At 39.5% G+C, this 57,512-nt stretch overlaps 4 protein-coding genes and 2 long non-coding RNA genes across 9 annotated transcripts; 4 read left to right on the top strand and 2 right to left on the bottom strand.

Annotated features, from left to right (window-relative positions):
* Positions 1 to 14,084: 14,084 nt before the first annotated feature.
* LOC103722469 (gibberellin 2-beta-dioxygenase 3-like) lies at positions 14,085 to 16,178 on the top strand. The gene is made up of 3 exons (XM_008813037.4): positions 14,085 to 14,844; positions 14,949 to 15,294; positions 15,616 to 16,178. Exons 1-3 carry the CDS (start codon positions 14,351 to 14,353, stop codon positions 15,853 to 15,855), a joined length of 1,080 nt encoding a protein of 359 aa, XP_008811259.2. The 5' UTR covers positions 14,085 to 14,350; the 3' UTR covers positions 15,856 to 16,178.
* Positions 16,179 to 23,696: 7,518 nt separating this feature from the next.
* LOC103722470 lies at positions 23,697 to 28,477 on the top strand. 2 transcript variants are annotated; one of them, XR_005511462.1, is made up of 4 exons: positions 23,697 to 23,936; positions 24,137 to 24,302; positions 24,396 to 24,513; positions 27,761 to 28,477. It is a non-coding gene; the product is annotated as an uncharacterized LOC103722470 (long non-coding RNA). The 2 variants fall into 2 exon arrangements; XR_606476.4 differs by lacking the exon at positions 27,761 to 28,477 and having other exon boundaries at positions 23,699 to 23,936; positions 24,396 to 24,672.
* A 5,586-nt stretch (positions 28,478 to 34,063) lies between these two features.
* On the top strand, positions 34,064 to 37,851 carry LOC120110466. The gene is made up of 5 exons (XM_039125517.1): positions 34,064 to 34,148; positions 34,447 to 34,516; positions 35,705 to 35,793; positions 36,511 to 36,628; positions 36,913 to 37,851. Exons 3-5 carry the CDS (start codon positions 35,708 to 35,710, stop codon positions 37,252 to 37,254), a joined length of 546 nt encoding a protein of 181 aa, XP_038981445.1. The 5' UTR covers positions 34,064 to 34,148; positions 34,447 to 34,516; positions 35,705 to 35,707; the 3' UTR covers positions 37,255 to 37,851.
* A 2,427-nt stretch (positions 37,852 to 40,278) lies between these two features.
* LOC103722468 (calcyclin-binding protein-like) lies at positions 40,279 to 45,936 on the bottom strand. The gene is made up of 5 exons (XM_008813036.4): positions 45,630 to 45,936; positions 45,172 to 45,318; positions 41,590 to 41,829; positions 40,654 to 40,713; positions 40,279 to 40,557 (listed from the first exon to the last, which is right to left on the bottom strand). Exons 1-5 carry the CDS (start codon positions 45,747 to 45,749, stop codon positions 40,453 to 40,455), a joined length of 672 nt encoding a protein of 223 aa, XP_008811258.1. The 5' UTR covers positions 45,750 to 45,936; the 3' UTR covers positions 40,279 to 40,452.
* Positions 45,937 to 47,796: 1,860 nt separating this feature from the next.
* Positions 47,797 to 48,559, top strand: LOC113463771. Its single transcript, XR_003388605.2, has 2 exons — positions 47,797 to 48,118; positions 48,292 to 48,559. It is a non-coding gene; the product is annotated as an uncharacterized LOC113463771 (long non-coding RNA).
* A 1,536-nt stretch (positions 48,560 to 50,095) lies between these two features.
* Positions 50,096 to 53,796, bottom strand: LOC103722471 (interactor of constitutive active ROPs 1). Of its 3 annotated transcripts, none has more exons than XM_008813038.4 (4): positions 53,668 to 53,796; positions 51,763 to 51,827; positions 51,526 to 51,676; positions 50,096 to 51,443 (listed from the first exon to the last, which is right to left on the bottom strand). In XM_008813038.4, the coding sequence occupies exons 2-4, from the start codon at positions 51,774 to 51,776 to the stop codon at positions 50,346 to 50,348; spliced, it is 1,263 nt and encodes a 420-aa protein (XP_008811260.2). In that variant the 5' UTR covers positions 51,777 to 51,827; positions 53,668 to 53,796; the 3' UTR covers positions 50,096 to 50,345. The 3 variants fall into 3 exon arrangements, with proteins under 3 accessions (XP_008811260.2, XP_038981444.1, XP_038981443.1); XM_039125516.1 differs by lacking the exon at positions 53,668 to 53,796 and adding an exon at positions 51,924 to 52,235; XM_039125515.1 differs by lacking the exon at positions 53,668 to 53,796 and having other exon boundaries at positions 51,763 to 52,229.
* Positions 53,797 to 57,512: the final 3,716 nt, after the last annotated feature.

Here is a 57,512-nt window from a genome sequence, read left to right as displayed (position 1 = left end):
TGCCTACTCGACTGGAGTGGAGCTTCGGGCTAGGCGGCACTGTTCTTGCATGTGGCAGGAGATCTGCTCCTCTGCCCAGATGGTGCTATCGGCGATTCAGTGGGTGGTTGGCGATGGGCAGTCCATCGATGTTCTGGAGGATAGGCGGTTGGCAGAGCTACCGCTGGGTGGGATGCCGACGATGATTGACTCTATGAGATTGGCTGGGCTCAGAGTCCGTGATATGATGGTTCCCGGGGAGGTCGGTGGGATGAGGTCTTGATTCGCGAGGTTTTTGGGGCACAGCTTGCGGAGAGAGTACTTGCCATGCCGATACCATAGGGTGGACAGGACAGGCTGATTTGGGCGGCGACTGGGTCTGCCAGGGTGAGGTCGGCGGATATCTAGGTTTTGGTGAGGGGTGAGATGGTCAGGCATCGTGATAGGAGCTGGATTTGGAGGTTGCGGGCTCACCCACGAGTGGCATTATTCATCTAGAAGGTGGTCTGGGATTGCCTACCGACGAGGAGCATGTTGGCTAGGAGAGGGGTTAGGATCTCTCCGCTCTATGTGTACTGCCCTGATTCGGTGGAGACTATCAGTCATGTTTTGTTTGAGTGCCCTCAGGCAGCCCAGGTCTAGAGGAGGGCAACGTTTCTCCTTCCGGGATCCGATTTTGGGGTAGAGGACTTTATTCAGCAGGTGAGAGCCACTGTGCGGTCACCGAGCACTATTGGGTGGGGCATAGCTATGGTTTACTTGGCTTATCATATTTGGCTGGACAGGAATACCAGAGTCTTTGAGAGTAGGAGGGCCCTCTTGAGCTTTGTTGTTGAGCAGGCTCTCCATCAGGCAGTGGAGGTCATTGAGTCGTTTGAGTTGGATTCACTGATGATAGCTAGGGACATCTGGGACCCTCCATCCGCTGCCATAGCGCCCAGGTTTGTTCTTGTCTCTTGGGAGCCCCCACCCCCTAGCCATCTTAAGGTAAATTTCGATGGAAGTATGCCTGCTAGTGGAGATTGGGCAGGAGTGGCTTTTGTGATCAGAGACCATAGCGCCAGGCTGATTACTGTGGGGGGATGTCGTTCCTTTGAGGCCTCGGCATTTGGGACGGAGCTCAGGGCTGCATGGACGGGGCTATCCCACACGAGATATGTACTGGAGGCGGATGGGATCATTCTGGAGGGGGGCTCTGCTATCTTAATTGATCGCCTTCAGGTGGAGAGGCGGGAGGTGGTGGAGCACCCGCTTTTGTGCGACATGCGATGGATGCTACGGGATTGCCCGGCTATTCAGATCAAGCACATCCTTCGAGAGGTGAACTAAGTTGCTGATTGGGTCGCCTCCTTCGCTGCTCAGTATTCAGTAGAGTTTCTATGGACCCAGCAGGCTTTAGTTCCTGTTGATTTTACTAGTATTCTTGTTAGTGATGTAACTGGCTGTACTCTTGCGAGAGCAGTTTGAGCAGCCGAACTACAAAAAAAAAAAAAAAAAAAAGGAGGGCTCGACAAAGTATTTTTTTCTCGAACAAGGGGAGCTTGCGGGCCACAATAATACATGAATTAGTTGCTGAGTTGGTAGCCTCTCGTTGGCTTAGTCTACAGCACATCTGGTAGGCTAAATCTACACGAGAATTTTCACCGGCTTTGTCTTCTCCGATCCGCCAAGCAATCATACCCTCCATCGAACGGCCCATTTATTGCACGCCACGCGTACGCACCTAACGGATACTTCACTCAATGGGCGCGCAATTGCCGGAATTCGAACGTCTTAGAACTTCGAAGCTTTGCACGCTCCAACGGGTATTTTTCTCCTTCCTGTCTGTTTGCCTTTGGTTCTCACCTATAAATACCTCCAAGCCTCCCCCCAACGCACACCAACATAATTCCCAATTCAGGAGCTTAAAAGAAAGAAACCCCTAGTTTCCTTTTCAGTTCCAAGCTCACCTCTTCTTACCCAAAAAATTTGCAGAGATGGATATGAAGCTTTCCCTCAAAGTTTCTCTGCTTATTCTGCCCCTTGTATTGGCTGTGGTTAGCGCTCAAGATCTCGACATGGCTCCGTCTCCGGCCCCAGCAATGGAGAATGGATCGGTTGCGGCAATCCCGGGTTTATGTGCTCTTGTGCTTGCTTCTCTGGTTTCTTTCGTTGCTCTCTTTTCTCATTGAGGGCAGCTAATGATTGCGAGATAAAAATATGAGCGTATGAGAGGACTGTTTCTTATTGCTGAGCATGGTCCTTTTGGGGCTATATGTAAATTATGTGCTGAATTATGCTGCACTCTTCTTTTTATGGATTGATTTTTTGGTAGGTAATTAGATGCTATTTCTTTCATGCTTTGGTTTACGTACATGGTATTTGGCATGTTAGTCAACATGTAAGTCAACTTTTTTTTAAAAAAAAAAGGTCATTCTTTTCTTTTCTAGCATTTATCATGTAATACCGCTCCAGTAAGAAAAAAAAAATTATTGGCCATGCCAGCTGGCTTTGTAGCATTTCTAAGTACACATAAAGAGTTCTCTAGATTTAGCTATTCAAAAATTTTTAGTTGGACCAGATCTAACTTGAACTTAAGATGAAATCATTCTTGATAAATTCATTTTATCCTAATAATTTCTCCAAATTCACCCCATTTTCTGCCGGTCATACCTACTCTGCTTTTGCCACGTGGCAACTGAACTTGTTCTGTCACCAAAACAGGCGCGCCCTAGATTTACTCGACGCCTGATGGTGGATTCTCCACTGTGTAAGTATTAAACTAGTCCCGGCAAGCCAAGTGCCGACAATAGTTCAAATGTAATTTAATTTACGGGTTCTGACAATTCGTGTGCTGGGGTGAGGAGAAGTAATTCGTAATACTTGATACTAAACTTTGCTTGTAATTCAGGGGGAGGTTTTTGCCCCACTTCTTTTGCTTGTAATTTTCAATCTGAAAAGGAGTAAAATAAGTTGAACAGAAGACTCTCTCTAGTTCTCATTTTGTGTATTTGTCGATCTAGTTTGGTATGGGTTCGAATTCGACATATTGCTTAGAAACATTAGCAGATAAAATCTAAAAGATTCTTCAAACGGTACATCTTTTTGAGATTTTCCAATTGAATTTTGTGAAACATAGGGACTTGTAGTTAGTTTCTCCAATGCCATAGTTGAAGCAGTTTCAGCACAACTGCCTGGACTAGTGCAACAGTGAGTTGATACAAATAAATTTGAAGTCTTTACTTTCGTCAAATTTGTAATTAGGTTCCTATGTTAATTTTTTCCTAGCATGTTCAGTCCTTTCTCCTCTTCTTCAGCTCTCACCCAGACTCTCTTCCCACCTTGTTATAGCTGCCTTCCCTCATAGGAGGACATCAGGCCCTCCCAGCCCGGTTAAAGATGCAGGGAAGTATGACAACATGTCTACTGTTAGGTTACTGGATATATTTATGTTGCTGTTAGGTCACAGGGAAAACTTTGTAGAAGTTAAAATCCTACCATAATCTTGTAGCTTGTGTTGTTTTATTTTTTTATTTTTAAAAAAAAAAGTGATCGAGTATGTCGAATGCTCAAGTTGTGGTCTCTGTGATTTTTCTTTGGAACTTACCTTTAGTGATTCAGGCTATTTCTCTAACTCATTAGTTGGTTGAGAACTTCAAGATATTTCTCAATTACTTGCATTAGTGTCTTAGATATTTTTCCCTTTTATAATAATTACTATAAGAATTGGCTATGCAGCTCGCCGCAACGTTTCTTTTAACTTGAGGCACAACATGAAGTACAAGATGGAAATGTCTTTGTTGTTTGAGAGTTCACCGAAGTAGGGCTATCAGATCGGAGATTGGTGCACTTCCATATGTAATCCACACTTGAATTAGGTCAAAAAAAAATCTAATCTGACTTTCATTTGGGTTGTATTGAGCTAGATTTAAGGTTCCCTCGATTGATTTATTGGGTTTTAGGGAAACAAATTGGATAAGAAGTGGTCCAAAATCCGAACAGAAACCATCAGAAATTTTAGAAATTAATTATTTAATTTATCATAAACATTATTTATGATCGTAACAATTAAATAACATGTGAACATTATCAACCACCATTCCATCAATGCTCCGGAAACTATCATCGGCAATCACATGTAAAATATCATCAATATTATGATTTGATGATTAACTACACAAAATTTATTGCTAAAGAAAATATTATCAATTAAATTCGAGAAGGTTTTTGAGATATACAGTATATATGCTCTAATAGACCTGATCAGACTCTGGTGACGAGCTGGTAAAATAGTCCTGAAATTATTATGTATTTTTGTCTCTGGATGGACAAAAGCCCAACTGCATGGAGTGGGCTCAAGCTGTGGTGAAGTTATTGGCCGTCCAATAGAAGAAATGTATGCATGGAGTCGAGCCCATGGATTTGCAGTCATCATATCAAGTCTATGTAGACCGTCAATTTTATTTCTTATAACTCATGTCATTCTTTTTTTTCAGAGAAGACGTCATTGCATGTTCGTGATGTTATCAATTTTAGCATCTGAGATTCTCTTGCGGTGTAATCTATCTGTTTTGATGATAGAATGCCCGGAACAAAAATTCTATGATTCACAGTACCTGCTTCAAACGGCACTCTGCCACTTCCCAGACATGGCATGAAGGAGACACGTTAAGGTTATAACAGGGGTTTGTTCCAAACAGTCACTTGTCTAGCAATGGAGGATTACATAAATTCAATCTTAGATGGTTCATCCCTAAGTATATGGGTTTAGATTAAGAATGCCTTTCGTTCGCGACTAGAGTTGAAATGGGAATCAGATTCGGAATAGATTGGACTGAAAATTGAAATGGCCAGGTCGCTCGACACGTTTGGTTTGCACTCGGAATAGGAATCAGATTTGAATACTAGAAGAGAGTAGGAATTAGATTTTGGACGATTGGGATATTTTTATTTTTTTCTAGAATTAGAATAGGAATGAGACTCCCCTCAAGTCTCCAACCAAACGGTTTGAGTAGGAGCTACATTCTCATTTCCATTTTCGAGTCCAACTCCCAACCAAATATGTCCTAATCGTAATGCCAGCAATCCTTCCTCTTGTAGACTGGTACTCTGTATAGGCCACTAGCGTGCATGGCACAGGAGGGGCCATAGGGAATAGGGAAATAATAAACCCCCTTTTTGTCCGACCAAATGAGCATACTTGTTCGTTATTGGGGGTTTTTTAAGTTGAACATAAAAAAAAATGGGGAGTGGCATTTGTGATCAGAGACCACTGCTCCAGGTTGCTTGCTGCGGGAGGATGTCATTCCTTCAAAGATTCAGTTTTTGGGCGGAGCTCAGGGCTGCATGGGAGGGACTCTTATATGCGAGATATGTACTTGATATCGGCTATATCATACTGGAGGGAGACTCAGCCTTGTTGATTGAGTGCTTATGGAAGAAGGGGCGAGAGGAGGTGAGCACCCGCTCCTAGGGGACATACGACGCATGCTGCAGGAGTGTCGTGTTACCTAGGTCAGACGCGTCTTTCGGGAGGCGAACCAAGCTGTGGTTTAGGTCGCCTCATTTGTTGTTTATCATTCTGAAGATTTTCTGTAAATCCAGCAGTCATCTATTCCTTCTGGTTTATGTAGTCTTCTTGATAGTGATGTACTGGTTGTGCTCATGTGAGAGCAATGTGAGCAGCCAATGCACCAAAAAAAAAAAAAAAAGAAAGCGGGGGGACCGGGGGGGGGGGTGAGAAAAAAATATAAACAACTAAGGATGGCAAAATATGGCCCGACCCGCTAACCTGACTCGTATTCGACCCGCCATAAACAAGTTTGGGTTTGGTAACATGTTCGGATCGTAAACAGGTTGACCCATTTAACCTGTTTATTAATTAGGTCAGATGCATATTTTAGATGTCTGATCCGTTTAACCCATTTAACCTGTTTAATAATAACCTGTATAGGTGTGGACATCAGTAGGGCAGCCCAGGTCTTGGAGGGCTCGGAGTAGGGAAGCACTGGAAACTAAACTTAACAAAGGAAACAATAGATTTGAAACCACAACTACGGGATCTTGCCAGAAAAAACCCTAAATCCGACGGCACGGATGAGAATGAAATAGATCTAGAGGCAGCAGATCTGACCTTGTCGTGAGATTTGACGTCGGTCCCATCAGATTTGGCGAACAAACGAGCGGAACAGAGAAAGAGAAGATATGGGATCTCCCTGGGTTTTGAGAGGAGGATGGGACGAAGAAGGAGAAGCAAAAGATCGATAAAAAGGCGTCGGAGTGGCGGGCCCAGTTGAAGACTTCGCCTGCGATTTCCCACTTCTTATGGAACGTCAGGTCTTCGATGATGCTAAGGAGGTTGGGAGGAAGGACTCGACGACGACGATGGCACCGCCGGCGTCAGGTCGGAGGAGAGGGCCAAGGGTCGGAGGATTTCATCGAGATCCGAAGAGTCGTCAGAGGAGTGGAGGAAGGAGTGGTGGCCGCAGAGAGAGACGCAGGGGTTGACGGCCCATGGCTTGTCACGATTGGGGTCATGGGACCTTCTGAGGCGGTGCTTTTGGAACATGGGCGGCGACCGCCGCCGGCGGATGAAGTGGGAAAGGCAGCATCTTTAGGGCTGGAAGGGTGAGGAAGGAGGTCTTGGAGGAGAGAGGTGCGGAGAGAACGAGGAGGGGAGGGAGTCGGGTCGGGTAAGGGCTACCTGTTTATTAAACAGGTTAAATGGGTCGGGTCGGGTTATCTGTTTAATAAACAGGTCGGGTTCATGTCGTAATTTCTGACATATTTAATAAACAAGTCAGTTTCAGATTTATGATTTTTCTGACCCGACCTGCATCTGACCCAACCTGTTTATATCCGATCCGACTCGATTGCCACCCCTACCATCAGCCCATCAGTAGATGATGTCCAAATTAAATAAAACAAGTAAAAGCCAGTCTAGGACACTTTTGGGGCTCACAAACTCGGTCCAAATGCAACAAGCACGCGTGAACATAGTATAATCATTGCAAGCACCATATAAAATCTACAGACCAGTCGAACTTTATCCATGCCCCTGGGATCTCCTTGCATCATATGGTTTCTGGTGATAAGATGGAGCTTTTAGACCACAAGAGTCCCCTCTTCTTTTTTTTTGCTGAGATGGAAGAGCCACTGTTTGTCATAGCTATCTCCTCCAAAGTTCCTTCGGCATTCATCATTATCCTCAAGTCGGCAGTTCTTATCCATGAGCGGAAAAGCTTGAGCTTTGAAGCATGAATCTTTTTGGGAGTTCTGACGAGACATTGTTGCTCCATAAGCGGTACAAATGGCATACATTTCCAATTTTCCATCATTGCCAACGTCGGAAGCCACATGCTCATCAACCGTAGGTTCTGCGGCTCCCAGTCCACAGCAGCCCAGATTTTATTTGAGGTCCTTCTTTATCTTTAGCAGATACACAAGGCTAAAAGAGACGTCAACTCTCACCATATAGCATCAATTTGGCAGCACTAAAGAATATGCTGTAAATAAATTATGTGAAAGCATAATGGATTTGAACAAGATGGCAGTGCAAAAATGTTACATAAGACTAACCGGCGCACTTATTTTTTGTCTATCATTTCTAGAATTATCAGAAGAATTGCTCGTGGCTGCGCCACTGGACTACAACACTAACTAGTTGCATCAATTGAGATCAACTTCTTGAAATTTAGCTTTATACTGCCTCATTATTCGAATGGCCATAGAAGAAAGACAGATATGCGCACACGGCGCGGATGGCAATGCTAGCTCCGTACTTGGTAGATTGGCCGATGTCAAATAGGCTTGGATTAATTATATAATGCATCTATAGGAATTTTAGAAGTGTGCATTCGATCCACCGCAGTGGGAGTCAATTTAGAGCCAGCTTTTAAATAGAAATGTTAAGCCAGTATTGATGCATTGATTCATCTAGCCTTGACCTTACGGTGTCCGCCATCTGCCGGAGGCCCACGGAGGTCCATCAGCAGGTGGTTGTTGATAGGACCGGCATCTTATCGAGCCCGGATGCTGGTCAACTCTGTGCCAATAATGAGAGTATTATTGGGTAGGCAATTATTTCAGGGACAAGCAACAGAAACCTTGGGCCCTAGTACCTATATACAGTCATTCCTGCCCATTATGCTTTAATCTTGTGTAAATTGACAAATTTGAGCTTCACTCTCTTACCAAAAACATCCTTATGGGGTGAAGAGGTCGGATTATTTGAGTCGCAGGATTGTCATCTGGGAGACAAATGACCCTGCTTTGGATAAGAAGCAGGTGACTGCTTACGTGCCATTACTTTTAAAAGCACACTTGGAAATGCTAGAATGGAGGATAAATCTTGTGGCTAAGATGGAGGCGGGACATTAAACTGATTAAATGATCAAAGGGAAGATAGGATGAGAACTGGAATCCGTAGCTCGATATTTATTGGTGAGGATCTAAATTGAATAGTTAGATTGCATGCACTTATTGGTGATCTACTAGGAAGAGCAGAGCGGATTCTAGTTATTTTATTAGCGGGGCTTCTTCTCGAAGGTGTATAACCTTTAATTGCTTCAGATGTTAGGTATCTCTTATGGTAGAACCATTGCTTTTAGCAAGTTGATTTGGTAGTTTTATATCATGTATAAAATACCATGCCGTTGATTGGATAGCCTGTTTTTACGATTAAGGCTTATTTGAGTTGAGTTTGTGACCAGATGGCCTAGTATGTTAAATTAAGATTCACACATTGTGACAACAGTATATCAATATTTGATGGTTTGCTGGCTGAGAAATCCCAAGAGGGTTGAAAGTAACATTCGAAACAATGGCTAAGACAAAAAGGAACCTTGTTGGTATATGTTTAGCATTTATGATTTTCAGAACATGATATTCTTTTATAGTGTGTCAGGAATCCAAACATTGGAAGCACCTCTAGAACAAGATAGCTTGATTTGCATGCCAAATTTATGATGTCAACAGTATGCCAAATTCATTTTACTCGTCAATTTTGTTTTTTGCGATATATATTTGATAATCCACTAGCATGTCTTCTCAAGTCATTGGACAAACTCTTGTTTGCTAAAATAGATGGATGAACACTTTCTTCTTATCCCTAAAATTATAATGTCCCAACAACCTACCGCGCTACAAAGTGAAAGAACCAAAGTGAAACAAGCATCTAATTTTTGTAGATCCAAAACATCTGGGTAAAATTTCTGGTGCAAGGTTATTTTACGTAGGTCCAAAACAGCTTTCTATGCATCCATGATCTCACTTTAGTTTTTATAATTTTTGGCTATGCTTATACACCCTTTGAGACCTTTAATTAAGGAATTTGTAAAAATCCCAGGATCGAATGCTTCTTGCCTGCATTATTTTCTCTCTCCAATTATTATATATAGATCCTCTTTTCACTGAATATTTTAATCTCTTGCATTAATGTTTAACTTACCTTTTATATATATATATATATATATATATATATATATATGCATGTATGGATGTATGCATGCATGTGTGTGTATACATATATATTATATATAAGATTACCTCTTCTTTAGGGGAGTAGGCAAAAGAAAGAAGAAATCTAAACTCAACTCCAAGAAATGAAAGGAAACTTATGTCTATAATTTTATAATATGTATTTATCACTCCCACCTGTTTGATAGTAGTGGTATACCACAAGGTCATCCGTTGCAAAGAATTGGAGAGGAGAGGAAACAAAAAGAAAAGCTATTCTCACACGCATTGAAAGCGGCGGGCAAATTCCGTTGCCGGCCCGTCGCCATCGCACCAACAATGATAATAGTACCCAAAAGCCGGCAGTTTTCTTGCTCTCTGTGCCGACAGCGAAAGCTGGGAATGGGAGCCGGCCACGTCGCGCCCTTCTCGCTCCTTACGTGTTCGCGAGATCCGCCTCTCCCAATTCGAGTCTCTCTCTCCTCCAATCAGCGCCATTTGAGAGTATTCCATCGTCGGATTCAATGGATGATGGGTAATGGCGATACTTTTTATTGACTGCTCACTGGATTTCCGTGCAAGGCCACAGTCCTTCCACCGGATTTGGTCTCACGTGTGGATCTCTCCTCTTAAAAAAAAAAAAAAATGATGACAAAAATTCTCCTATGAGTAGGGTTTTTTTTTTTTTTTTACAATAGATGATGTAGATTTTAGTATAAATATATTTAAAAAATAAAAATAATAAATCACACAGCATTTGAGGCAACTCTCCATCATCAGGCTCTCCAAAGTGGTCAGCCATATACGAGTCACCCAATCCGCATCTTCATTGGTCTTTCCATAAACATGTTTGGTATAAAAAGCGACGTCTCCACCAAGTATGGTCTGAATATTCCAGAACAAGAGATAACACCCAACCACGCCACTGGTGCCTTCCTGGATTCAGCCAATCAACGTCACCGAATCACGCTCGAGCAGGATTGCGCTGACCGGCATAACACATAGGCCTTGACACATACTAATCCAAGTTGCCCTCAGCTCCATCTTCGGTACAGAGATGTTAAAGATCTAGCATTCACCAACAACAACTATTCTAAAGTTCGGGCCTCTTATGACAAAGTCTGCACTATTTCTTTTACTACTATCTAGCATGTATCCGTCGAAATTAATTATAAGAAAGTTCGGAGGTGAGAGCTCCACGTGCACTTCTTAAGCTATCTCTTTTGACTCACTGTCCCTCCCTCTATCTAGCTAATGCTTAGCCATGCATTATTTTGAAAGGATAACATCACGTGCATCCATTCGTGCCATGACATATAAAGTGTGCTGTTAGCCTGCTTTATGCTTTTGGTGACGTGTAGGTGCCCCTTTTGAACGAACAAGATAACACTACTAAAGAGTTGCTGGATGAACGCCAGCGGTATATATAATGATATTCTCATACACGTTTTGGTGGGAACACTGAGAAAGAAAGCAGCGAATCCCAAAATAGGTAAAAAAAATCTTAAGTAAAAATATGACTACGAATATAATTTGATGTTTAAATATATGATAGTCTTGCCATCAAAGTAAAAGACATGCTTCTCCTGTTTTTGCTAGAAAAAGATGGTTAACACTATATTACATTTTTTGCCTTTTCTTTTATGTTTTGTTTCCTTTCATTTTTTTAAAAAAAGAATTCTTCTGTGCATTAGCATGTTAATTAATCCATCCTTGCTTATCTACTCTAAAGATGCTTTAAGTTTTAAAAAATCTCTTCAGTACTCTAGATCTACAACAGCATATAATTCTTGGCAGATCAAGCCCATTACCATTTTTAGCTCGATGATAGTTCTTTGGCCATCAATTTCTCTTTTCTCATGGTTCAAAATTTTTCTTGAGGAGGAAACATTAACCTAGTAGCTTAATATTTATGTACATTTTTCTTTTCTATATATATATATATATATATATATATATATATATATATATATATATATATATATATATATATATAAGCTTTATGCTTCTTAATATTAATGATATTGTTGCAAAGTCTATATACTCATATCTACTACCAGGAAATTGTTGATGAGCTCAAATGCATGCATCATTTATTTTTTCTCTTATAATTTGAAAATGCATGGAAAAATGATGGCATTTATAATGAGTCAATTTTTTTCCTTGATTATGATTAATACATTTACTTTTAGTTGCAGAGTAGAACCCGCGCTATTAAAATAGAAGTACTATTCCAAATATAGTCCAAACCTTTTCTTGATTGAGGAAACTGCCTTGATTTGCCATAAATGGGAATTAAAATATATGGTTGGATGCTAGAATAGGATTGAGCACTTGTATCACATAGTTAGCATGAGTTAATGTTGCATCATAATTTTGCCGACCATCCAAATAAAATGTTTAATAATTGGTGGACATTTATAAAAAAGATAAAAACTACCTTTCTGAGATAAATAACCTCTCATGCTCTCTCTCTCTCTCTCTCTCTCTTCCTCTACTACCCTTATCCCCCATAGCATTTTTCATACGAAAAGAGTGACCGGTCATAATTTACAACGTTGATTATTGGATTGCATTCCATACATATCTTAAATTTCTCCAAACTCATTCGTTCATCTGCCTGCATAGATCTTAAAGCGGCCATTGCAAGATCCAACGGTGGATTCGAATGAAAGATACAACTACTATCCTAATTATATTGACTATGTTCTCATCAAAGTCGGTACCTAACCTTCTATGTCTCACATTCAGCACTTTTCGTATGGTGCATTCATCACAAACCTAGGAGACCACGGGTATTCTTTATTGCACGTGCCAAAAGAAGGAAGCTTCCTCCAGAGACCTACCCTGCACGTGGAACCCGGAAATGATCCCGGGTCAAACTGCAATAACCCGGCTCCCTTCGTTTTTGACCCAAGCCATCGACATTAACACTTTTTGTGCTGACTTCTGATGACCGTAGAAAGCCATTTCAAATATATATATATATATATATATATATAAGAAATTTGGAAACAACAGGAGTTTTGAAGGCATGAATCTAGTCCTGCCTCCTATCTTAATATTATATTGGTGATTACTTTATTACCCCCATAATATAATATTTTAAAGATCATCACGTTTCTTGTCAGCCGTTTGAAGTTAGTAAGGATGTACCACACAACAAAATCAGTTCAGGGCCAATTATAAGCTGCCAAGTAAGCAAGGACTAGTGTCAAAAACATGGCTATGGTTAGGTGTTGGTATTATATTGGAGGATTTAGGTGTTTGGGTGAACTCTGGAACAGGGGTCCGCAGAAGAAGATGGTGTAGATGTTACATCTGATAATAATCTCCGTAAAAGAAAATCACGGGCGGCGCAATAAAGCACCAGAATTCCGAGAGTGGAAGCCTAGGTCATGTTATTATAACGACCACAGTTCCATTAGAGCTAAATGAGTATTTGATTGTTCTGAGCTTAAATAGCAAACGTGACAACGACTTGGTCTTATATTCTAGAAGGAGAATCGAATCTTATCAGTAATTAGATTGACCACCCATGGTAGGAAATTGCGTGAAGCTATGATGTACTAATATGCTCAAATGGCCATCCATTTAGGAGGAAAATAAAGTAGTGGGCAGGAAATATTAGAAATGTTACATCAGTTACTCCCTTCTTGTTTATTGTCATCGCATTTAATTAGTAGAAACATCAAATGCTTCCTTGTTTAGAGATTCAATCTCTCTTTTCTTTCCTTCCACAATATCTTAGAAGTTGCAGGATCTGATTTTCTTAGCGGTGATATTTGGATTCAAAGGTTAAACCTGACTAGCTCAGAAGGTTCAATTTGAGTTTAATAAAATTTAGTTCTTATCATATTTAGTTACAAGTTCCAATTAGACACCAATACTAGCATATCTACGAGAAATAGCGAGAGTTCGCCAAAGTATCATTAGTTAATCCACCCTCTATTTTCGACAGGGAGGTTAATGGATACTATGAGAAGACTACCCCTAGGTTGTGTAGCCCGTTGTTTATAGCTACTTTTTAACAGAACAACTTAAAGAGGGCATTTGGTTCTGAATCGAAATCGGACTGGATTGAATTGGAAATCTGAATAGTTTTTTTTTTTTTTAACATGTTTGGTTCGTGATTGAAATCAAAATCTGAATGAAATTTGAATATCAAGATAGAGTACGGATTAGATTTTTGGAGAATTACGGCATTTCCATTCTTTTATGAAATCAGAATCAATTCTTAGCGGTGATATTTGGATTCAGAAGTTAAACCTGACAAGCTCAGAAGGTTCAATTGGAGTTTAACAAAATTTAGTTATTATCGTATTTAGTTACAAAATCCAATTAGACACCAATGCGAGCATATCTACAAGAAATAGCCAGAGTTCACCAAAGTATCATTAGTTAACCCACCCTCTATTTTCAACAGGGAGGTTTATGGATACATGAGAAGACTACTCCTAGATTGTGTAGCCCGTTGTTTATAGCCACTTTTTAACAGAATAACTTAAAGAGAGCATTTGGTTCTCAATCGAAATCAGAATCGATTAAATTGGAAATCTGAATAGTTATCTTTTTTAACATGTTTGGTTTGTGATTGAAATCAAAATCGGAATGAAATCTAAATAACAAGATAGAGTACGGATTAGATTTTGGAGAATTAAGGCAAATCCATTCTTTTCTGAAATAGGAATCAATCCCTCCCCCCCAAATGAACTGGACCTCACCCCGGTTTTGAAAATTCCGGGGATGACAATTGGGAAGCGAATTATCACTGGTGGAAGAAATTAAATACAGAAATTATCATCAGTTAATTCACCCACTGAATTGCTGTAGTCGTCCACTGTTATCCCTGTCCCATGCAACCGCACACCTTTGGCGCCCTCTGCCTTGAGCCTTTCAATTAATATACATATATAGCCCATGAAACCCTCCTGTCATGCATCACCTTGAGAGCCCTCCTCTCCTCCCCTCTTCCCACAACCAATTCCATTTCCAGAACTCCTCTGTTCTGCTTTCTTTTCTCCAAGCCATGGTGGTCGTAGCCAATCCGGTGGACCAAATATCCCTTGTGAGGTCTCCGAAACCTGGCGCTTACTTCTCCGGCTTCCCCGTCATCAACCTTGGGGAGCCGGGCTCGGCAGCAGCCATCGTCAAGGCCTGCCAGGAGTTTGGTTTCTTCAAAGTCATCAACCATGGGATTCCCACTGATCTCATGGCAAACTTGGAGAAGGAGGCTGTCAAATACTTCTCCCTCCCCCAGGTGGAAAAGGAGAGGTCCGGTCCTCCCAACCCATTTGGCTACGGGAACAAGAGGATCGGGCCTAATGGCGATGTCGGTTGGGTGGAGTACCTCCTTTTCGCCATCACCTCCAAGCCCGTCTCTTACACATCACTGGCCTTTCTTCGAGAGCCATCGTCGAGCTCGTTCCGGTGAGAACGATGAGAAGATTTAGTATTTTCTCATAGGAGCTCTGCTCTTGTTTGCTCCCTTCATCTCTAATCATTGTTTCGTATTGCTCTTATGATGGTTGCAGCTCTGCTTTGAATGAGTACATATCAGCCGTGAGGAACCTGGCTTCTGAACTTCTGGAGTTGATGGCTGAAGGGTTGAAGATTGAACCAAGGAACGCTTTCAGTAAGCTTGTGATGGATGAAAAGAGTGATGAAATCTTTAGGCTTAATCATTACCCTCCTTGCCCTCTCCTTCAAGGGCTCAGCTGCAGCTTGACTGGGTTTGGGGAGCACACCGATCCACAGGTCATCTCAGTCTTGAGATCGAACGACACCCAGGGCCTTCAGATTGCTCTGAGGGATGGGAGCTGGGTCTCAGTCCCTTCAGACCAGGAGTCCTTCTTCATCAATGTAGGCGATTCCCTACAGGTTATTTTCCCATCCCAACCTTCCGCTTATCTTCCCCCTGCTTTTTAAACAAACAAGACACTTGAAAGAGAAGTGTATATATATATATATATATATATATAAAGAAGAAGAACCAAGTTCTAGGTCTCTGTTTTCCGGTTCCCTCGGCATATGGAATTTTAACTACAGAAGAAAGCATCTTATTTTTTAGATTCTGCAATTCATGAGGTGGTTTGTTTGGTGCACTGATTTGTTATACTTTTAGTTCCTTACTGTCCCTCCCTGTATTTGAGGCTGTGTGCATGTATATCTGATGGTTCTTTGGGTGGTGGTTGCTTATAGGTTATGACAAATGGGAGGTTCAAGAGTGTGAAGCACAGAGTTTTGGCCAACCGTTTGAAATCCAGGGTATCTATGATATACTTTGGAGGGGTACCCCAAACAGAGACGATAGCGCCCTTGGCACAGCTGATGGGGGAGGGGGAGCAGAGCCTCTACAGGGAGTTCACATGGGAGGAGTACAAGAAGGCTGCCTATAAATCAAGGCTGGCTGACAACAGGCTTGGCCAGTTTGAGAAGTAGTGGGTTGGGGGGCGGTCATTGGTGACATCTTTAGATGCTGTGCTGGATTTCCTCTTTTGGGCTGTTAGCATGGTCAAGAACAGGCTGGCAAGGTGACCCAAGCGTGTGTTAACCAAAGATAGAAAACGGAAAAGGTTTTTCATTTCTCATTTCTTTTGCTTAGATAACTCTTCCTTTACGTCTCCTCTTTGCTCTCTCACCTCATCCTCTTATACGAAATCCTGTATGTGAAGGGCCTTTTCCCTTTCGAATAGATATGGTTTGTTAAGAAAAGATGTTTAAGCTCCATGGTAGCCTCCAAAAGTAAGCAGCCCTGTTTCTCAGCCTTTTGCGTTTGTTTGCTTGAGCTTGAATATGGCCATTAGAGCTATGGTTTGGTACCGTGGGGACCATGGTCACAAGTTTAGTCGGTAGGAAAGATTCAGCTTCAGAAATCAAGCAGAGATCTCGCCAAAAGCTTTTTCTCTCTTAAAAAAAAAGAAAGTTCACAGGACATTTTTCTGATAAATCAATGATTTAAATTTATCGAGAATAAATACATCCATCAAAATCAAAAAATATTAATAAATTAGATCTTGCCTGAATCCAATTCGAACCACTATTATTAGCTCATCTATAGACATGAGTAACGTGAGAAATACCGAATTACTGGTACATGTAACAAGTATGGAAGGGGATATCACAATGAAATTTTAGTAATATTACCCTCATGCACATGCAATCACCCACACCCGGGGAACAAGTGGGCCGTAGGAGTAGCACTCAAAGGTGGGAGTTAAAACGATGCGTACCGAACTACAAATGTTCATAGACGCATTGTCACAGGGACTTCCTTCAGACCGTTGGCTGCTTTTGGAACAGTGAATCAATAATATGAGAGGGCCCAGGGCCCATGCCTATGTACATTTGCCATCCTTCAACAAGACAATTTCTTTGTATGAAGTCCGACTCTGTGAACTTCTTAACCTTCTTTCACGTCCAGGACTGACTCCCTTCTGCAAAGGCTTCATCTTCACTACTTGTATTCAACTTTTTCTCATATGATGTAAATATTTAATCATAGCACCGTTTCCAGCCATTTAAACGGGGCAGAGATGTACATGTCCGGCCTAGGTTCCATCATCCATCCTCGAGTGATGGACAGATGACAGGTGATTGAACTGGACCTCTCCAGTACCGAAAGAGGATTAAAGCCCGTGACCAAGGCAACTGCTGGAGCACACTAGCTGTTTTCCGTGAATTGCAGCTAGTTGTCTATCTATCTATCAAATTAACCCCGGAAATATCTTTATAATGAGAGTTTAGACAAGAAACATGGATAGATTAATGGAGCAAACATAGAAACGGCTAGATTCAATTCATGCGACATAGCAACATCAAGTTACCACCTACCGACTTCTCTCTTTTTCTCCACTAGCCTTTGAATGCTCCGCCCAAACTATGTTCCAAATAGAAAACCATACATTCTTATAGGAAATCTGGTATCAAGCATTGCCATGTGTCTCGTAGCGTGACATAGAAATGAGATTACTGCTCATGTAAAGTTGAGGAATTTCCATGACCTGTAGTAACATAAAAAAGGACATTACAAACAAACGCATATATTGTCAAGCTTAGTAGCTGATAATAATTTGCAGCTCTAGAAGCGGCTGCGTAGATCTACCCCCGAGCGTAATTAGAAAACAATCACAGGATCCATGCAGCCCTGTCGTGAATTCTTTCCTGTGAGACGGTACAGATCCGTTCGGGCAAAGTGTCTGTTGCGCGGGTATTACAGCTAATTAACGCCCCACTAGACAGGGACACGGCAATGACATTGCTGCAAAAAAAATCTGGGTCTTGAATTGCCAACATCATGAGACTAGACATCACCCACGTTAGAGTCCACGTCCATGACTCCATGATCAACTCAAGCTTCTGGCCAAGTGATCAATTTTTTCCTCCTGGTAGAGTGTGTGGCCAAGTGGCCAACTCAGTCTCTCTGGGTAACTTTCTTTTCCTTGGCTCCACGGCTTTGTTGACCAATTTCGCGGAAGGTTGAAAGAGAAGTGGTCGGCGTCGGAACGGACTCGCCACTAGCCGCAGCAACGTAAGCCACAACCGTTCGGAGGTTGGAATTACGGACACGCCTGCCTTATGGACCATCAGAAGACCCAAACCTGTGACTCTGGTGGATGTAGGCGCGGTCTCTGTCCCAGAGAAGCTTTTTTTTGGGTCCCTTTTGGGGACATTTGGTACAGTGGGACTTGACCTTTGAGCCTAGGCTCGTCATGAAGTGGTCCGTGCCTAATTGTCTACGTTGGATCGCCAATGGCTCGGGGATGAATAGCCGGCGCATTGGGAGAGCGGCCCCCACTCTGGGCTGCATCTCTCTAGCGAAAGCATGATTGATATTCTTTCGCGACCGTGCGTCGAACAGACGTCAAAGAAATCCCTTTCATCTACCTGCATGTATCTCGAAGGAGCTAGGAGTCTGCGACGAAAGAAGATGAATCATTCTTTCGCGCCCCACCAAATGTGCGCCCATGCAAAATACGTGTGGAGCTAGGATTGCACGAATTCACTATTGGATCACCCACCGCACAGCTCGCAAAGCGCTCCGAACTTCATCATTCATCCGTCGCACACAAATCTCAAAGCAAATAGTGGGGGATCCAATGATGGATTTGCACGAAGGAAGGGGGCATCCTTCTTTCGTGCAAACGATACAACCCCATCTCGTGGATGGACCCCTATATGCAGTCGCTTGTTCGACACATCAGCCTGAATTCATATGAGCATGGATACTCTCTAGTGCGCACACGGCACCACAAAGTGTTGTATTGCTGTAGGTACCCACAATCAAGAGATAGCCATTCATTAAATAAGGTAGTCCACGAGTGCATGTTGTATTATACATGGCATGTATTGTTTGATGGCTGCTCATCTATTGATGGCAGCTGTCGAGCGATGCGTAGGCCACACCGCAAAAGGATTAGGTCATCTCTGGTTAGGGTGGTTAATGTTGTACCATGAAATTCATGCTAGTAGGATACATGACAGCATGAGCTCGTTGGGGTTTGCTACCATAAATCACGCATGCAAAGACGTGTGTTGGTTGCATGGATGACATGTATCGTTCCGTTTTAAGGACACCTCACCCATGCACGGTTACGTAATTGAAGGCCCCATATGACATGTAATGGATATTTATAAATGTGGCCTCTACGTATCCGGTTGTAGTTCTTTGTTGACCATCTAGGTTAGACACGTCTAAATTGACCTAACTCGACTCAACTGGTTTGCCAGGGACAGAGTTTGCACCCAAAGCTAAGTATTTATCGAGTTCCTTCGGTTTTTCTTTGGGTAGAAGCATATTGCTTTGTTAAGTGATATGAGGGAGATTGTCTTGGCTGCATTTTCACTTATAATGTTATACCATGCTGATGTGGCTGTTGGACTGATGTTACCACATCAATGAACATGCTTATGTTGCATAGCTGCATCAACAAAATGGGCTCAGGAGATTCAAAAACCCCTTTGCATGCACAAGTATGATAATACCAAGTCAAGCTTCATGTTAATATGTAAGATGGTGCAAGTAAATACATTAGGAGGGCGTTTGGTATGAGGTGATTGTCCTAGGATCAAGAATGATGTGGGTGGAGATGATGAGATCACCGCATTTGGTTGCACCACGGTAATCCTAGATCACCTCCACTCCTCAAATCACCACCCAACTCGGTGATGGAATATTCATCTTTGAGGTCGAAAATCCAAAATCACTCCAGGACAATGATCCTGTTGAAAGTTATAGACAAAAATCTCCCTCAATTTAGCAAAAAATTTGATATATCAATATACCATTAATATATTATGTCAATATTATACATATATAATATTATGTTGATAATATATGTTATATTAATGATATATATATATTATATTATAATATATTACTAATCATATTATTATCCTATTATTATTGAAGGATAATTTTAAATTATAGTAGAAATATATTATTATATTGTATATTTATATAATGAAAATATTTAATATATTACTCATATTTACCTTATTTTTCTAATCAAAATAATTATTAGTATTAAAAAATCTATTATAAGTATAAATAAAAATATTAATTCTATAATGAAAAATAACATATTTTTATAAGATTAATAATTTATAGGAGTAATAAATATATTTTTATAGAATATATTAATAATTAATATATTATATGAATTAGCATATTGACTTACATTTTTGATTCATGAGAATTAAAAATACATAAAAAAAATTCATCTAAGATATATCAGGGGTATTTGTGGTATTATGTGGTGGGTGATCTTGGATCTCCGTACCATACCAAACAAGTTACTCATGGATACTCGGAGATTTTTAATTACTGGACCATGGCCTACCAAACACATTGATCTTAGATCACTGAAGATCAAATCACCCCAGCATGATCATGTTGGGGTTACCAAACGCCCTCTTGCGGATATGAATCACATTTTGTTCTATCATTAAGTTTTTTCACTATGGAAACTTTCTTTCTCACTCTTCCAAATTTTAATAAGATTAAGTGAATTGTATGTGATCTTTTTTCTATCATTTTTCAAACTAGGACATGAGAGAAAAACTAGTCAAAATTGGATAAGGATGGGACTCATAATCTAAATTGTTAATATTAACCTCCAATGACCTTACTAACTGCATGCACTACTAATATTTAGCTTACTTGGGTGCCACTTAATTCTATAACTGAGATTCTCAGAAAAAAAACCAATTATTGGGACCCATTTTTAGCTATCTCAATTAATGTCTTTGTAGCCATCTCAACTAGCCGCACCACCCCCTTTTTTTTGTGCACGGTAAAGAAATTAGTGCCTTTCAAATAAATAGCTGCGTTACCCCGACAAAGCAAGATCCTCATCATTAGAGCCACAGTACATCGAATCTAGAACTAGGAAGTACGAGCTTAGGTGCCAAAATGAGTTGCCATCAACGTCTAAAAGGTGACCTCTTTCTTGTGGCACCATGCTGCTGAATTAAAAGCAGAGTTCGGTCAAAGCAGTCCTTTTTGAAGTGCCAATGAAAGGAGCCGTGGACACCGAGTGAGAATCCTCGTTGAGAGAGGGATGAAAGGAAGACATCCCAACTTCCAGTTCTCTTTTGACTTTGGAGGGGAAAAAAAATGACTTTCCATTAGTGAGAGTATTCCCTCGTGCACCAAGAGGAGAACCTTCAGAGGTGTCATTCTCACCTTTAAAAGGGCAGAAGGATACCATGCTTCTTTGACTGTGAAAGCAACAAGTAGAAAGAAGCAAGCAATGGTTGAGAGACAACATGCCTATCCTTCTCTCACCCTTTCCGTCCTTACAAGCGTGCGGGTTAGGGAAACTTGTCGCTGCAGTGTAGCCCACTTTGTTACGGTTCTAAAGGTTCTGGAATTCAATAAAGGCAGGGAAGACTCTTGAGTTGGATTTATAGTGCCCATTGCTTTCAGAATAGGCTTGGATTCAACTTCCAAGTCTTTCTCCGTGGACACTTTGCAAAAGCAATACGTGCTTAGTTTCTGATGACACCATGGATGTGGCAGCTTTGATCCAGAGTTCAAACGTCTGCTTCCGCTATGATCATTACGATGTGAATCGGCAGTGCGGTTTTGCTGCTGCCTTAGTCTAAACATGGCTGCGTATTGGGCTCCATTCATGGACCCAGCGAAGGAATTTAATCGAGTTTTGGGCCTCTATTTAAAATTGGGCTTAGCATGCCAAGCCCGTTGGCTTGCTTACAAGGTACAAAGGGATGTAACCCTTGGATTATAACGTGACTGATCTGGAGATATAACTACTTAACGGGCATGCAAGTCAGTCTACTGGTTGAGTCTCTCAGTGGTTATCCCAAAAAAACTGAACTTAGATCCCAATTTGTGCATTACAACTAGCCGCCGAATCTCAGAAACTCAAGCTATCGAAGAAGGGATCAACAATATATATCAAACTTTTTGGCTCTAATAACAAAGATCCTCAGAAGTTTAAGGTCGATAATATACATCAGGCGTAAACAATTTATGACTTCCAAACAATTAGATATAGTCAATATGGCAAAATTTACAAAATTTTGCCAACTTGAACCTGAATTGGATAGTTAGATATTCATTGGAATTATATTGAGTGTCTAAAAGCCAATACCTATACAAGGCCAATTTGCCCAATGATAATAGAAGAATTTAATGACCATACTCTTGTGCCAGCTTAAGAACCCAAGAACAAGCCAAGGCCAAACTTAAGCCCGCCCAAACAACCGATGAAAGTCGAGCCTGGCATGCTAATTTGCTACTTGCTGTACCAACTTTTTACTACAAGATTTTATTATTATTATTTTAGTATCATTTTACTTTTGCTATATTTTGTTTATTGAAGTCAATCCAAAGTAAATACTGCCGGGTAGGATTAACCATGTCAAATGAAGGTTGGTTCTAGACTTGTGTTTGCATTAAGGATGGAATGCCTGTGTTATTGCCTAATTTGGCCCTTATTAACAAAAGAGAAGAAGATTTTTAAAAAAAGAAAAATAATGATAAATGAATTCGCATAATTGGGAGACTTCTCTATCAGTTATTTCATTAGTAATCTTCGGCATTGAACACAAGCTGCCATTAACACACACACACACACACACACACACATTCTTTCTAAACTAGATAGCATCAATAATGTTAATTGGCCGCAGTGCAATCATGTATAACCACCAAATTACCTGCTCGTCTTGTCCATGCCCATAGTTTAACGGACAAAATTTTACTTTGAGATTCTAGAATTTGGCACGCATGATGTATATCATCAAGATAGATGGCCTTGGAGTATCACAAGTACTATTCAAGAGTTTATTTTTAATAATAACAAATAATTTTCCATAGTTGCCATGTAGATCACTTGAGTGACCTGCAACTCGAGGTGGCTGTGGGAGTCCCTTGAGCAGTACCTGCTAGCTAGTTGAAGCTTTGCCATGCGGCGAAATCAGCTGCTGTCCCAAAAACAGGGAGTCAGCCAGGGCAAGGAATAATATTTTGATGCAGAGTCCACCACGAGTGCACGCAAGCCCTGGTAATGCCAACTCATCCAACTCAACAAATAGACAGTTTAGGACCCGTTTGGTTCGCGAGAAGAAAGAAAAAAAAAAAAAAAAACCAATGAGGCTTCTTGTTTGATTAAAATTTTTTTTAAAAAATAATAAAAATGTAGCATTCTCATGGAACAAAATTTCTATATTTTATGAATTTTTTTTTATGACCATGAGAAAGCTACCTAGTTAAAAATTATTTTTTTTTTCAAAACTAATATATAGCTATAAAAAAAATGGTGGACATCTTTTTCTTTATTAAAAATATAATAGCTAAATATAAGCCACTCTGAAATAACTAGGCATTATATTTCTAAAAATCAAATTTTTAGAAAACATATTTTGATAAAAGATTTTTTTTTTTTTCCATGATCTAAACGAGTCTTTAGTTATGCTAAGCAGCTAGGGTTTGCAGTTCCCGGCCATGCCACGTCATCATAACGTCGGACAGGGATATTCCGGGGAAATAATTTTGCCCCGCGTAGCTTTTCCCGAAAAAGATCACGAGAATCATGCACTTAGCTCCAAGGCCCAAGTCCAAGCCTGTTATCTGGAAAGCTGTTTGGGGAACAACATTGGTCACCAAGAAAGGCTTCCGGTCCAGGTGTTTTAAAAATATTGGATGTTTTCACGATAATCCGCGCGGATCCCGTTGAATTGAACCAATCCCCTCCCTTTGGCACATGGCACATGATTTCCAAAGCTCTTATTTCGCCCCGTAGCATCACCCAGATATCAGAAAATTCTCCACGCTGTCGCTCCCTCCGTAACTTTACACACGTGTAAGTCCATTCTCTAGGCGGTAGCTGGCTCCTTCTCTCCTATCATCTCTCCCCCCCCCTTCGATCGGAAGAAACCGGAAGCGAAGAGAGCGAGCGAGCGAGAGTTCTATTAGCCTCTCCTCCTCTTTGTCCTCCCTTTCGGTCACGGCCGTGATGGGAGACGATCCTTTTCCCACCCGCTGGACGTTCAAGGTTAAGCCAAATCCCCCATTCCCCTTCTTCTCTTTCCCTTGCCTCTCCTCCGATCCGATCGGGAATTCTATTGATTTATTTTCTGACGATCTTTCTTTCTTTCTTCGGTTCCTATTTTCTTGTTTCCTTGATTTCACTTTCTTTTCGCAGTTCTTGTTTCTTGACTTTTTTTTTTTTTGGTTTCTTGCGCTTGGTTTTAGGGTTTCAAGCTATATTATGATGTGAGGTTTGGAAGAAAGAAGGAACCCAAAGAAGAGGTTAGGGATTCAAGATGGAATGCTAGGAGTTATTTTATGGAATGATCAGTGCCAATGCGCGTGTAAAGAAGTCGTCCGACTGATCGTACAGGAGCAGTTTGAGCGGCAGGTGACTTCTTGGTGCCGGGACTGCGACTTCTTTTATGTGTCTTGGGATGCATATATTGGCATGAGAATACTGACGTTTCTTTCTCGATTTCAGGAGAGAAAGAGGGAGCCACGCCTGGGAGCTGTTTTATACCGGGCTAATGAAACGCCCGGAGAATGCTGGTCTTTGGTTTTCGTCTTTGTTTTGCGTCACACATATGCAATGCATAATAGTACGATTTTCTTTTTGTGTTGATGCAGCTATGTCTAATACCCAATTGATCTTGATTAGGTTTATTGTCACTTTCACAAAAGGAACAGGTTTCTATTATTTTCATCTTCTACTTCTATAACACTGGTTCATTATGGTGCAGAATTTGACCGATGGCAAATTGATATAAAAAGCACTATTTTTTTTTAATATCATGGAAAATGTGGGGGGTTGACCCTCTGTTGACAAGTAATCATAAAAACCATATCACTATGAAATGGACTGAAATTTAATACCCATGGATGTTAGGCTGTCCCCTTGTTTATATTTCAAATAACAACTGAAGCTCACCTCCCAATTCGTGCGTGTGTTATAGCAATCTATGAAATCCTAGAGAACTTCTCTAATCAAATGGAGATTACAGTTGTGAGACCCTGGAACTGGACCGGTCAAGTGGAGGCCTCACGTGCGTCGCACGTGAGGGCAAGGGATGAAGGGAGCCATCCCGTAGAAGAAGGATTCCCTAGTTTTTCTAGGGTGTCTTCCTCCTCTTGTAAGGCCATCCGAAGAAGTGCAGCCGCCCGAGAGAGAGAGAGAGAGGGAGCCATTGAAGCCGATCTTCTTTGATCCGGGTGGTCCTCTCCTTCCATTGCCGCCGGAGAGAAAGAAAGCTGCTGGATCCTCACTGGAATTGAGGTAAGAGTTCATACTCCTCTTCTCTTCATCTCTTGGCACTTGGATGTGATTCTTCATATGTTTGAGCTGGCCAATCGTCGGAGTTTGGATTCGGGATAGGGCGCTCTATTTCTTCGCCGTCGGCTCGTGTTCACCGCCGTCGGCTCGCGTTCACCGTTGTCGGCAGCTGAGGTTGGCTGAGCCTACCTCGCCACCTCTTGCCGCCAACGGGGTTGGCCACCGCGGCCGCCCTTGGACTCGACCGAGGAGGGAAGAAGAAGAAGAAAGGGGGGTCACGGGTCCCCTATTCTGCCAAAGAAGAGAGGAGTCGGGAGAAGAGGGAAAGGGAAGAAGAAAAAGAAAAGAAAAAAAAGACAAAAAAAGACAAAAAAAAAATAAAGGGAGGGAGGTGGTTTACGGGTATGAACCCGAACCCGAACCCGAGGTGCTAGACAATTCTGTAAGGTTGGCCTTGGGAGGATGTTAAAATTTAAGTTATATATATATATTATGATGAATTTTAAAAGAAAAATATGATTTTTGGATATTAGGTTATGCGAGGGATTTGTGAGATTAATTAGATTTGTTGAGGATCGCGTTCGATATAAGTAATGAACTGCCTTTTCTAGATTCTTCATTTATATAATATTATTTTTGCATCGAATAAATTGTTAATGAATTTATATGTGATTTATGAATTTTACGAGATGATGATTTGAATAAAAAAATAGATATGTGAATTGGAATAATATTATTCGGACTATTTTTATATTTACTGTTCTTGCATCGTATATGCATATTTAGATCGGATTATGATATATCTATTATATTACTAAAAGACTTTTGATGTGCATCAGATTTGGAACTCTTTGTCTGACTATGTTCTAGACCCTGCCAATTGAGGGTTATGCATTGGCAATTCTGGCCCCACCACATGCTATAAGTGCGGTATTCTGGCCCACTCCGCAGGGTATAAATGCGGTTCTATTTCTGGCCCCTCCACAGGATATAAGTGTGGTCGTAGTTAAAGGCTATTGAGTTGAATGTGATTTGTTTTGAATCGGATTTATGATTATGTATATGGATATTTGAAAGATACGGATTTCAATTGATTTGTGTTTGAAAAGAAATTGATTATGTCATTATGCTGATTCGTCGTAATTTGTATTTATATTTTATTATATGAATTGTCTAGTTAAGTTATTTATTGCTTACTGGGCTGTTTAGCTCATTATACAATTTCTTGTTATTTTACAGATTCCGAGAACTCACCTATCGGGGTTTCAAAATGAGAGAGCGATTAGAAGGATAGTAGCACAGGCTATTTTTGAATTATGATTTATTTAGGTTGAACTGTCATCTTGGACAATTATTATGATTGTTAGATATTGCAATATTTTGCTATTTAAAGAACTAAGTTTTGTATGTTGGTAAATTTATTATTCCGCTCGTGTTCACCGCCGTCGGCTCGCGTTCACCGCCGTCGGCAGTCGAGATTGGCCGAGCCTACCTCCCCACCTCTTGCCGCCAACGGGGCTGGCCACCGCGGCTGCCCTTGGACTCGACCGAGGAGGGAAGAAGAAGAAGAAAGGGGGGTCACGGGTCCCCTGTTCTGCCAAAGAAGAGAGGAGTTGGGAGAAGAGGGAAAAGGAAGAAGAAAAAGAAAAGAAAAAAAGGAAAAAAAAAGACAAGAAAAAAAATAAAGGGAGGGAGGTGGTTTACGGGTATGAACCTGAACCCGAACCCGAGGTGCTAGACACTTCTGTAAGATTGGCCTTGGGAGGATGTTAAAATTTAAGTTATATATATATATTATGATGAATTTTAAAAGAAAAATATGATTTTTGGATATTAGGTTCTGCGAGGGATTTATGAGATTAATTAGATTTGTTGAGGATCGCGTTCGATATAAGTAATGAACTGCCTTTTCTAGATTCTTCATTTATATAATATTATTTTTGCATCGAATAAATTGTTAATGAATTTATATGTGATTTATGAATTTTACGAGGTGATGATTTGAATAAAAAAATAGATATGTGAATTGGAACAATATTATTCGGACTATTTTTATATTTACTGTTCTTGCATCGTATATGCATATTTAGATCGGATTATGATATATCTATTATATTACTAAAAGAATTTTGATGTGCATCAGATTTGGAACTCTTTGTCTGACTATGTTCTAGACCCTGCCAATTGAGGGTTATGCATTGGCAATTCTGGCCCCACCACATGCTATAAGTGCGGTATTCTGGCCCACTCCGCAGGGTAGAAGTGCGGTATTCTGGCCCACTCCGTAGGGTATAAATGCGGTTCTATTTCTGGCCCTTCCACAGGGTATAAGTGTGGTCGTAGTTAAAGGCTATTGAGTTGAATGTGATTTGCTTTGAATCGGATTTATGATTATGTATATGGATATTTGAAAGATACGGATTTCAATTGATTTGTGTTTGAAAAGGAATTGATTATGTCATTATGCTGATTCGTCGTAATTTGTATTTATATTTTATTATATGAATTGTCTAGTTAAGTTATTTATTGCTTACTGGGCTGTTTAGCTCATTATACAATTTCTTGTTATTTTACAGATTCCGAGAACTAACCTATCGGGGTTTCAAAATGGGAGAGCGATTAGAAGGATAGTAGCACAAACTATTTTTGAATTATGATTTATTTAGGTTGAACTGTCATCTTGGACAATTATTATGATTGTTAGATATTGCAATATTTTGCTATTTAAAGAACTAAGTTTTGTATGTTGGTAAATTTATTATTGCGCTCGTGTTCACCGCCGTCGGCAGTCGAGGTTGGCCGAGCCTACCTCCCCACCTCTTGCCGCCGATGGGGCTGGCCACCGCAGTCGCCCTTGGACTCGACCGAGGAGAGAAGAAGAAGAAAGTGGGGTCACGAGTCCCCTGTTCTGCCAAAGAAAAGAGGAGTCGGGAGAAGAGGGAAAGGGAAGAAGAAAAAGAAAAGAAAAAAAAGAAAAAATAGACAAGAAAAAAAATAAAGGGAGGGGGTGGTTTATGGTTATGAACTCAAATCCGAACCCGAACCCGAAACTGGGGTGCTAGACACTTTTGCAAGGTCGGCCTTGGGAGGATGTTAAAATTTAAGTTTTATATATATTGTTGTGGATTTTAAAAGAAAAATATGATTTTTGGATATTAGGTTCGGCGAGGGATTTGTGAGATTAATTGAATTTGTTGGGGATCGCGTTCGATGTAAGTAATGAACTACCTTTTCTAGACTCTTCATTTATATAATATTATTTTTGCATCGAATAAATTGTTAATGAATTTATATGTGATTTATGAATTTTACGAGATGATGATTTGAATAAAAAAACAGATATGTGAATTGGAATAATATTATTCGGACTATTGTTATATTTACTGTTCTTGCATCGTATATGTATATTTAGATCGAATTATGATATATCTATTATGCTACCGAAAGAATTTTGATGTGCATTTGATTTGAAACTCTCAGCATGACTATGTTATAGATCCTGCCAATTGAGGGTTATGCATTGGCAATTCTGGTCCCACCATAGGGTATAAGTGCGGTTCTATTTCTGGCCCCTCCACAGGGTATAAGTGTGGTGATAGTTAAAGACTGTTGAGTTGAATGTGATTTGTTTCGAATCGTATTTATGATTATGTATATGGATATTTGAAAGATACGAATTTCAATTGATTTGTGTTTGAAAAAGAATTAATTATGTCATTATGCTGATTCATCGTAATTTGTATTTATATTTTATTATATGAATTGTCTAGTTAAGTTATTTATTGCTTACTGGGTTGTTTAGCTCATTATACAATTTTTTGTTGTTTTACAGATTCCGAGAACTAACCTATCGGGGTTTCAAAATGGAAGAGTTTCCTACGGGTGTGCGGCAATTGGCGCGACCTCCGGCTCGCGATATCGGGCCGGGGGCGTGACAACTTAAGTGGTATTAGAGCATGAATGAATAAATTCTAAGATAAGAAAATCTGACATGACATGAGTGTAGGTGGGTAGACATTAGGACATTGGGACGTTAATTTATGATGATTGTAACAACCATCCTATATACTTGTAATTAACTGGTAAGCTTATTATTGGCATGCTGCTATCTGATAGATATAGGTCAGGATGCCTCCACGCCGGATGAGAAAGATTACTCGCGGAGCTACTGATAAGGCACCAAATCCTCAAAATGGCAGCACACCCCAACAAGTTGGTAACACCCCTCAGCAGGAGAGAGTCGTCAATCTTGCTAGTGATACTTAGACATGACAACAAGAATCGAGCTTAGGCCAGGTTATGCAGGCCTTAGTTGGTATGATCCAGATGCAACAACAGGTGCAACAGCAACAGGTTTAACAACAACAAACGTCGTTGCACCATGCAGGACGAGGAGAGCAGTACGAGCAGCGTAGTAATATAGCTGAGTTCAAGAAGTTGTCTCCTCCAGCCTTCAAGGGGACTACGGAGCCTTTGGAAGCTGACAATTAGCTTACAGAGATGGAGAAAGCGTTCGCCGTTCAGAGATGCCGGGACGACGAAAAGATTTTTTATGCATCATACATGATGCAAGGTGAGGCATTCAACTGGTGGCGGATGTTGGATCATAAATATAAGCAAGATTGGGAGCCACTTGGAAAAGATTTCGAGGAGCATTTTATGATAAGTATTTTTCTCAGAGTGTAAGGATGCAAAAAGAGCAGGAGTTTATTTATCTAAAGCAAAGAAATATGACTATTGCAGAATACGAAGCTAAATTTACCGAGCTAGCCAAATTTGTTCCAAAGTCGAAGATGAGCTAGATCGAGCGCATAAATTTGAGATGGGACTAAAGACTGAAATTAGAAAATAAGTGATACCTTATGAATTGACTACCTATGCAGCTGTGGTAAATAAGGCTTTAATAATTGAAAGGGAAGTTAATGATGAACGGTTGAAAAGAAAAAGAAATCAAAAGAAGAGGAACAGGTCAAATGAATTTCAAGGGCAGAGCAATGAAAACACCGAGAGTTCAAACAAGAAAGCAACGAGTGACAACCCCAAGCAGATGAATAGCAATAAATGTTCCAGATGTGGTAAGGCTCGTGCTGACAAGAATTGCCATTGGAACACCGGTGCCTGCTTTAGATGCGGTAAGATAAGTCATAAAATTGCAGACTGCCCATAAAGAAACGAGAATAGATCTACTTAGGCAATGGAAGGAAGCCAGGGGCCAAAGACTCAAGAAAGAGTATTTGCACTTACACAGCAAGATGCACAGGCTTCTGATGTGTTGACGACATGTATTAATCTAGTCCCAATATTTATTTCTATTTATTATCTAGCCATGCCCACTGCTCTTTGTTAGACAACTTATTGTGCTGCTAGAAAAAAATAAATAGTTACATAATATTTTTTTTTGATTAATTGTCAAAAGAAGAATATGAGCTTTTGAATTTTGAAAGTGTTCATACGGATTAAGACATAATAATGAATGTACCAACAAGCAAGAAATTCTAAAAAAAAAAAAATCTAGACTTGACACGGGTATGTTGAGGTTTAAATCAGAGTGTGCAGAGAAAGAGTGTTATTTGGCACTGGTCAGACAAGACGACTTTGATTTGAAGAGTGTTATGACTTGATTTGGAAGAAGTATTCTCTATTCTTGAACTGCCTGTACGAAAATTTCGTGTACGAAATTTCTTTTAAGGGGGGAAGGATGTGAGACCCTGGAACTGCCTCACGTGCGTCGCACGTGAGGGCACGGGATGAAGGGAGCCATCCCGTAGAAGAAGGATTCCTTAGTTTTTCTAGGGCGTCTTCCTCCTCTTGTGAGGCCATCCGAAGAAGTGCAGCCACCCAAGAGAGAGAGAGAGAGGGAGCCATTGAAGCCGATCTTCTTTGATCCGGGTGGTCCTCTCCTTCCATTGCCGCCGGAGAGAAAGAAAGCCACTGGATCCTCACTGGAATTGAGGTAAGAGTTCATACTCCTCTTCTCTTCATCTCTTGGCACTTGGATGTGATTCTTCATATGTTTGAGCTGGCCAATCGCTGGAGTTTGGATTCGGGATAGGACGCTCTGTTTCTTCGCCATCGGCTCGTGTTCACCACCGTCGGCTCACGTTCACCGTTGTCGGCAGCTGAAGTTGGCTGAGCCTACCTTTTGCCGTCGATGGGGCTGGCCACCGCGGCCGCCCTTGGACTCGACCGAGGAGGGAAGAAAAAGAAGAAAGGGGGGTCACGGGTCCCTTGTTCCGCCAAAGAAGAGAGAGTCTGGAGAAGAGGGAAAGGGAAGAAGAAAAAGAAAAGAAAAAAAGAAAAGAAAAAGAAAAAAAAATAAAGCGAGGGGGGTGGTTCACGGGTATGAATCCGAACCCGAACCCAAACCTGGGGCGCTAGACACTTCTGCAGGGTCGGCCCTGGGAGGATGTTAAAATTTAAGTTTTATATATATTATGATGAATTTTCAAAAAAAGAAAAATGATTTTTGGATATTAGGTTTTGCGAGGGATTTGTGAGATTAATTGGATTTGTTGAGGATCGCATTCGATTTAAGTAATGAACTGCTTTTTCTAGACTCTTCATTTATATAATATTATTTTTGCATCGAATAAATTGTTAATGAATTTATATGTGATTTATGAATTTTACGAGATGATGATTTGAATAAAAAAATAGATATGTGAATTGAAATAATATTATTCGGACTATTGTTATATTTACTGTTCTTGCATCGTACATGCATATTTAGATCGGATTATGATATATCTATTATGTTACCAAAAGAATTTTGATGTGCATCAGATTTGGAACTCTCAGCCTGACTATGTTCTATACCCTGCCAATTGAGGGTTATGCATTGGCAATTCTGGCCCTACCACAGGGCATAAGTGCGGTATTTTGGCCCACTCCGCAGGGTATAAGTGTGGTTTTGTTTCTGGCCCCTCCACAGGGTATAAGTGTGGTCGTAGTTAAAGGCTGTTGAGTTGAATGTGATTTATTTCAAATCGGATTTATGATTATGTATATGGATATTTGAAAGATACGAATTTTAATTGATTTGTGTTTGAAAAAGAATTAATTATATCATTATGTTGATTCATCATAATTTGTATTTATATTTTATTATATGAATTGTCTAGTTAAGTTATTTATTGCTTACTGGGTTGTTTAGCTCATTATACAATTTTTTGTTGTTTTACAAATTCCGAGAACTAACCTATCGGGGTTTCAAAATGGAAGAGCGACTAGAAGGATAGTAGCATAAGCTATTTTTGAATTAGGATTTATTTAGGTTGAACTGTCATCTTGGACAATTATTATGATTGTTAGATATTGCAATATTTTGTTATTTAAAGAATTAAGTTTTGTATGTTGGTAAATTTATTATTCCGCTGCGTATTTAAAACTGTGAGACTTTATGACTTGAGTTAGTCAAGGAATAAGATTGCATTTATTCAATTGAATTATTTTATATATTGAGATATTTGGTTAAGATGCTTTGCATGCTCGTGAGGAGAGTTTTCTATGGGTGTGCGGCGGTTGGCGCGACCTCCCGGCTCGCGATATCGGGCCGAAGGCGGGACAACAGCTATTTGATCATTCTATCACATGCATCACACATCACTAAAATTAGAAGGTCAAACCCTAACCAGGATTTATATATAAGGATTAACTTAATTAATCTCTGAGCTTGACAAGAATACTAGATAAACCTGATTGCAATCATAACACAAAAAGTCCCCAAAAAAAAGAATAAACCTTTTGTCCATGTCAAATCACTTGTTTAGCCACTTTTGTTATGTATGAGTCGATGATATAGGGATAATATAGGAATGAGTTTTACTTGAGGAGCATCTAAATTACCTCTACATTATATCAGTCTGTTGTTTACCTCTCCTCTGAGTCTTTTTTTTTTAATATGCTTTTTTTCCTTCCAAAATGTCCTTGCATTCTTCTATTATATTTAATTTTAATCTCATAATGACATTTGTGTACTTATATTAAGATGACCTGTTAATTTTTAGATACTGCAAATAAGATGTTAACACTGCAAGAAATGGTCTTTCATGCTAGAAGCTGGGTATTTTCAATTAACTAACTTAGTGATACATTGAAATTAAATAGATACCAGATGAATGAAGAAGTGGTATAGATACCAATCTAGATAAATCTGGGTATTTTCAATTAACTAACTTAGTGATACATTGAAATTAGATAGATACCAGATGATGAAGAAGTGGTATAGATACCAATCTAGATAAAGGCGGTACTCAAACCTGTAACAGCTATCATGAAATGAAACTTGTGATCCACACTAGGAAGGTTTGTTAAGAGGGCAAATGCAAAGGATTAAGAAACTTTGCATCAAATTGAAGAAATATTAGTTTTATAGTAAAGATAAGGAATTGATACTTGGTAATTGTTAGCTTGGAGAAAGCATATGATAGAGTTCTTTGATATGTAATTTGGTGACCACTATTTAAATTCTTATGAATGTGGATGGAGTGGTTACCGGAGTTGGAGAAGTGGTTGTGGAAAGGTTAGGCCCCAAGCCTATATCTTTTCACATCATATATGGACTTAAGAATAATGTCCAAGAATTATGACATGGTTTTTTTCATTCTTAAATTATGAGAACTGGGTCAAGGTTTGTGTCACAAATTCTTAATTAGTATAACTAGGTGTAAGGAATGTTATTTTTGTTGAACATAACAAAAATAAACTCCAAATTAAAGTTGATGCCCAAGAGATAGACCATGTGATCATTTTATTATATTGCAGATTGGAACTACTATAAAAAAGAACACATAGACCAACAAATGTATTTCCAGTAGACCCATAGCAAGAGATATTTTACGGAGAAATATCTCTAGATTGTTATGTAATTGACTAAAATTTTTGGAGCTTAGATTTGCCAAAAAGTGTTCCTCATTTGATATCTTATCTCCAGGTACTTCACTGGTCTTCCATCTCCTTGGAAAGGTATTTTGCTTTTCAGCCCTCCAGGAATGGGAAAGTTTTGTATTTGTTGGATATGCTTTCCTTCTTTTCATTGTTGAATATAAAACCAGACAATTATATATAAACTTTTTGGTTTGTAGCATTTCTTCATACTCCATTGGGAATTTTTGTGATTTTCCCCCCAATGGTAGGTGGTCATTTTGTCTGACCTGTCTTTTCAAGGTAGATGAGTTGTCGGCCACTCTTAACGTTGCCCTCAATCAGTCTATCTTTATTTGCACATTTTGTTCTTGTATGTGAAATTGATGGCCCTGTACAGGAAAATATTGGATCAGGGGCAATTAGGCAATAACTGCCAGGTCATATTACTGGTTGATTGGCTTTGTGTGGTACGACAATCTCTTCTTCAGATATCATTTACAATGTTCATGATAGTTAACATGCAATTACTTCTTTGAGTTCGTTGTGCTGACATTGTATGTAACATCGCAAATGGGAAATCCATTTTGTAAATTCGACGACTTTTCTTACTGTTATTACATCTTTTTATAGGCTCATCAGGACTGCTCATCTGATGAGCAAACAACTACCTCATCCTATTCAATCACTTGTGTTATTCAGATACTGTCCGTGGTACATGTAGTAGCTAACTCTGAATTACTCCATGTTTGGTTCTGCTGACATCCTGTGCATCATCATGCCTGTAGAATACCTACTGTGTAAACTAAACCGGCACTTCAATAAGTCTTATAGCATTTTTACATAGATGCCAAAAAGGCTGCTAATTTGATAGGCTTTTCTATCTGATCTTGTTATTACCATGAGGTAATTTGATCTGTGTTACAAGGATCCTCTCTCCTTTAAATATCTTTTTGGAATTTTAATTGAATGAACTGATAATTGGTGTTCAGGCAACAAACATTTGCTATTATCTTCTGTTTCTCTGGCATAAAAATTGTTGAATATCTGTCGAGTTCCATGCATGAATGCCATTTATTTTATTGTGTTATGGTATCGACTGATGCAACAACCAGTATGGAATAGAATCAGTTTTCTATGTTTAAGTTCCATTTTGGAGGTGCAGCATTTTTTTTTCTTTGAAAAAGAGTGGGAAATGATCTCCATCTGCATAGCTGTGATCAGTTTCTTTCTTCTAGTACATGGGATGCCTTGTTATCCTTTTATTTTAAAAAATGGGCATGAGATTTTATTTCTATTATTTTCTTCGTTTGTCAATAAATCAGATCCCACTCCTAACTTCTCTATATCTCAGTAGTTTCAATAATCCAATTTATGCTTCTCTCTTGATTTCCTTTTCTTGACCATCAAAAAACAAACAATATTGCTGAAAGTATCTTCCTCTGAGCTAATCCTTTAATTTTATAAATAATTCTTGTTTAGATGCTCTGCCATTCTGTCATGATATTAGCAGTTCTATGTCCAACACTTGTATGGTATATGTTCCTCTCGTACCCTGTTGCCTATATTAATTTCGATGCTGTAGAAATTTAGAGATTACATATACTCCAGCCTATTAAATATCCTCATTTATGTGAGTCTCAATCTTTTCATTCCAGACAATGCTTGCAAAATCTGTGGCTACTGAATGCAAGACTAGGTTTTTCAACATTTCAGCATCATCGATTAATTGTCAGCAAATGGCATGGTATGTTTAAAATTGGACTATTATTTAATAATATTTTTTAAAACTTTTGCTCGTATTTTGTTGCATTTTCCAGGCTTTCTTTTCTGCCATATGTATATTTTTTTAGTGGCATGTAATGAAAAATTGTTATGATCAGTCATCCCATTTCCAATTCCTTTTGCGGACAATTATGATTTAGTTTTAGTTGCATTCTGGTTGAAATTTTGTCATATATAGTAAGTAGTAATTTGTTTTTGTTTTTTTGTGTGGAGGTGTTACAATGATGCTTTTTCTTTAGAAATAGAAATCTTCACTTTGTCTTCAGCTATAGTAATTACATTATATGCACTATAATTAATTCCTTGGACCTAAGGATCTTACGTTTCACGTTAGAAATGGGCTTGTTTTGCTTGAGAAACCTTGAGTTCCCTTCTGGCTAGAGATTGGTGTACAAATAATGGTAGATACAGAAATAAGAAATGTTGGTACTTCATTGTATAGCTCTTTTGTCTAGCCTTCCAGTAAAACTGGTATTCCATTTATTTGGATGTTATGATACATTCTATCAAAGATCCACCTTCTTTGTTCTCTATCCTAAATAATAATATAAACCAGATGTATATGCTGATGGAAGTTGGTTTGAATTTTTCCGTTTCTTTAGGATTGCAAACCTTTGTATTTTTGTAAGAATGCAGGTGATTCAGAAAACCTAGGGAAAGTCTTATTTGAGCTTGCCAGGCACCACACACCATCGGCCATATTTCTTGATGATATTGATGCAATCATGAGTCAACATGGTGAAGCACGTGGTGAGCATGAAGCAAGTCCATGTTTGAAAACTGAATTACTTGTACAGGTGATCTTGGATAACACCTCAAGGTGTTTTCCTTTTGTGGGGATATGTATCTCTAAACATGTCTTTATTTACAGTTTGCAATTAAAAGAAAGCCTGTTGTGAGGGAATATATGGTTATTTACCTCCACAGGCCAAGCTCAATGTCATTAAGTTTTAGGAATGCAGAATGATCTTTCGATACAATGACTGATACTAAAAGGTTAATTTTTTGGAGAGTCAGCAGTACATAACCCTTCATTTTTCTGGAGAGCCATGGTCTACTTACATGGGTGCAACTGTCACAGGGGCATTGCACCTTTTTATTTCCAGATAGACAAAGAGACGAGGCATTAATTTTTCATGGTAGCTTGCTCACTGTCGTTCAACAATGTAAAGTTGATAAAGACATGATGCAGGGCCGGCTCCACCTTTTAGTTGATCTGTTCCATCACCTCAGATTCTTGATTATTCCAGTATCAATTACTATATTGCACATATTTACCCCTAATGTGAAGCTGTTAACACATCTCAAATCAAAATCTACTTTCAGGTTTTTGCTTTTGTTCCGGCACTTACCATTTTATTGGGCTAGATTTTGTACTTTTGTGTGTGTGGAACATCATTGCCGTAGAGACTTAAATTTGTGATGCAATCTCTTGCATCTTATTAGTAACTTCCTGACTTCCACATGCTGTTTCGAGATCCCTTAATTCAAAATTTGTAGTGCCATGTTGGCACTGTTACAGCATGAAACATGAAGAGCATGATGTAAGCATAGGGAAAATATAACTAAAGAGTAATAGCAAATCTACCACAGTGAACTTGCATAATTTAAAAATCTCATAATTTTTACCTAGATCTCTAACCTTGGCTGTAGACAGTTTATTAGCTTGGACCATATATCTGTGAAATGTTGCTATTATAATTTAAAAACATTCTTTTTAACATACAGTATAAAAAAGTGGAATGGTTTTGTCTGTTGTTGAACGGAAATTATTACCAATCGCTGTGCCCAGAGAGTACAGGTATGACCATAGGCTTGCATCTTAGTCCTAAAGAAATTCTCCTAATAAGTTTAATATCTTTATTATGTTATTTGATGTGGTCGAAATGTGCCTTACTGATGTTTGCCAGTATATTATGTATCTCATTTAACTCTGATGTCAGTTCCTAAACCAGGCTTTTCTTCTTGGAAAGGACTTAGACCTCGTTATTTCATGAAAGATTAAATCTAGGTATTGTACGGTTGTACCAAAAAACCCAGTTAGTTATTCGAACACCAAATAGGGTGGCCTACTTTCTTGAAACTGAAATGGCGTGGATAGAGATCTTACACGGTTTTTTGGTTAATTAACTCAATGCAGATATTGTTACTCAGGTTAACATTATTCCTTGTCATCTGTTAAAAAAGTCTCTTGGCATCTGGATTCTGTGATCAACTAGCAACTATACATTAAGTATATATTTTCTGCTTCAGTGAATGCACATAAGTGATAACATGGGCATTCTTAATTGTCTAAATGAGACTTGAAATCGATGAAACCTGCAGCACAGTTCTGTTTTTCGGTTCTGTACTTTCACCTCAAACCATAGCTGAGCCGATTATGACCTGCAAAGTTGCCAGAAGTTGGTCCAGTGGAACTTAAAGATATAGAGCCGGCTTTGAGGAATATGAGACCATCAGCTCATCTCCATGCTCATTGCTATGAAAAACTCAATCAGGATTATGGCAGCAAAATTTTTGATTAAAGGTCAGCTTGTATATGCTGCTGTAGTTGGATGGCATTACTCTATTCTTTTTCAAGGATCACGTGGTCACTGATACCATCATCCTCAGGATTCTTGATACGGCTTCATTCAGAAAACCATTATTGATTTGGAGCACTTCACCATATGATGGAATTTATAGCAATTAGAGGATCCTGGTCTTTGGAAATTAGCTAGGATTTTATGCTGCAAATCGCCCACAAAGGTTACATCGGTTGCTGGACACAACCACCCTTAGTAATCTGTAGTGTAATATATTTTTAACTTGTTGCTGGACGCCCAAGGGTAGCGTAGAGGTGGGAATAAATGGTCTAAATTTAGTCCCACATCGACTAGATAGCGGAGAGGTTTGTTCTTTAAATGGAGGGAGGCTACTCCTTTCTCTTCAGAGGCGTTTTTTGTGGGGCAAAACCATAAGGGTAGCGCATGACGTGCCCAAGGGGCTAGTACTTACGCGGACCCCCAAGGGTAGCATACGACGCGCCCAAAGTGGACAATATCTCTGAGGAGAAGCAATCGCCTCCGCTGTCTGAGACCGATGGAGATGAGGTCGGAGGGCAGCAAATCTCCCCTTAGCGCTGGACGCATGGGCCGGGCGGGCCGGAAGCCGACCTCTCTTGACCTCATCAATGGTGAGGTCCGAGGGAGGAAAATCCCTCCGTAGCGCTGGACGTGCGGGCCAGAGCCAAAGTACCATTTTGTTAGGGCTGGACAATTCTTTTCAAACAATAAGCACTATTAGCTACCATATAGACAAGGTAGCTAACTTACTAACAGACTTTCTGATTATTATTGTTTTTTTCTAAGTAAAATGATATTGAACTTTTTTCACTAAATGAATTGATCAACAATTATCCAATCATTTATGATTTATATACAGATTTTATGACTTATGTTCAATTTGTTTATAACAATGCTGTACAATCTTTTGAATGGTCTTTGTTTTTGATGTTTATTGTTGTTGCCTCTTCCATACTTCTTTTCACTGGGCTAGATATGTATGTTTTTGAACAATTTGCCATCCTTATATTTAAATTTTTCCCCATATTCTTAGATATCCGAATTCTTTCGGAACTTTTTTGTAATTTATTTGCATTTCTTTGTCCAAATTCTAAATGTTTAGCTTTAGCTAAGTTGTTCAACTCTAGCCAATTCAATGCCAATGCTGTACAAATTAGCAAGTCTTCTGCGTTTTAGGTGATTAGAGAGAGAGAGAGAGAGGTTCATTAATTTTCTCACAAAGAACCTGTTGCAGCTGTATTAAACAGTCAAAGGGCATATTCTGCATGCTTGTTGCTGACAAAAATCAAGGCATCGCAGCAAACCAAATTCAACGAATGACCGGTTCACCTGTATTTGCTACAGTCGGAAGTTTTTCAGGGCGTCCCTACCAATTAAATCATCTCAATTACAGCGTGGCTACGTACGTCCAGGGCAGGGCATCTCTACCGATTAAATCGTCTCAATTACAGCGTGGCCTATGGTTTAACCCGGCCGTCAGCTAAGTTTCAACCCTTTGGACTTGCATGCCCCTTTTTTGGGCACGAATAACTTGGGCGTCTTTAGTTGAAATTTCCTTGTATTTCTTTAGACGAATTGATCAATCACCTCATACATGGGACATCAATCTACGTGGAATGATTCAGGCCTATAAATATCATAAGCTTCTATTCAGTCACATGCCCATACATATCATAAGCTATGTTGAATAATTAACTGAACGTTTAGCGCACAATGATTCAAAAGTTACGAAAGAGCAGCACCAAGTGTACTTGGTAGTGGCTCAGGAACGACGGCAGGCAAAGCTGGGCATAACTAGAAGGTACCATGCAGAGTTTCATCCCTTGAATGGCTTATCATACCGTCGCAACTGGCCCTGAAAGCCGCACTAACATACCATCACACCAGAGACAAACAGCAAATTCAATATAAAAAACAAGCATGCCCAACAAAAGTCATCCCAAATAACTGATGATCCACAAGTTTAAGAAAGACGATTAATAAGAGTATTTGCTCTCAACATCACACCCAAAATACAATGAGAGCGAACAAAACATATAGATACATCTACCAACTGATCAAGGGAACCCTTTCAACGGGTCGGCTGTTTTCCCAGATCTTGCATCAGACCAAGCTTTGGCAATCGTTCGTTTCATTTCATCATCACCTTCCTCGTACATGTTCTGCAACGCATTGACGTTCTAACTCACCTCAGGCAACTGAATAGAATGAAACAAAGGAAAAGAAATTTTTGACACTGTCCAGAAAAAAAAAATCACCTTCATCAAATCCATAATTCCTGCCATTGGGTCTTTATCTTTGTCCACACCTGGCTTTAGCTGCAAATCATAAAACAATGTATCAACTATCAAATTGTATCCAAGCCTCCATGCGCTCTAGAAGTGTAGCGAATGGTGTTGAAAAAATTCTAATCTACCAAAGAAAAAAAATCAGAAAAAGGTAAAGGACATGACAGCAAAACACTTATTTAGCAAAATTCAGGCTAAAAGAATCCATAGTAGGCATTAAAACCACTAAATCTCTGGAGAGAGGTTGAATACCAAGAATCCTATAGTATCGACTATTCTACCATCCGAAACTCCACTGCTTGATTTGTGAAGTTCTGCAATGTACCATTGCCACTCCCATTCTTAATAAATATATCTTAGAAACAATGGAACTGCACATCCCAGAATTTGAGTGCATTACAGAATCACATAAACGATAAGAATTTAAATTGAACTGGAAGGCCATGGCCATCCATAATAGCTCTCTCAGAGTAGCTCTCACATGTCACATGCATCCTAATAAAAAGGCATCGCAGTGGACGGGGCTCCCGTCCTGCAGGGTCTGGGAAGGTGTTAGATATAGACAGCCTTATCCAGAAATTGTTTTCGTATTTCGAACTCATGACATCCAAGTCATAATGGTGCAACCTTACCATTGCGCTAACCCACCCTCATATGCATCCCAATAGATTCTTATGTTTCTTAAATAAAAGAAAGGATAAAAGAAAGATCAACCAAATTACGTCCAACACCTCGTGGATGATAGAGAAAGAGTGTAGTAAGTGATGGATGATCCATGGTTGGACATTTCATCTGGGTTAATAACTGTAAACCAGTAACCCCTTCATGCTAAAGCTTATTTGTCAACAAAACGTGGCCCAATTTATTAAAAATAGATGAGAGGAAAAACGAAAAGCTGTTGATTACCTTGTCGTCTTTGAAGTGCAGGTCTAACCAGTTTCCTTTTGAAGCTTTGGACAGTGTAACAACAACCTTTGTCGGCTTGACCACCACTTTACATTTCTCGGGAACTATTTCTTTGTTTAATTTTGGTATAGAGAATCGGTAATTTTTCCCTTGGACGTCATGAAACTTGATGTCCACCAACATACGCTTAAAAACAGTCTCCATCCTCTCTTCTTGTACACCTTCAAGAAATACATAGAGCTGAAGCACAGAAGACAAGTTTGCAGGATTGAATTAGTTTCAGCAAGACAAAAAAATATCCAAAACAAAACAGGCAGTGATCAAGCATCCGAGAGTTCAAAAGGGAAAAGAGGAGGAAAAAAAAGGACTAAGCATCAAATTTGCCAGTCGGGTTTGCACAGTTAAAAAAGGGTAATTCTACATATTTCTTAATTAAAAATCATGTTCAATCTCATCTATTGGAAGGAAAAGATGGGAAAAACCTGATAATAAATAATAAAAAGTGCTTGCTTGGGTGCACATATCATGCATGCATCCATAGAAGGACATTTATATGTCATGCATAAACTGCACCTTTACCGGTAATACTACCATGACTACAGCAGCCACATGACTACAGACAAGATGCAACAGCTTCTTTCAAGTAATTATGTCACAACACCAAATAACCTCCATATATCAGTAGTTCTACATAGAATGCCTTTAAAAAATGTAACATTAACCAGAAAACCTCATGGGTTATTAAGAAAATGGAAGATAACATGTCAAATCCCCTTCAAAATTTATTTCAAAAAAGCCATAATGACAATCAAAACCAATCTAACCTAGATTATATTCAGCTTTCTGGATCCTACATTTACTTCTTATCAAGGATGGCATTTCTGGTCATTGCATTTCTATTTTCAGATTCTTCATCACAAATGCAAGCCATGTAATTTAAGTTTTCTCCATTAAGTAGGCCCCCATCTTCTTAATCAAGCAATCTTTGAGTGTTTTACCACACAAACCCGTACCTGTCTAGATTTCAAACACAGTCAACTTATCTATCCAACACTCGCTTATGTTCTTGGAGCATTTGCCAACAGTTTGATGAACAAAACATTGCTTTCTTTTTTTTATTTAGAAATAAATTGATTGTGACAGAAACAAGAATGTTAAAATGGATATCTGTTAAAGCTATAAAGGATGGATTAAAGAATGAATATATTAGAGATGTGGGAATTGCATAAATTAAATAAAGTGATGAAATTGATTAAGATAGTATAGATATGTGCAACGAAGTTCTAAGACTTTTTTAAGGAAAGGTACTTTAGTTTGTGTTCAAGATTGTAAGAAAAGAAGAGGAAGACCTGTATAAACATGGATGGAGATTGTGAGGAAGTATATGGAGAAACTTGAAATAACATTAGAGATGGCCCCTGACAAAAATACTTGATGAATGAGGATAAAGGCTAGATGATTGTGGCTGTGATTGTTATTTAGAAATTTCAATGAATCATATGGCATTTGCCACGCCAAACATACCTCCTACTTAATCCACCTTTCTCTAAATCTATGTGAATTCTTTATTTATACCTCCTACTTAATCGAGCTTTCTCTAAATCTATGTGAATTCTTTATTTATATTTGTTAATAATATGAAGATCCAAAATCATGAAAGATTACAAGTAGATATTCTTGGAGACAAAACTCTAGGGACTCATTGGATCCACTAAAATTGCAAGTTGATTATTTTAGACCTTTAAAATCTAATCTTTTTTTTATCCAAGATGTTAATTTACCTCCAGCCATTCAATTGTCATCAATAAATGTTACATCATGCACATAGACCATTTCCATAAACAATTATGTATTATCTCAGAAATCAGTTAGACGTTTATAATATTTATCTTTTACCCATGATTGTAACTTGACTTTTGACCCTTCCGATTTATCAACAAAAAACTATATCATCCTCAAATAACATGGAAATGAATAATTATACATTACGTATCATTCACTATATGATCTATATGGTAACAAATCCCTAGTACAGAAGACAATCAAACCCTTCTGAATACTTCCATGTCATAAATTTTCATGAAATCTTGTTCTTTCCTCGTGCTTTATCAATACCTCTTCTTGTTAGTGTCCACACAAATCCCCTCCCCCCCTCCAAAAAAAAAAAAAACAAACACAAAAAAAGGTGTTGCAGATGATCAAACATTGTGAAAACTGAAAACAGCTTTTAACCTTTTACTAATGAATCATAATTAGTTGTACCCTGCGAGCTTTCCCTGATGTACTTGTACCTAGCTTTACCCTCTATGAAGTTTCAATTCAGCAATTCATATAATGAATTAAAACAACAGAATACATTGATAACATGCCATCTTTATAAACAAACACAAACCAAGTTCCATGAGAAATTTAGGTTACAAGAGTCGATTAATGTTCTAATATTTCCTTTGATCAAAGGATAATGCTGTCCCAGAAAAAAAAAAAAAAAAACCGAACCATTTTCCCACACATAAAATTGGGCTCAATAAGTTTTTTACCTGACCCATTGACATATGCAACCATTAATGACTAACCTGCAAGTATTTTCTTGATATTTTGTGTTTTTCTGACATTTTGTTTGAGTTCATCTCCATTGTTAATGATATAACAAATTACAATTGCCATTCACAAAAATCTTCGGTTTTCTGTTCTTCCTATGCTTTGACACATAATGAAGCACCTATGCTTATCTACACATCCTCACATTTTTCTTAACATACCTCAACTTTCATCTTTATATCTCTGTGTATTTTTTTAAGAAAAACTTTTATGGCCCGCCTCCTAAATTTTACTTTTTACAGTATGCCATCATACGTAACTGAGAGCAGATTTAGTATATAAACCACCCCAGAGGAAACCAGAGGATACTCTAGATTTCCTCTCAAACTTCATATCCAGTTAAATAGACAACTCCCTGTTGGGAAACGGAAGAATAAGAATCCAATGGGCCCTTTTTATTTTAAAAAAAAGAATCTGGTATGAATCTGGTATCACATTCTTTTGTTGCTATACAGTATGTCTCCTGTCCACATGAGTTATGGAAACTTAATCATGTTGTATTAACTTTTGCATGCATCACACATGCCAAAAAGTTATTTACTGCAACTCCTAAATTTATCTAAGAACTCATTCCCATCTATTTCCTATGTCTATCCACACTCATCTTAACCTTCTCATATCTGTATGTTCATATGATGTTCCTGAAGCCCCCATTTAGTTCAGTATTACAGTCCACATAACATAGCTAAATTTACTTTTGCTGGTAATAATTTCAGTTAAGTGTCCCAAGCATAAAAAGACTATTTAAAAAAAAAAATCATAAGCATCCCGTAACTCTGTCTCATCTCACTTTAATTCTAGTGGAAATGCTATAAAAAAAACTCTACATCTTACTATTTCACATTAGAAGCAAGCATGTGGCGATTATGATCAAACTCAAATCTCAACCTAAATGCATGATTACTTAAAAATGTACTATCCAAATAGTGATTTTAAATCATTTCTTACTCTTTTTCCTTTTTTTTAAGTAAAAAAAGGATGCACCTTGATCTTGTCATTGTCTTGATCCCAGCTAAACGATCCGAGCGTAACATAATTCAACGCGCTCGCTGCAGCGGGAGCCTTTTCGGCAGATACCGCAGGCTGTGCTGCTGCTGCTGCAGCAGCAACTGCTGCAGTAACCTTCGACAACTGCGAATACAACAAACAATAAATAGATAATAATTCATAGCAAGGAACACTGAGCCCCACGATTCAATACAGCATGAATCAATCAATCCAGACAACTTCAGGGAACATCGATCCAACAACTGTCAATGAACCGACCTAACTTGTCCAAGAAAAATAAAATTCAAATCGGTAGCGTTCAAAGAAGTGGATTCTTGCGTTGAAAACCCGCTAAAACTCGGATAGAAAGCGAGCAAGGAGAGAGCGGTTCGAAGAGGGATGAACTAGTATCAAACCCTAGGCAACCGAGAGAAACAGAAGGTGCGGAGGAATACCTTGGTGTCGAGGTTACGGATCTCGGAGGAGAGGATGGAGAGGACGCGGGGCCTCTTGGCGATGGACTCGAGATGGCGAAGCTCCTCCAGGTCCAGCCTCAACTGCTGCTCTTCCGCCATCGCTCTCCTTCTTCTTCTTCTCCTCCTCCTCCTCTCGGGTCACGACGTTACCCCTCTCGGTGGAAGTATGGAAGGCTACTAGGAGGATTTATTTAGGGTTTCGTTTGTTTGGAGAAAGAGAGGGAAGGTTCCAGACCAGAGGACGAGAGAGAGAGAGAGAGAGAGAGAGAGAGAGCCGTCCCAAAGTGATAGGAATGTTCCAGAAGCAGCACCGTTTAGTAGGGCCGAATCTAATCTTGGTTTATTTGATCATTGATGATGATCAGATGCCGCGCCGGTTCTTGCTTATACATTGTGATTCCCAAATAAATTGGCTTTCATGGTTCTTGTAGATCAAGTTTTAATGCAACAACCAGTATGGATCGGTCTATCCGCATTCCTATCTATGCGGACAGCTGGATAAAAAAAAAGATAATTAAATTTTATAACAATTAAAATAAAAAACTTATATCAACTTAATATGATTAGTTTTTTATTTTCAAATATTTTAAATATTGTATATGATTAAATAGAATTACAAGCAAAACTATATATTTTTATATGGATTGAATAATTATATGTTCTTTTTTTTTATGGATATAAATATGGATGTAGATACGAGGCAGACGCTTAAATTTCTATCCATATGTAAATGAATCTGGATGCAAAAATGAATCTAGAAGTATATCATTCAATTAACTTCTATCCCTAGCAACCATATTTTTTTTTATCAAAAATGAGAGAATGAGAAGAGGAAGAGGACCCATCCGTATCATAATTATTCAGGCTCAGATATTTGAAATGTGATTCTATATTCGAATCCAGAATGTCTAGTTGCTAGAACAAAAAGCATGATCATTGGAATAAAACCTAACTTACTCGGTCTAAATTTGTCCTAATTAATTGTACAATCAATTCAAATTTTGATTTACCAACACATGCTATTTGCGTGTGTGGAGACTCAAAGTCCTCCATGCCGAAGCCCTGGGAATGTAGTTGAAAAAATAATTTCTTTTTGATACTAGAAGAGGCGATCTAATTAGAAGGATTATAGCCTGGGATGATCTAAGCATTTTGCTGAAAAGCCATCTTGTTTGAGGGAGGTACAATATACGAACAAAAAATGCTTCGGTAACTCAAAAAATCTTTTACTAATGGTCAGCATCCACTCCAATCTAGATTTGAGTACAACTTGATGCAAACCCCCGTTATTTGGAATTCATGTAACCTCTGTTTCACAGAATAGTCTACCAGCCAGGAACTATACGAGTCTAAACCATTTTCTTATTTAGCCAAGGTGGAAAGCTTTACGAAATAACAAATTCTTCAAATAGTGCAAAAAGTCTGAACTTATCAATAAGCTTGCTCAAACTTCATGTACCTAATTAAGAAATATCATACTATTTGATCTCATGGACATTTGCAAATATAACTTTGGGTGCAATTTTATGAGAGGCAACAACAATGATTCTAAAAAAGAAATTGTGTGTGTGAGAGAGATTTGAACAAGCTTTGAGTCTACTATTTGGACCCAAATCCAACTCATCATTTAGTGGTTCCTTGTTAAGCCAAGTTAGTCTTTGTGTTAATTCCTGTTCCGTGCAAGATATCCTACTTGAATCTATTCATTCATAATTAGGTTGGCTCCTATATGGCAACATCGATACCTATCTTGTTTGGACCCATGCCCGCTCATGGTCTTAGTACGAGCCGGGCTAAAGTAAAGTGGATTAAGGTGTCAAATCTGGGCTTACTCACTCCACTTATACACCAATTGGGTGGACCGAGCTCCAGGTTTAGGCCCGAACTTAACTGCCTATGGCCCGGCCCCGGATATAATCTGTTTCCATGGCCCGGCCCTAGACTTCCATATGGAAGCTGACAAGTGGCCACAAACCCAGGGGCCGCCGTCCCCGCACATTGTCTCGCAGCCTCCTGTTTCCACCCCCTGGTCTAAAGCCCATATCCTCTGCTGGCTTCCAAGCCTCAAAACCTTTAACTCTCTACTCCTCTCGACTCCTCTCTACTTACCACCCCTTGGCTGTAGACCGTAGACTTTAGACAACCCCTCTATCGGGACTCCACGCACGATAGATGTCATCAAATTTGGGCCCGTTCACTTGGGGATGGTGCACTTATCCTCACCAAGGGTGCCCTGAGCTTCGAATCTATGGGCTATTTAAGACCACCCACTTATAGCGACGTCTACAGAGGTGATAAAAAGCAGAAAGAATAGAATAAAAAAACCGAGGAAACGGAGAGTTGGACGATGGAGTTGAGGGCGGGAGGGATGGATGGATGGCTGGGGAAGTTGGGGAGGCACGTTTATGCGTTTCTTTGCTTAGGGGTCGTGCTCGTCGCTGCTACCTTCGTCCATTACGCTTTTCCTGGTATTAGTAATAGACAAGAATAGTTGGTTCGATTAATAATGATGGCTTTGCCTTTTCTTTTCCTCTTCTTTCTTCCTTCCATATCCACTAAAACTTTTTCCTTGTGAATATGGTTGAAGGGAAGAGGAGGATACTGAACTCTTTTTTTTTTTTTGCGTGTGTGGATGATGCAGAGCAGCCGACGGGTGACGCGAGGGAGAGGTCCAGGAGAAGGGTGGCAGCCGTGCAGGCCGCTGATTTCTGATCCTTTTCTTTCTTTCCATTTTGCCGAGTGTTGTAACAATCTTCTATCTATAAGCAAATACTGGTAGAGAGAGAGAATTGCTAGATCCCAATCTCCATATTTTTTTTACTTCTATTGAGCAGTAACGATATCCAATTTAACGTATCTATTACCTTTAAGAACATGCAATTAATAGGTTCGGCTCGAAGTATTTGTTATAAGACGTGTGCTTCCGTAGTTTTACTCATGTGGATATGTGAGCAGTGAGCTGAGCCTCTGCAACCCCTGATAACTTCTTCCGGCTAAAGCTCACTCGCGAAAGCACCCGTTGAGGTGCCAGAATTGCTTTGTACCAAGCTTCACACGCTAATTTAGACTTCAACGGGAGGTCGCACCACCATCTCTTTATCTTATTATATGGCATTTGCTGGGAGTAACAAACCAAGCCTAGACTATAATGAGTTCTGGATTGTTTTCTATTTCTCTAAGCCTAACCCTAAGCGCTTGGTGCTCAAAACTTCTTGTCTTCTATTTCTGGGTAGTAGAACTAAGCTAATCAAACAGGTATTACTATATCATCTCATGGGGAATTTTATCTCTATCTCATATTTCCTCAATGCGCTACAATCATTTTTATGCATATGCTCGACCGAGTCAAGAGTGGACTATTGGTTACCAACTTCTGGCCAACTTGGGCCCCATTCTCTTAGCCCATTCATTCCAAGGCAATGATGAATGGGCTTAGCTCGTCTGAAGTTTGGAATGGACGCAGAAGGCTTTTGTCTCGTCGGCCCAGTGGGCAGAACTATAGACTATAATAGAACCAGAAACTAGAAAGTAGGAGAGACCAAGTTCCTTCTATAAAATTCATTCAAGAATCAACTCTACTTCCTGATGTTAGAGTAACGGCTTTTGTAACATGATAAAAATCATTAACCGTTTCCCCTATTACATGGCTATTGTACTGTTTGTTGCTAAGGTCAGTCACCGCTCGAGATGCACTGAGGTCAGCCGAAACTGAGGAGAAAGGCATAGTAGTCACGCCATTAGCTCGACACCACTATGATGAAATCAATCCGCAAAAGACTTTTGTCTCGTCGGCCCAGTGGGCAAAACTATAGACTATGGTAGAACCAGAAACTAGAAAGTAGGAAAGACCAAGTTCCTTCTGTAAAATTCATTCAAGAATCAACTCTACTCCCTGATGTTAGAGTAACGGCTTTTGTAACATGATAAAAATCATTAACCGTTTCCCCTATTACATGGCTATTATACTGTTTGTTGCTAAGGTCAGTCACCGCTCGAGATGCACTGAGGTCAGCCGAAACTGAGGAGAAAGGCAGAGTAGTCACACCATTAGCTCGACACCACTATGATGAAATAAATCCGCAAAAAAGTCCACTTGCCAAACGATTTCCGACGAAGGATCTTCCGATGCTTAAGTTAGTGGAGATCTAGAGCAATAGCAGAAAAGAGAGATAATGAGAATGAAAGAGTGCTGGTGAGAGAGTCATGTGCTTACTTGAGGGTCTTCCAGTCATCTCTATATATACGGCCGAACTAGGTCGACCATTGTCAAGACCCTAGGTGCAGCTTCCTTGGTGTTACTCTACGGCCAATCCAACCATAATAAGACATCGATCTGTACCGAAGTCAACTATCTTGGCCAAATCCTCCGGTCTAGCCTTTATAGATTAGCCCACGGCCCATAGGCTGCTATTTGACTTGCACGACAAGGAAGCTTTTGAACCAGATATTCTAAATTATGTAGCAATTCCATTAGCTAAACTAGTTTAGATCGGCAACACATCCAAGCTAACTCCATCTCCCAAAGCTCTCAAAGCCAACTCCAGATACCAAAACAACTTGGCTGGTTGGTTGCGCCCTTACCAACAATAACAGAAGCAGTACAACATACGAAGCAGTTAACAAAACAAAATAATAATAAGCAAAGGAGAAAAAGAAGAAGATTGTTCCAAAGGGTTGATGGACACCTCCACAATTCTACTTCTGCTGCCCCTTCTTCTTCCAGAGATCTCCGAACATTCGAATTCCGGTCCCCCTCCTCTTCCCTCCCCCAATACCCTCATCATCCATCTCCCCGCCCATCAGCGGCGATCCCCACCCTGCGAATCCCCCGCTGCCGGTACCAAGGTGTTTGTTCATGGAACCGCACCGTTCCGCCACCCTTCTTTCCCCCATCATCTCCACTCCCGGCCCCTCCCCGGCCGCCAGCACCGCAGCTGCCGCCTCGGCTGCCTTGCGCCACTGCTCCGTCTGAACCCTCAGCCGCTTCATCTCCGCCTCCAGCGTCGTCCTCGCCCCCTCCGCCGCCTCCAGCTTCTCCTGCAGCCTCTCCGCCTTTGCCCGGCTCTCCCTCAGCTCCTCCTCCGCTGAGCCCAGCTTCACACCCAGCTCCTCTTCTTTAGCTCTCGCGGCGGCCATGACACTCTCCGACACCTCCGCTGCTTTCTTCTTCAGGCTCTCATTCTCTGCAGACAAATTTTCCAGTTCCTTCTCCTTCTCCAATAGCTTGGCTTTGAGTTCCACTACCTCTGAGCTCTCGGCGATCTCGATAGGCCTGCTGTCCTCTTCCGCTTCCTTTTTCTCTGTTGCAGGCATCTCGATCTCGCCATCTTTCTCCATCATTGCCTTCGTCTCTTCCTCTTCCTTCTCCTCCACTGCTTCCCCGTCATCATTCCCAACCTCGTTTTCTTTGCGGATCGGCTCAGTTGGGACCGGAGCTGGCGAGACTGCCACTTCAAACACATCAGTAGCAGGGGAGTTGACGCTCTCCTCCTCAGATCTGGAATCCGGCAATTCCTTCTCCACCGTCTGCTCGCTCTTCTCCTGCGAATCCAGGCCTCGAGTACCAGTCTCGGTCTCTTCTTTTAAGGACAGAGGCGGCGGCTTCTCTTCTTCTGAGCTTTGGGGGGAGGTGGCGGCGGCGGCCGGGACTCGCTTCTTCGCTTCCTCGAGTGCTACCTGGGCTTCCTTCTTGGCGACCTCGGTGGAGGCCAGCTGCTCCCTTAGCTTCTTAAGCTCCTCTTGGGCTCGGGTGAGCTTCGTCTCCAAGTCCGCCACCCTGGTGCCCCTCTTCTTCTGCATATTACGAGCAAGCTAAGCTCAGACAAGTTACAGAGAGCAGAGAGCAAGCAGTGATGGAAGGGTAGGGAGGCCATACCTCGTGGAGGGGGCTGCGAGGCGAGCGCCGGTCCTCCAGCTTCGGACTTCGGTCCACCATGTGGCGGTGAATGCCATTGGCCTCAGAGCAGGCAGTGGTCTTCAGATGAAGCGGCGCCCGTGGCGACTGCCGCTGCGGCATCTCCGACCCTCTGCTCCAAACAAATCATGATCCAAACCCATTACATCATTCTAAGATTATTCTCTTATGTTCTACAACAATGAATCCAATCTTTACCTCGACCTCGGCATTGCTTGACCTAGAGCTTCAACAAGCTTGGAAGAACTCTCCTCCCTTCACAGCTGATGAAAGGAAAGGGAGGAGGAACAAAAAGGTGAAGTATTAGACACCACGCGAGTCACAGACACGCATTTCAAAGAAGAATTCAAAATTCAAACCCAAGGGCAGAGCTCAATATATGGCAAGTCGCAAAGAAAGATGGATAGCTTTTAGTCCCTGGCGATCAATGATAATTATAATGACCACACCGACCGGAGGGTCCAGTGAACGTTGGGGGAGGAAATATTTAACTCCTGGGTTGGGGTTGGAAGGCCACCACCCACATGGCTCCTTCTTTGTATTAAAAGCTGGATACTTGGTTCAGTACTTCTGGCCATATGTGGACCAGACAATCGATATTTCTACTTGTTTACTCGCACGGGTAACGTTTCAAAACCCAAAAAAACAAAAATGTTTTGAGAAATTGGAACGGCAACTACAAACAAGCAAAAAACTCTCAGGTATAGTTCCAAGTATCAAACGCAGAGAAGGAAATCAGGGTCTCGTCATTATTATCTGGCCTGAACTCACAAGGTGGAGACAACTTTGAATTCAATTACCGCTCCATTATTTTGTTTCTATTTCTAGTCAAAGTTAACGAAGAGATGGAAATCAGGGTCTAGTCATTAGTATATGCCCTGAACTCACAAGGTGGAGATCACAACTTTGAATTTGATTACTCCTCCATTATTTTGTTTCTATTTCTAATCAAAGTGAAGTGTGGAATAATTATCAGGGTCTAGGGGTGAAACTGGATCTGATAATATCCATTCGGATCAATTTTTGTATCCGAATTTATCTGAATATAGATATTCATATTCATATTCATCAAAGAAAAATGGATATGAATGAATAGACAACTATCCGATTTATATCGGAATATCCAATTCTATTTATAATTTTATTTAATTTTATGTGACACTCACGAACTTTAAAAAAAAATAAATAATCACATCAACATTCTATTAACTTAATTTATTATCTACTTAGTAATATTTTGATTCTATGGTCATATAATTTAATTATCCAATTTATATCTATATTTTCAGCATTTGATTTGTATCTGTATTTATTTAAAACAAATATGTATATAAATTTTTGCATACGACTAAGATTTATGTTTGTCAAATAAAATAAATATAGATATGGATATGCTAACATCCCATCCATATCCTATGTGATATCAGCTATAATAGCCTGAGGTATTTAATATTAGAAGGGGTTTTTAGTCAATTAGCGAAAGGGAATTTCCACCGCAATTACCAAGCGGAACATGCGCTGCTACCGCATTCTAAAAAGCCGCATTCTCAAAAGCCTAGCAAGGCACAGTGATTAGCAAAGGGACCTATAAAAATATTCATCCCTTGTGCATCTAATTCTAGGCAATGGGAGCAAAGTGACAAAGACTAGATCTGTGGATTTCACTAATATTACAGGCTTTATTTCTGCCTTTTGCTCTGTTTACACCGAGCACAGACAATACCGAAGGCTTTAGGGATGGCTACAATAATTCCCAAGGCTAAAGGACACATTAAATACTCCTAACCATGTCACCTTATAAGTGTTAAGTCAGTGTCGCCTGATGGACAGGACATTGTAATGGATGGAAAGAAACAAAATTAGTGGGTGGAAACATGCCCCCTAACGGATATTTTGTGTCCCATTTTCACATTTGTAGAATACTGCTCCTATCAGCATGTTACCAAAAAAAAAAAAAAAACAAACTCCATCAGTAATGACAAAGTTTATAAAAAATTTATGCAAATATGAATCTAACTTGGAAAACAAATTGGAGATGACAAAAGAAAAAAAAAATCTCTCATAAAAGATTAAAAAAAGGGACATAGGAACTAGAAATCTAACCTCAAGATAGATTTAACAAACCATGAACCTCAAGTTCTTGAGCCTCTTCTGTCCACCAGGAGATCTTCAACCTAAATGTGGTATTGGGGTGGGTGTGGGGGTATGGGAAGAGACAGAGGGGGGGGAGGGTTGGGACAAGAAAAAGGGGAGAGGAAAAGCTTAGGGAGAAGATAAAGGATAGGTATTTATATGAGTGGAGAGGACCGGGGATTTAAAACGTAAAAAATTCCAGAGGTAACGCGGTCTGCTGTTCTGAACACAGAAGCCAATGTCATGATAATCATAGCCGTTAAAAAATTCAGATCAAATTGATTGATGGCTATGATTATGGAGAGTAGTGAATCATGGCTCGTGTTTTCTCGCATGCAGTTTATTATTTTTTTTGAATGAAAGTGGGTTAGAACGTGACTTTGAATCCGAGCAAAGAGGACAAATTGAATGGATCCATGGGGGTCGCTCCTTTTCAATATTTCTTCTTTGTTTTCATGGAAAGGCCAACCAGTTTTATTCGCACCTCCACCAGCCTCCTCTCTGCTCTTTCTCGTAGCCTTTCTGGAAAGCGAGAATACGGAGTAAAAAAAAAAGTGGCCGTATCTTGCTCGACCACGCGCTCTGCGAAAGTGGTCGTAAAAGCCAAGATGGGATGGCCCCGATGGGCTGCGCCCTGCCGAAGATTAGAGGGAGAAAACCGTCGTTTTCTTTGCCTTTCCGTGACTTCTATTTTGTTAGCATCGCGCGAGGACGGTAGGAGGATCGCGATTCAATTGACGATGGACTGCCGACTGATCCTTCTTTAGCTCACTCCGAAGATTTTGTTAGAAAAAAAAATAAATAAAAACTGATGATTTATACTTACGTTTAATAATTTAAAAAATCTAAAAGAATTATTTTTATATAATATTTTGATTCATTACTTAATAAAATGTATCATTAACCATAAATAGGCTTCAAATGCCATATCAGATATATTTTAAAAATATAAAAAAATAAGTATAATTTTTTTTTACTCAAAAGTAATTTCAACTTTTTACATAAGATAAATGATTGCATTTATATCGTTAATTTAATTGGATGTAATTGCAATAAATAAAAACCTCAAAAAAATTATAGTTTAATAAAAAAATACAAGTCCAGACCCTCTTCTTAATAAATGCAAGGGCCCTCGCTAGTTGACGGATGTGTTGGAAATATGCCGAATCATTGGCCATTATGGAATAACTCATAAATGAGTTGTATATGTCTATTCTGACATACAGGAATGGTATATAGAAGGTCCATGATTTAAGGGCTCGTTTGGTTTGCAGAAAAAGGAAAAAAAGTGTAGTCCACGGAAAAGTAATGAGATGTCTCTTGTTTGATTGGAGTTTTCAAAGAAGAGAGATGAAAAAGTTGTATTCCCATAGGAATATGATTTCTACATTTTATGGAAAAGTCTTTTCCATGAGAAACATGAAATAGTTACTTTCCCATGAGGTGGAAATCACTCTTTTTTTATTTTTTTCCAAAAAGATCCTTCAGCATTAAAGAAGCATTAAAGACCTAATTTTTATTAAGGGTATAATAGGAATTATGTACAACTTTCCCAAAAAATGGATGGTCAACCAAACATAAGCACTTTGAAAATTTGTCACTTTTCCATGGTCAACCAAACATGCCAAAAGTACTTTCCTAGGTATCATCTTCTTAGGAGGGAATCATATTTCTAGGAGGAAAAATACTTCCCGCGAACCAAACGAGCCCTAAAGCCAAGTACCATTCAGCTTTCACCTCTCTTCCGTGGGCTTGCTCTTGCAACACGTTGCAAGATCAAATTCTAAATATTTGTTTAGAAGAAAATATGTGATTTGTATGAACATCTTCAATTCAACCCCAAACTAGAGAGGACTGCGATGTCTTAATACATGCATGTATTAGGAAGAGATTCTCAATTCAGACAAAAAGGCAACATAGTATTATGTTTTCCCTTAACTAAAAAATATTTTTTAACTATGGAACTACTTTTATCAACATCTAAGACAGTGTACAAGGCTATTAGATAAAATTAAGCAGCAATTGCTAGCAGTAAAATTATATCATAGTTTTCTAATGATACAGATTTTTGATTATTGGATTGGGAAAATGCTTCCCTCCCTTGTAGTTTTGTGTTGTTAACCTCATCCTAGGTAAGAAGAAGATAGAAATTAGAGATATTCACTTATAACTCTGAGGATATGATTTTTTTCCCCTAAAAAATCTTGTGTAGATCTTTCTTTCAGACTAGAAGGGGCTAATGGCCATCTTTTATTCTCATTTCCACCCCACCCCATGAAGATGACTCCAACTGGAATGGAATGCTCAACATCCTGCTCGAGTAGAAGAGGTGGTACGATCCGAACGAAAAATTGGTAGCTTTCATATATCTTTAATAATATAAAAAATCATATTACATTTCATTAGTTTCACATTCGCATGCATGTACACATCTCTCTCTCTCTCTCTCTCTCTCTCTCTCTCTCTCTCTCTCTCTCTCTCTCTCTGTGTGTGTGTGTGTGTGTGTCTGTGAGTGTAAAGGAGGCATAGATAGCCACCTGGCTTTTATTGAAGATTAGAAATGCACGTACTCAAACTTACCAAATTAAAGAAACTAGTGTGTTTGTTGCCACCAACTTTTGCCGTGGCCATTGTACTTGTTTATTTCCAAGAGAGAATCATCAACAGCTGTATGTGAATACCCATTACCAATAATTGTTTGATGCATGGTATCAAGCACATTAAAGCGAGCAAGTCTCACAGAAATAAAAACCATGCCATTTTTAACTTTGGAACTAGTTCTAGATAGTTATTGAAGAAGAATATCTGTTGAGTATTTCATTTTCCATCAAAATTTTCTAGAGAGAGAGAGAGAGAGAGAGAGAGAGACCCACTCATACTCTATTAGCTATCCGGATTTTTAATGATGCACTGCGTCAAAATTGAACTCATAATATTTGGTTGCTAAGAAGAGGGGCATGACTAGTAGGGCGAGCCCTGGTTTATAATTTTTTATTAAAATTTGGCATGCAAGTGGCTATGTCACAAAATATGAAGGTGTTTTTATTGTTGCAAGAAACTATGGAATATATTTGCTGATTATACAAAATTTGTGTAGAAACAAATTTTGGACATAAAACTATCTTGACTTCTGTTGCCGTAGTGATCTAATTTCTTTAATTTATTTTCTTATAAAGTGATGATACCATCATTAAAGTTCAGATTCTGAACTTTTAAAATGGAGCGAAATGCCGCCCAACTAAGCTAATAAAAAAAATTACAGTAACACTCCCTCAACTTTGGCTCAACTTTGGACGTGCCATATAGACACCTCCACAATTTTAGAAGTTTCAAACTGCCTCTTAAAATTTCGAAATTGTTCCAAAGTGCCTTTTCCGTTCATCTCCATTAACGAAGTGAGGGCACGTGACCATTACGTGATAGCATAAAGTGGTTGTAGGGAAAAAATAACTTTGAGAGAATGTTTGGAAAATCCAATGAGATTGGACTAGATTTTTCATTGGATCATGAATGATACATTCTATTTAAGCAACATCTATATCAACCCAATATCTCTCCAATCCAAATTCTGTGGGACAAAAACAAAAAGAAATCTCCTAAGTCCTTTTTTCATCCTGTAGTCCAGCAAATTGATAGATGGGATTTAGGCCTAGACTAGGATGGGCCTTTTGAAGAAAAAAAAGCGGACAGATTAATATGTCCATTTCTATAAAAAATCCAGCTCAATTCTGCTGAATTTTTCAAACAAATCCTGCAATGTATTGAATGGGATGGAGTCTCAAAAGATCTTTCATGCGAAACAGATCTCAAAATAT

The sequence above is a fragment of the Phoenix dactylifera genome, chromosome 4 (assembly GCF_009389715.1).
Source record: "Phoenix dactylifera cultivar Barhee BC4 chromosome 4, palm_55x_up_171113_PBpolish2nd_filt_p, whole genome shotgun sequence".
Taxonomy (NCBI): Eukaryota; Viridiplantae; Streptophyta; class Magnoliopsida; order Arecales; family Arecaceae; genus Phoenix; species Phoenix dactylifera.
The sequence above is the reverse complement of the archived record's forward strand: the minus strand, read 5'-3'. Positions and strand labels throughout refer to the sequence as shown.

Coding starts and splice junctions, on each gene's coding strand:
- LOC120110466 (XM_039125517.1), top strand. CDS start 35,708: ATGCTTGCAAAATCTGTGGCTACTGAATGCAAGACTAGGTTTTTCAAC. Junction 35,794..36,510: donor AATTGTCAGCAAATGGCATG/GTATGTTTAAAA, acceptor TGAGCTTGCCAG/GCACCACACACCATCGGCCA. Junction 36,629..36,912: donor AAACTGAATTACTTGTACAG/GTGATCTTGGAT, acceptor CAACTGTCACAG/GGGCATTGCACCTTTTTATT.
- LOC103722469 (XM_008813037.4), top strand. CDS start 14,351: ATGCATCACCTTGAGAGCCCTCCTCTCCTCCCCTCTTCCCACAACCAA. Junction 14,845..14,948: donor CCATCGTCGAGCTCGTTCCG/GTGAGAACGATG, acceptor TGATGGTTGCAG/CTCTGCTTTGAATGAGTACA. Junction 15,295..15,615: donor ATGTAGGCGATTCCCTACAG/GTTATTTTCCCA, acceptor GGTTGCTTATAG/GTTATGACAAATGGGAGGTT.
- LOC103722471 (XM_008813038.4), bottom strand. Junction 51,444..51,525: donor CTCGCAGCCCCCTCCACGAG/GTATGGCCTCCC, acceptor CGTAATATGCAG/AAGAAGAGGGGCACCAGGGT.
- LOC103722468 (XM_008813036.4), bottom strand. CDS start 45,749: ATGGCGGAAGAGCAGCAGTTGAGGCTGGACCTGGAGGAGCTTCGCCAT. Junction 41,830..45,171: donor AAGACAATGACAAGATCAAG/GTGCATCCTTTT, acceptor TCTGTGCTTCAG/CTCTATGTATTTCTTGAAGG. Junction 40,558..40,653: donor GAATTATGGATTTGATGAAG/GTGATTTTTTTT, acceptor AATGCGTTGCAG/AACATGTACGAGGAAGGTGA.